The 67,298-nt window shown below is 45.3% G+C and overlaps 12 protein-coding genes and 1 pseudogene across 19 annotated transcripts in view; 9 read left to right on the forward strand and 4 right to left on the reverse strand.

Annotated features, from left to right (window-relative positions):
• Window positions 5,262-10,179, forward strand: LOC110429761 (TSL-kinase interacting protein 1-like). Of its 4 annotated transcripts, none has more exons than XM_021446247.1 (14): window positions 5,262-5,458; window positions 5,525-5,636; window positions 5,737-5,819; window positions 5,920-5,967; window positions 6,210-6,319; window positions 6,960-7,044; window positions 7,141-7,414; window positions 7,593-7,769; window positions 7,848-7,960; window positions 8,248-8,486; window positions 8,582-8,894; window positions 8,993-9,391; window positions 9,484-9,621; window positions 9,701-10,179. In XM_021446247.1, the coding sequence occupies exons 2-14, from the start codon at window positions 5,573-5,575 to the stop codon at window positions 9,875-9,877; spliced, it is 2,220 nt and encodes a 739-aa protein (XP_021301922.1). In that variant the 5' UTR covers window positions 5,262-5,458; window positions 5,525-5,572; the 3' UTR covers window positions 9,878-10,179. The 4 variants fall into 4 exon arrangements, with proteins under 4 accessions (XP_021301922.1, XP_021301929.1, XP_021301935.1 ...); XM_021446254.1 differs by having other exon boundaries at window positions 7,851-7,960; XM_021446260.1 differs by having other exon boundaries at window positions 7,857-7,960.
• Window positions 15,230-23,025, forward strand: LOC8057404 (putative aconitate hydratase, cytoplasmic). Its single transcript, XM_002465856.2, has 20 exons — window positions 15,230-15,673; window positions 15,786-15,893; window positions 16,274-16,434; window positions 16,880-16,972; window positions 18,060-18,245; window positions 18,341-18,502; window positions 18,726-18,870; window positions 18,977-19,119; window positions 19,201-19,257; window positions 19,337-19,416; window positions 19,504-19,579; window positions 20,007-20,192; window positions 20,420-20,487; window positions 20,573-20,691; window positions 20,775-20,896; window positions 21,222-21,320; window positions 21,443-21,922; window positions 22,031-22,129; window positions 22,223-22,465; window positions 22,550-23,025. Exons 1-20 carry the CDS (start codon window positions 15,394-15,396, stop codon window positions 22,616-22,618), a joined length of 2,976 nt encoding a protein of 991 aa, XP_002465901.1. The 5' UTR covers window positions 15,230-15,393; the 3' UTR covers window positions 22,619-23,025.
• On the forward strand, window positions 26,280-29,300 carry LOC8085527 (dnaJ homolog subfamily C member 17). The gene is made up of 4 exons (XM_002465857.2): window positions 26,280-27,031; window positions 27,632-27,853; window positions 28,474-28,644; window positions 28,804-29,300. Exons 1-4 carry the CDS (start codon window positions 26,558-26,560, stop codon window positions 28,828-28,830), a joined length of 894 nt encoding a protein of 297 aa, XP_002465902.1. The 5' UTR covers window positions 26,280-26,557; the 3' UTR covers window positions 28,831-29,300.
• LOC8085604 (pentatricopeptide repeat-containing protein At4g35130, chloroplastic) lies at window positions 29,300-32,303 on the forward strand. Its single transcript, XM_021451326.1, has one exon. The coding sequence runs from the start codon at window positions 29,330-29,332 to the stop codon at window positions 31,862-31,864; it is 2,535 nt and encodes an 844-aa protein (XP_021307001.1). The 5' UTR covers window positions 29,300-29,329; the 3' UTR covers window positions 31,865-32,303.
• LOC8085662 lies at window positions 32,208-32,985 on the reverse strand. The gene has a single exon (XM_002468508.2). It carries the CDS (start codon window positions 32,953-32,955, stop codon window positions 32,473-32,475), a length of 483 nt encoding a protein of 160 aa, XP_002468553.1. The 5' UTR covers window positions 32,956-32,985; the 3' UTR covers window positions 32,208-32,472.
• On the forward strand, window positions 33,208-34,180 carry LOC8057405 (cleavage stimulating factor 64). Its single transcript, XM_002465859.2, has one exon. The coding sequence runs from the start codon at window positions 33,226-33,228 to the stop codon at window positions 34,000-34,002; it is 777 nt and encodes a 258-aa protein (XP_002465904.2). The 5' UTR covers window positions 33,208-33,225; the 3' UTR covers window positions 34,003-34,180.
• On the reverse strand, window positions 35,469-36,247 carry LOC8085663. Its single transcript, XM_002468509.2, has one exon. It carries the CDS (start codon window positions 36,088-36,090, stop codon window positions 35,659-35,661), a length of 432 nt encoding a protein of 143 aa, XP_002468554.1. The 5' UTR covers window positions 36,091-36,247; the 3' UTR covers window positions 35,469-35,658.
• On the forward strand, window positions 36,419-38,316 carry LOC8057406 (annotated as a pseudogene).
• LOC8085664 (NHP2-like protein 1) lies at window positions 38,719-40,727 on the reverse strand. Its single transcript, XM_002468510.2, has 5 exons — window positions 40,569-40,727; window positions 40,286-40,423; window positions 40,087-40,190; window positions 39,238-39,369; window positions 38,719-39,076 (listed from the first exon to the last, which is right to left on the reverse strand). The coding sequence occupies exons 2-5, from the start codon at window positions 40,404-40,406 to the stop codon at window positions 39,050-39,052; spliced, it is 384 nt and encodes a 127-aa protein (XP_002468555.1). The 5' UTR covers window positions 40,407-40,423; window positions 40,569-40,727; the 3' UTR covers window positions 38,719-39,049.
• On the reverse strand, window positions 47,291-49,104 carry LOC8057407 (24-methylenesterol C-methyltransferase 2). Its single transcript, XM_002468511.2, has one exon. It carries the CDS (start codon window positions 48,847-48,849, stop codon window positions 47,746-47,748), a length of 1,104 nt encoding a protein of 367 aa, XP_002468556.1. The 5' UTR covers window positions 48,850-49,104; the 3' UTR covers window positions 47,291-47,745.
• On the forward strand, window positions 52,818-57,302 carry LOC110434679. Of its 5 annotated transcripts, XR_002452317.1 has the most exons (4): window positions 52,835-53,193; window positions 53,300-53,478; window positions 56,662-56,752; window positions 56,847-57,302. XR_002452317.1 is itself a non-coding variant. In XM_021459275.1 (3 exons), the coding sequence occupies exons 1-3, from the start codon at window positions 53,010-53,012 to the stop codon at window positions 56,681-56,683; spliced, it is 333 nt and encodes a 110-aa protein (XP_021314950.1). In that variant the 5' UTR covers window positions 52,819-53,009; the 3' UTR covers window positions 56,684-57,302. The 5 variants fall into 5 exon arrangements, 1 of the variants encoding a protein (XP_021314950.1); XR_002452314.1 differs by having other exon boundaries at window positions 52,818-53,193; window positions 53,300-56,752; XM_021459275.1 differs by having other exon boundaries at window positions 52,819-53,141; window positions 56,662-57,302.
• Window positions 61,648-64,154, forward strand: LOC8057408 (transcription factor bHLH61). The gene is made up of 4 exons (XM_002465861.2): window positions 61,648-62,823; window positions 62,926-63,099; window positions 63,256-63,426; window positions 63,744-64,154. The coding sequence occupies exons 1-4, from the start codon at window positions 62,134-62,136 to the stop codon at window positions 63,828-63,830; spliced, it is 1,122 nt and encodes a 373-aa protein (XP_002465906.1). The 5' UTR covers window positions 61,648-62,133; the 3' UTR covers window positions 63,831-64,154.
• The window catches only part of LOC8085665 (ankyrin repeat domain-containing protein, chloroplastic), a 4,155-nt gene continuing 3,223 nt past the window's right edge, over window positions 66,367-67,298 (forward strand). The window contains exon 1 of the mRNA XM_002465862.2: window positions 66,367-67,209. Within this exon, the coding sequence (XP_002465907.1) occupies window positions 66,399-67,209 (811 nt within the window). The 5' untranslated portion in view covers window positions 66,367-66,398. The remainder of the gene's footprint in view (window positions 67,210-67,298) is intronic.

Here is a 67,298-nt window from a genome sequence, read left to right on the forward strand (position 1 = left end):
AGAACCTCTTACAGGAGATCTATTTACTGCCCGGTTCGCTGATATTATTTTTAATGAGGATCATTTCCCGGCATTAGGGGGATAATTGTACATAAGGAATGCCAGGAAATTAATTGGAATGCTGAGGGCATTTCATCTTCTGATCCACGTACTACAGAAACTGAACTACAAGTTCAAAGGATAATTGATTTGCAAAATATTGCAAACAATTTGCCAGGTGCTTTCTCTAATTATAGAGGTGTCACGAAGTCTCTTCATCTTGCTAGGAATGTGCCTGAACGAGTGGAGGTACCTAATAAAACCACTCACCCCCAATTTAGTAGAAAGAGGGGGAGAAGCACTTCCAATAGGCAAGATGTGATTGCTGGCCAGCAAAAGAAGACTGAAAATGCAACTCAACCTTCGGTTGAAAAACACCTAGAGGACATGCAATGTCCTATGGATATATGTGATCCACAATCCAGCTCAGTCATGCGCATAAACACTGAGGCTGGAATATCGGAAGACCCTAGATCCATCGTTTCGGGAGATCATGATGAATCTTTAAGGGTACACGAAATTACGATAAATTTCGTAGAGACTGTAGAGTCTTATAATCATAAGTCCACAATAGTCGACATTTACTTCTCTGAACAAATTGCAAACATTCTTCTCACTAATGAAGATCCCAAGTCTATGACTGAGTGCAAGAAGCGCTTGGACTGGGATAAGTGGAAGATAACAATTGAAACAGAGATTACCTCGCTTTATAAAAGGAAGGTATTTTCAGCTGTAATGCCAACACCTCCTGGTATCTTCCCTGTAGGATATATATGGGTTTTCGTCCGTAAAAGGAATGAAAACAACAAAGTGGTGAGATATAAAGCAAGGCTGGTGGCACACGGTTTTACGCAAAGACCTGGCGTTGATTTTAACGAAACTTACTCTCCATTAATGAGCATTCCGATACTTAATAGCATTGGCAGTTCAAAATCGTCTATCTATGCAGTTGATAGACGTAGTGACCGTATATTTATATGGGTCATTGGATTCTGAGGTATACATGAAAGTTCCTAATGGAATCAGTATACCAGATCCTAAGGCAAATCGCAACATGTATTGCGTCAAGTTGCAGAAGTCATTATATGGCTTAAAACAATCAAGCCGAATGTGGTACAATCGGTTAAGTCAATTCCTTACTCAGAAGGGATATAAATAATGATGACTGTCCTTGTGCTTTCATTAAGAAATCGTCAACATGATTTTCTATCATATCGGTATATGTCGATGATCTCAACATCATTGGCAACAAAACCGATATTAATGAAGCACGTCATCATTTGACGACGGAGTTTGAAATGAAAGATTTGGGTCAAACCAAATTCTGCTTAGGTTTACAACTTGAGCACTTTCATTCAGGTATATTTATATACCAGGCTGCCTATGTCCAAAAGATATTGGAGAAATTCAATATGGACAAGTCATATCCAACAAAACCCCTATGGTAGTGAGGTCCTTAGACATTGAGAAGGACCCTTTTAGACCAAAGGGAGAAGATAAAAGGATATTGGGACCGCAGGTCCCATATCTGAGTACCATTGGAGCACTTATGTATCTTGCTAACAACATCCGGCCGGATATTGCATCTGCAATAAATTTGCTGGCAAGACATAATGCTAGACCTACCAAACATCATTAGGTAGGAATCAAAACGGTTTTGAGATATCTGAACGGCACTAGAGATCTTGGATTATTCTATAACAGAAATCAAGATCCAGTTTTGTTAGGATATACAGATGCTGGTTATTTATCAGATCCCCACAACGGCAGATAACAAACAAGCTTTGTTTTCTTGCAAGATGGAACAACAACATCTTGGGAGTTTTTTCAAAGCAGACTCTAATATCTACTTCCACCAATCATTCTGAGATAATAGCTTCGCAGAATGATAAACCACATAATTCAATCTTGTGGTATTGGTGCAGTTGATACACTGATAATTATCTTTGAAGATAATTCGGTATGTGTTACCCAAATGGAGTCAGGTTATATTAAGAGTAATATGACTAAGCATATTATACCTAAGTTATTCTACCCCCATGAACTCCAAAAGAATGGAGAAATATAAATCTTGCAAACCAAGTCTTGTGATAATCTCGCGGATTTATTCACAAAGTCTCTACCATACTCTGCATTTTGCAAATGCGTTGAGGGCATAGGTATGAGAAGCTTTAAAGGATTTGCAAGCACTAGGGGGAGAATCTCTCTAGGATACATAACCTACTCCATCACTATATTATACTCTTTTTCCTTTATATGAGTTTTGCTCTATTAGAGTTTTCTCACATAAAGTTTTTAATGAGGTAATAGTAACACATGGTGGTTGTCATATTATCCATTTTTCCTTACTAAGGTTTTTTCAAGGATAATATATGACATATTGATCTCTGATCAAATTGTTTTAGACTAAGTCTTTAGGGTCACCTAAAGGGTCTATTAACATTGGATTCATATATATCATGGTGTTTTCTCCTTATTTCTCCCACTGGGTTTTTAAGGAGTTTTGCCTGGTATATCGATATACTTTGGTTTTTCCCACAGAGTTTTCCAAAGATTCTAGATAGTGACTGATGAACAAACAAAGACGTCTACAAGGACCAATTGATCAAGGGGGAGTGTTGAGATTAATTAGAATTAATTAATAAGTGATCAATCTGTAGTTAATCCCGTCATTAGCAACTGCTAATGACGGTTGTACTGTAGACTTAGGAAGACACCTTTTGGGGTTCACGAGACACCCCTTGGCCAAAGGGCATCTGTCCCTTCGGTTTGTATATATTCAGAACATAGTTCATCAGGCAATACACAACAGTCATTCTGCACTGTTCTCGTTTCTCTAAACAAACAGTACTCAAGTGATTTAACCAGCTCACTAGTGTGTTGACGAGTACGGAGTACTTAATCCATCTTAAATTATAGGACGTTTGATTTTTTTAACATCAAATTTAACCACTTATATCTTATTCAAAATTTTTCGTACTATATAGAGTCGGAGTACAACGCACGCACGCACGATGTGCACTTCAGCTTGTGATGAGACCGAGGGGCAAGCAAGCTATATAGGGTAGTTCGATCGTTCCTATTCGTTGCCATTTTTGCCAAGCGCCATCCCTTTGCGTTTACGGGGTAGGGACTCGGGGGTGGAGAGGCACGGAACGCATTTCTGCCAACTCGCCGCCGCGCCGATCGATCGACAATTGCTGAGTTTATCAGTCGAATGTAGTTATTCAATAATGTTTTTTATCTCACAACAAATCACTCAAAAGTACTTTCTGTTATGTTTTATCAGCCAAACTAACAAGACAAGGTGATGTGCCAGACTGCCAGCAGCTGATTCACTGGCTTTTTGCCTCGCTAATCGCTGTCGTGATCAGCTGCTGGCAACAGACAATGTGTGCTATGGATCCGGCAAGCATGTGTGTTGCAATGTAGTTCAACTCAACCTTTACGACTTTCTGTTCGACGTTTCGCTGGTATCACTACCAAAATGTTAGAATTCTCCTAGTATTTTTGAATAGTAATAAAACACTATCATTAATTATGTATATAGGAATCACACTAGACGACATTTACTAAGAAAAGTTTAAAATGAATACCAAAATACTAGAAAAAATCCACTTTGCTAGTAGAAGTCCAAAATTCTGGTTGGGTATAGTTTGTGGACGTGAACATATTCCCATGGCTGAATCCGCCTGGGTCGTGGGCAAAAATTTTCGTATGCAGATCGCCTTCTGTTCGTCGGCATCATCTTCCGCTGCTGCTATACATAAGAGCAAGAGCGATCTGTTCAACAGATCGAAAGGCAACATGGATCAAAATTTTAGGTTTGTGGAATCCGAATGTACTAAGGCCTTGTTTAGTTCACCTCAAAAACCAAAAAGTTTTCAAGATTCACTGTCACATCGAATCTTTCGGCACATACATGAAGTATTAAATATAGACGAAAATAAAAACTAATTGCACAGTTTAACTGTAAATCGTGAGACGAATCTTTTGATCCTAGTTAGTCCATGATTGGACAATATTTGGCACAAACAAACGAAAGTACTACAGTAGCGAAATCCAAAATCTTTTCGCATCTAAACAAGACCTGTTGCAACTTATCGTGGCCACACTAACAAGTAACGTGGCTGTACCAACAAAGAACATGAGAAAGAAGCTACACTAGCTCGATTGCAGCAAGTACGAGTGGGTTTCTAAAGATAGTAAAAAAAGCATATGATACTATAATATTTTCGTTTTATTTGGTAATTAGTGTCCAGTTATAAACTAATTAGATTCAAAAGATTTGTCTTACAAAATATTCTTTAGCTATGTTTTTATTTTTGTAAATAGTTTATGTTTACTACTTCGTATATGTATCCAAATATTCGATATGCTGAGAGTTAAAAAAACAGGAGCAACCGAACAAGACCTTAGAAAGTAGTATGCCACAAAGTATCTCCTACTTCTTGTTATGTTGTGGCACAGCCAAACGACATACAGTAACAAGACCAGCTTTTGACAAGATGACATCCTCTCTCATGGGATCATGCATTTGTCATCTCCCACAAATCAGAATAATTCGACTTTAGAAATTTTGTTTTAGAGAAACGTCAAAATGTAGAATCGTGTGAAGAGAAATCCTATGCATAGGGATCTGTTGACACTCAAAAATGTCTCGATGTGGTTCGTGGGCATCTCTAGCAAATTATGATTATCTTGGATGTGTTGGAGATCAAATAGGGTAACAAAATAGCAAAGAAAACACGTAGAGAATGAGAGGAGCCAGAGCTAGTCGGCTTAGCCAACTTGGGCAGTCTGGTTGGCTTTTCCCATAGTCCGCTCGTCTTGTTCATTTGAGCTTATTAGTTAAATCTATCAGTCATTCAGTAGTGTTTTTCTTTTATAATAAATCAACCAACAGTATTTTCTGTCATGACTTATCAGCCAAACGAACAAGGCGCAGTCGACTGGTAAATTTCATTGAAAACAAATGTTGTACTAGCCATTGATAGTGTCCCATTTACTTATTTACAATTTACTACATACTCATAAATATCAGTATTATTTTTGTTATTATTTAACAAATGTTGTTTTAGCCATTGATAGTGTTCCATGACGAGAAGACATACGAACCCAACAAAAGTAAAAAAATTTAAAAGGAAGAGAAACAAAAATAAAGAAACAGACATTTCTAAAGAAATTGTGAAAAAGAAAACGTCCCAGAGGAAGGCCCATTTTTTTTCACGCCATCGCTGCCTAACGTGCATTCCCCTTCCATCCGCTGCATCCTGCATCCTCTGCGTTCTGTCTGCCTCTCTCGCCCCCTCTCGATCTCCGACGACTGGTGGCCCGCCGGCCGCCGGCCGCCGCCGCCGCCATAAGCCAGGTCCTGAGGCTTTACTCGGTCTCTTCGCCGGCGACTAGCACCCACCAGGTACTTCCACCCCTTCCCTAGTTCCCTTCAAGCTGAGCACCGAAACCCTAACCTAAAGCTATTTAGCAATTTGACAAGCCTGATCCGCCCCTGATTACAAGTTATTGGGTGTACATGTGTACACCCATGTCCTTCACTGTGTCCGCCCCTGAGCCTTCCGATCCCAACACGAAACCTGGTTCGTTTTTGTGAACTATTTTTGTATTTTTTCCAGACTCCCTGTTTATGACAGTACTGGTTTTGCCTGATAGTTTTTGCTCTGTGTCTGATTTTCATAGCGAAAAAGCAGACTCGACAATGGGCTGCGTGGACACACCAAGAGGAGGAGAATTTCTTCAATGCACTGCGGCAAGTAGGAAAAGTAAGAGGCATAAATTCTGGATGCAATGCTCTTCTGCTATTTGCAATCTAAGTAGCATATAATAATTGATTGATGGATAATCCCGTATTGTTTTCGCCAGAACTTTGACAAGATTACACACCGTGTTCAGAGTAAAAACAAGGACCAGGTATTTATTTTTCAACCAAGATGTTTTAGGTGAAACGGATACACATTAGGCCATGAATTTTAGTTATGTATGAGTTGTCCTAAGGAGTTCTTGTTTCTATGATGATTAGAGTTTATATTTTATTACTATAAAGATGTTTTTATCTTTTCTTGCAACATTAGCCTATCTTATTATATTAAAAGTTTAATTCTGTTGTATATGAATCTAATGTAAAAAGATTCAATGCTTTATGTGCTGTACAGGTCAGGCATTACTATTACCGTCTTGTTCGACGCATGAAGAAGCTACTGGGTCCTAGGTTCTCGCTTGATGCAAAAAACTCCAAGGATACCATTGCTGCTATGCTTCGCTGGTAATTGAGTATATCTTATCATCTGTAAATTGCCTGAGAAAATATAGTTCATTGTTGATTTTATTTATACATCATAGGAGCAAAAACTAGTGGCTACTTTGTAATGTTTCCTGAGTTATCTCTTTGGCATATGATATTTATAGGAATTTGGACATCTTGTCTTTCTATTACAGATCATGAGTAGCTTGTATCTAGCCATCTATGATATCTGAAGGCTGTGACTACCACTCGTTATAGTTCCATTATGTAGTGGGTATCTTGTCATATTTATTGATCTGTTGTGGACATTTCTACTGATTTTGATGTGATTGACTTACTCTTGTGTTACATAAACGATCTAAATTCAATTTCTTGTCGTTTAGCTTCATAATAATTTGCAATGCTTCTGCATCATTTCCTTTAGATTAAGCCAACATCCATTATGGCCATGCATTCATTTTTTTTAAAAAAAAATCCATTCCAAACTGTACATGAAGTTTCATCTCATACGGTTCCTCCCTTCTTTAGAGAACTCTTTTCTTAATAATTTGTGAAAACAGGTAACTTAGCTTTTGTAGAAAGGGAATAAATAATGAAAATTTTGTTTAAGGATGTGCTTGCTCGACTGCTGGCAGTTCAATTTTAGCTTGTTTTGATGCAGGTGGTCTCTGCTTGAGAAATTTAGCTGCAGTGCATCAAAGCTGCATCTGAAGCCTCGGAGGTTCAAAACATTTATAGAAGCATTGGTGAGCTGCATTGTCCCCATGTTTTTTTCTCATTATAAAATGTCGTCAGTTTGTTTCTTCTTTCTCATGCTCTGTGTCTCTCCTTTTGTTTGCTAGGGAAAACAACTGCTAAAGGACAGAAATAAGTCCAGGAGAAAGCGTTCACGAGTGGATATGTGCCTACCTTCTCCATCTCCAATTATCAGCAAGGCTCCTGGGAATGAGACTCCTCCTGTAAAGTTCCTGCCAGTAGATGCTCAAAATGGTAGCAGAGTAGCATCTTCTAAAGGGACAATTTTCAAGCGGGTTGCTGAACCAATTTCTAACAAGTCAGGAACAACTAAAGGGGACCTCTCTGCCACAAGAACCGTGAAACAAAAAAGGAAGGCAGGTGGGCACATCTTCTCTTTTTCTTTGTTATGACCTAGCGTCACTTATCTTTTGTCACACAATCTGTGTGATTTGACTTTTGGTGAAGTTGTTGATGATTAAAACTAGCATGTAGAGGATCTCTCTAGTGGTGAACCTTTTGTTGCATTAATGTGGATAGCTGGTAACCTGTGTTTTAGGTGGCGCTGTTGCTTCTGCTGCATATAAAAAATGGGAGAGAGCAGCCATGGCTGGTGTTTCTTTAGTTGCTGATGCAGCTGAGGAGCTCGAGCGCAACACAATTAACCCAGGCATTTTATGTAATGTTGATGCAAGAACACTGACTTCATCATCAGACAGACTTCCTACTGCTGATGGTATAGCTTCTAGCAACTGGATTTTAGTTCTTGTATTTGCTGAACTTTGTTCAACACACTCGTTGAAGTTAACAGTAGCAGATACAGGTATCAGCACAAATCATATGAAGGAAGCAGATTCACAAACACCTGTGAAGCTGAAGCTACAGTTATTTCCAATAAATGAAGCTACTCGGAAGGCATTGGAGAAGGTAAAGCATGGTTTGTTGCTACTAGCAAGCTGCATCTGAATCACAATTTCTGTATTTTTAACATGTAGTTGTTACTGGTGAATTATTGACCAAGCACTCAGGTTCTGGTTGTCGAATTCATACATGTTATGGATGGAAGATGGTGAATAGATAACTTGATTAGTGTCCCTTTGCATTTTGCTCAAACTTTTTTTCTCTGTATTTGGCTTGGGTCTGAGTTGTTCTGTTTAGTTCTCCAATCTTTGAGCCATTTGAACATTACACGGTGCTTTTTCTCCTCTTATCAGGATGACCATAATCCTCATCTAGAGCTCACATTAAGCTCTAGGAAGAAAATATCATCTGTGCTAGAACATCTAAACCGAAAATGGGGTAACTCAAACATCGCATCTGGAGAGCTTATTCTTTTTCCATATTGTGCTAATCAAGAGGATTTGGCTACATATCAGAGGTGGACAACAAGAGATGCTGTTGCAGTAGCTGATGTGTTTCTTTCTGTGAATAGCCCTTCTGTTTTCCGTTTAAGGTATATAATTTCTCTAATTGCTAGAAAGTCAACCTAATGGGTCACGTGTAGCGCATAATGATTGCTAATTGTTCTGTCAACATTTTGTTGTTAAGGTATGGTTGGTTTTCCCTTGTTGAGCTTGGAGCAGGAGTAAGTGAAATATCTTTAACCCATTTTGAGGATTGCATGATACCAGAAGTCATCCAAGTCAAATCGCCATCAGGAGATAAGGCTTGTGTGCAAAAGGATGGTACTTTGCTCAGTAATTGCACTCATGAGCAATATCCTTGTAGTTCAGTGTTATTGCATATGACACCATCTAGTACAGGCAAGAACTCTGAGCTTCCAGATCAGCCAACTAATGTGCCCCGCTCTCAGTTTGGCAGCCAAAAGCAAGTGCAGGTTCCTGTAACCCAAGCTTTTGAGGTTATATTTTTTGTCTCTCGCATCCTTGTGACAACTAAATGTTTCTCTGGGCGATTTTCCTTTCTCTTATTATAACTTAGTATGCATTTATTCTTCAGGATGATCAGGGAACGAATTGTGTGGCAATATCTGAAGTAGAGTGGGCAGATACCCTGACAGATATCAGTGTTGGGCACTTACTGACAGAAGCATCCAAAGGCGCTCATTTGGATTGCATAGGGACTAGTGTAAAAAATCCTTTGTTTCTTGAGAATACATGCAGTTATGACTCGTTTGATGCTGCTGTTGCCCTTCATGCTTCTCGTTATCAAGCATCTGAGCAGCCAGCCCATGCTCCCCATTCAACCATATGGGGAGCAGAAGAAACATGTGATGAGTTCAGCTTTAATTTGTCAGCCTCCAGGAAGCAAGAAGGCTCAAACACTCCTAGCAGCTCTCCTGATACGGACAATGAAGTCCATCCCTCAAGTTCAGAAGGATTTCAAGGTTTTTTTCAGGTCTGCTGACATCTTTTGGGTTCTCCTAGAAGCAAAATAAGTTTATATGTTAGTTTTTGACCTTGTATATTTATGTGTTATCTCATTATTAGGACTTGACTGGAGAGGATGATGCTGATAATCCTTATAATGATGATGCCAAAGACGAAGAGGAGTTGTGTGCTAAATCACCACCTCAAAATGATGAAACTAATGAGTTGAAGGATCAATCTTTAGCTGACATATATTGGGTACTTCAAGAAATCATAATGTTCTTTTGTACTGGCATTATCTTAGCTGAGCTTACCCCCCCTTTTTTTTTCTTGGCAGCCTGATTCACTCGGACCACTGGACTTGGACATACCGTCTGTGAGATATCAAGCTGATGACATACTGATAGGGGACAGTCAAAATAGTTGGAACCGCCTGATGGCAAATAGCCTCGATGCATTTCGAAACCTTTCATTCTTCTCAGATAAGAATGACTCGATTCCATCGATCATGTAGAACTGGGGATGTTAGGGCTTCCACGATTTGCTGTGTTGGCTAGGAAGGAACCTCCAATGCTGCATACGTGAGCTGTTTGTTGCTAATACGAGTATCCAAGAGATGCGGATTTGATGCATACGTGAGGGGCTCGTGCTGTTGTAAGATAGCATAACGGATGTGCTAACCTGTACTCCATGTAATTATGGTGTCCTTGTACATAAAGCACATACAAGCACTTGGTTACAAGTAAAGCTTCTGGGGTCGTGTATAAGATCAGTTTGCCTAATGGCCATCAAATATTGTGCACTTTTTACATCTAATATGTCCACATGGGTTATCTCAAGGCAATCAGATTGGAGAATTGTGACAATGGAGGATTTCTGTGGAGTAGTTTTATATTACTTTGACACGAAGGATTTCTGTAAGGGCTTAGCTCCGCCTTCGTCCTTGCCCCTGTCGCTGCCTGCGTCCCAACTGTGGTGTGGTAGGGTTTTGTGAGAGCTCCACGGCTGGTGAGATCCTATTATGCATGCGGCCCTCCTTCCCCCTCTTTCCTTGCCATGACGCCCCCGCCCAACCGCCGCGCCGTCCCGTTGCCATGTTGTGGCTGTCTCCTCCAAAACTTACTTCTAAGCCCTCGCCCAAGTGCCACACCACCCTGCCGCCGTGTTGTGGCCCTCTCCTCCAAAACTTTCTTCTAAGCCCGATGGAGATGGAGAAGAAGAGAGGGAAAGTGTGGGAGCGAGCTTCTAAGCCCTCGCCCAACCACCGCACCGTCCTGCCGCCGTGTCGTGGCCTTCTCCTCCAAAACTTTCTTCTAAGCCTGATGGAGATGGAGAAGAGAGATAGAGTGTGGGAGCGAGAGATACTAGAACTCTAACACCGGCGAGGTCCCCGTCTCTAACACCGGCTGCGAGGCTAGGGTGGAGGAGAACCAGTGGGCTGGCCGGGTGAGGTGGGGGAGGATCGGTGGGCCAGCCCTGTCATGCGGTCATGCTCCGGCACGACCGGTCACGTATTAGATTTTACGATAAAAATAGAGAAAAATAACAGGGGTAAGAACTTTTTCTTAGGTGGAAGGAAAAAAATATATGTATGTCGTCTCATGTATCTGGGATGAGGCCTGCAATACATGGACCGAGAGTTCTTTTTTCTTTGCAGCAGAACGGTCAATGGAGGCGGCTGAATCATAGCCCGTGAAGTTCCAAGTCCATGGACAGTTCTGTGGAACTAAGGCTAGTAGAGCAATGCAACTGGAAGAAAATTATACTTGGGACGTGAGCCTTCTAGCTTTATTCTTGATCTTATAGCAAATGATGTGACCATCTTAAATAAATAAAGTCTGCCCAACTGTTTTTTTAAAAAAAAGATGTGCCTGTGCTGCACGCACGGGACGGCCCAGTACTAAGCATGCCACAACATGCTGCCGCCGTTGTCTACGTGGATATGGTCGTCTTTGCAGGTGGAAACAGCTGCTAGAGGCTTGAGTCGCCGAGATGACAACGGGGCATTTATACCTCCGAGGAGTACAGTTGACTTAGCTATGGGTTGACCAAAAGGACGAGCAGGACACCTATAAGGCTATAAAGAAAGATGATCATGCACATTGACAGGATTCAAATAATTCAATTGATTTCAACCATTAAATCTACGGTCTGATTCTTTCCACAAGAAAAAAAATCTAAGGTATGCAGTTATAACCAGCTGCGACTACTGTGTCCCAGTCACGTCATCTAGTAGACGTAACAAAAAATAAAAGATCTTCCCTAGCAATAAGTTCAGCAAGTTATCCAGTGATGCTATGGTTCAACAAGTTGTCAATTTTTTTTGTTGCTATTTTCCTGTCGACAAAACGACAAAAAATTAAAATTTTACTATCTATGTCGGTATTTTACACTTCCTTTCACACCGACAGGAAAAGTCTCATGAGCATCTCCAATTTCACTATAGGTTCTCTACCCCCCCCCCCCACCACCCACCACCACCACCACCACCCCACACACACACAAACATGCAATTTTATTGAAGCTGCCTTAATGGGCACCTAAGTGACATGTTATCTGCTCCAAAATACAAGTAATTTAAATATTGCTTTGTTGAACATCTTCAATTCTGAATAAAGTTAGCTGGCATTTAAAAGAAAATCGACTTATATAACAAACTAAAACGAACTTAGAAGAGAATTAAGCGGATAATCAAGTATGTGGTTCTGAGTGTCCCACACGTCTTCCCCTCGAAACCGGACGTTCACTCTGAGTTTGTTCCCTACAGTACAGGTACAGCTCGTGAATTACGCGGTGCTGCAGCGACTAGCGAGAGCTGCACTACCCACTGCAGCACACAAACCCTTTCGTGAGACAAGAGTTCATGTTACGGCATAAAGGGGGAAATTAGTTGCTGCGCCATCACTCCATGCCAATTCAATCGCCATTCCATGTTTGGCAGGGCAGGCTCATGCTCATGTATCTCCTTTTGTCTACGATGTCTCCGTAGGTTTAAGGATAGAGCCACGAGCATTACCGCTTTTAAGGACACATCAGTGCCATCCATGAATCCATCCCAGTGCGTGTGACAGCTACGGGCTAACGAGCCCCAATAATGGTCGCATGTGCTACGCAAGTAAAAGACCGTGCAGCATCTCCTGACTGAAGATCGAAAGGGAGAGACGTGGGAAACTCTAATTGCCGCAACAACACTACTCTGAAAAGTATTCTAGGTCTTGTTTAGTTCGCAAAAATTTTTGTTTTTAGGTCCTGTAGCATTTCGTTTTTATTTGACAAACATTGTCCAATCGCGGAGTAACTAGGCTCAAAAGATTCATCTCACAAATTACAGGTAAACTGTGTAGTTAGTTTTTATTTTTGTCTATATTTAATGTTCCATACATGCGACCAAAGATTCGATGTGACGGGGAATCTTGAAAATTTTTGCGAACTAAACAAGGCCCTAATTGCCGCAACAACAGTATATAACATTCATTCAGGTGATTTCGCAGCTCCAGTAAAAAAAAAGGAGCAAATACGATGCAGCACACGTCTTTTGTTAGAGTTCGCAACTCACCGATTTGACAATTCGGAGCCAAAAATTCAGCGGAACGAACGCAAGCAGCTGCAAGCAGAAGATATAGATAGAGTCCACTGCTACATGTCTACATCCCCTTTTGGACTGGAATTGGATCCAGAAATTCAGTGGAACGAACGGAAGCTGAAGATAGAGAGTCCACTGCATCCTCTCTAGAATTGGAATTGGGACATCGAGTAAGCGAAACAGAGTTTGTTCTCATCTGCTCTTTGGTTTTCTTATGCAACCGAAACTTCTCTAGCGAGAGGGAATCGCAGTTTGGCTTCCACCTGCACTGCACCGACAAAAATAATAATGCAAATGCAGGCAGGCATCTATTGGCAACCGTACAATATGTTGATTTTAAAAGCAGGAACGGAAAAAGGCGTATCGTGAAGCACATACGTACTTGTGTTCGTTCAAAATCATTCGATCAAATGGCCTTGATTTTTTTTCTATTCTCGCAACTTGCAAAAAAGATAACGGATTGACCTGGCCTGCTTTCCTCAACATGCATCGTCAGCAGAACATATTCTCTATTGGCCCTACCGATTATAACTGACCACTATAGCGTTGGATCTGCTAGCAATCCCAGCATCATCAGCTAAGCTGCCATTCAGCAGAAACCAGTGGCAATTTTAGATGCGTGCTCCAGGATATTTTATTTCCAGCTGTAACATTTAAAACAAAATGGTCGGAGTGCAAAAGGAGAATTCTTTTTGTGACGTTCTTTTTCCTATATGACACGGCTATATTGTGAACTCCAAAAGTCAATTAAATTGCGCCTCAGGAGGCGGGGGCAAGACGCATGCACCACGATTCCCATAAAATGGGTATAGAAAAAGAGCATCGGAACAAACTCAAACGAGATAACATGGAGCACGCATTTGCGAATTCACATGGCAGTGGTAACAACACCACCGCTGCACACGTTTATGTCCTACGTGCACCATTTTTATTGCACCAGAGAATTTGTGATTTATGTTTGCTTTTGCATTCATATTTTTCACATGTTGGGCAAATCCATCAAAGATCATTTCGGATGTAGCCATCTTACATGGGAAAATGAGAGTGCACCTAAAGCCCTACAATTGAATGGTAGAATCACCCATTCGTAAAAATACTACCAGGGCGTTGGGCAAGTCCATCAAAGATTATCTTAGACATAGCCATCCTACCTGGAAGATGAGTCCATCCAAATACCTAGACTCGGTGGCAAAGCGTGACCCAACATCGGGGTGTGGGGGGGGGGATTCAATGCTAAACATTATTGTCTCAATTTCTATTGTAAGCACTTCGACATGTGATTTTTCTAGCATCAGTATAGTCTTAGCCTAAGTATTGTGGCTCTATGGCAACATTAAGATGACATAACCGTCGCACTTTAGAATTGAGTACAAAATCTAGTCATGATTACAAAAGCATAGTAGTATATGTCTAATAGCTCTCTGTTTCCCTTCTCCTAGCGGCAGACTTTTATCATCGACATGCATGCTAGCGCTACTAGACTACCGGAGCTAACGTAGCCTTTGTAAGTTTGGTACTATTGTCCCAAGACTCCCAACTAGCCTCATACATATTCCACGACCGCCCATCATTGTTGTCTCGCCGCTTTGTCGTGTACCCACCCTACGGTGATGAACTACCTTTTAAATCAAACATCTCATTTTTTAAAAAAATCTTAATTCCAATACTTTAATACCCTAATTTTGAACTTCAACCTTGGCGGAGTTGTGGAAGACATGAAAGAAAGGAATACATGGAACAAAATGAAAAATGAGTTCAAGGGGAGGAAATTTTCAGTGTGACATAGGCCATGTGTAGATCGATTAAAATACGTTGCTAGAAGCTAAAAATACTCTAGCTGACTCAAGCAACCCAGCGTGACATAGGCCACTCTGTTATAATAATGTATGACTATATTCAGCCCTTGCAGCTTTGAAAAGTTTATCTGATCCTAGTATAGCATTTCTCAAAATTTGAGTTTCAAACAGATTTATCTTTGGATCAACTGAGATATATCGTTCACATATCCTGGTAACTTCCGCGGTGGCCATGGCAGTTCCATGCACCAGCCGGCCCGCCCTAGCGTCTATAGCCTCTGCCATGCGGGCCTACGGGATTCGCTCACTTTGGAGCCAAAGATATTCCCACCGTCACATTCGGCGATTGGCCCCGTCTCCAAGAAAACATCGCAGCGAAGCTTCAGCTCGGCTGTCCACCGCGGCGGCGGCGGGGCCTTGAAGACCCGCACTACCCGCGCGAGCCCAGGACGAAACGAAACCCATCTCCGCAAGGGCAGCAACAGCAACCCTACCGGGACCGGGAGCTCTCGCTCGCTCGCTCGCCTTGCGCCGCGCCGCGCATTCCCACCACGCGTCTCCCAAAATTCGCGGCCGTCTATATATAAGGACAGACCCGCCCCCACCACTTTTGCCATCCCACCCTCCTCCTCCCTTTTTGGCTCAGCGGCCATGCCTCCCCTCACGAGCTCCCTCCTCTCCCGCTCCACCACCGGCGGCTCCTCCGCCCGCGGCGTGGCGGCGGCCGCTGCGATCTCCAGGCCCGCCGCGGACGCCGCCCCTTCCTCCTCGTCCCCGCCTGCCCGCTCGACCCCGACCCCGAGGCCGCGCCCCAGCACGGCGTCGCCCTTCGCGTCCGGCCTCGCGGGCCGCCTCTTCGGCGGCCACCGCGCCGCCGCCCGCTCCGCGTCGTCTGCGACTGCCGTCTTCGAGCGCCGGTTCGCCTCAGCCGGTATGGTTTGTGACGACCTGGGCGGGATTGCTGGTCAAATCATCACATCGGGTCTCGGTCGCGCCATCTGATGACGTCTCTGTCTGAGTTTGTTTTTTTTCTCACTCTGCAGCGACCAGGAACACGTACGATGAAATCCTGACGGGGCTCAAGAGACCAGGAGCCGGAGATGAGTTCGGCAAGTACTACAGCCTGCCTGCGCTCTCCGATCCGCGGATTGGTGAGTTAGTTTGGATGTTTGTTTTTACATACGCTCCCGTCCTCAATTTTGGTGTGACTTAGTTGATTGGTAGCATTGAGTGGTTTCATCATGATTTTTTGTTGCTGAATTGAAATTTTGTGAGGTTTGTCTCCTCCGATCTGTTTTCCTGCCTCAGTTGCGTGTAATGTGGATGAATTGGTGGGTTCGTGTCACAGGCCCACAGTCTCTGATCTCTCTTAATGTTGGGAATTGGGATGCGCGAATTGTCTGAGATGACGATGTTGATGTATCCGTTGAGTGCATTATTTTTTTCCCATATAGCTCTGTAGGTTTGTATGTTTGACTTAGCTGAAAATGCTGATGGTTTGACCTGTGTATTTGGCCATTCTTTTTGTCAGATCGGCTCCCATATTCTATAAGAATTCTTCTCGAGTCGGCAATCAGGAACTGCGATGACTTCCAGGTCACCGGGAACGATGTTGAGAAGATCTTGGATTGGGAGAAAAGTGCACCGAAGCTAGTTGAAATCCCATTCAAGCCTGCCCGCGTCCTCCTCCAGGTGCTGATCCTGCAACATCTCTTCAATTTTTCTTATTCCATTCTGTCAAAAAGTTTCTGTGGATAGAATAATCGTGAGCTGGCAATATTCCTGTCAATGGCTTTTGATGGCGGGAATCTTTCAATTGGAGTTCCACTTTCCTATCCTATCAAGAAAGTTGGAGTTCCCCATGATATATCTTTTGTCCATGCACCAATTTTAGGGTGCCTGAATGGTACTATTTGTTGACTTGTTTAATGACATATATAGTGGCCAACAACAGAAGATGGAGGTGGCATTATTGCATTCCCATATATATATTTCTTAATGTTAATTATATGTCTGATGTTACTTCTTGTCGAGTTGTAATTGATGGGAATAAAGTTCTACTTCCTGGAATATTATCATATTGTCGTTGAGGCTAGTTAACTGATGACTCAGTCTTCTCACTTTTCTTAAATGGTAGGATTTTACTGGTGTCCCAGCTGTTGTTGATCTTGCCTGCATGAGGGATGCCATGAGCAAACTTGGCAGTGATCCGAACAAAATTAATCCTCTGGTGAGTTAAGCGCAATTTGTGTCATTAGTGTTGTTTTCCTTATTGCCGTTCATGTCATTTTCCTTATTGCTGTGTATGTCAGTTTCCTTATGTTCTGTGTTGATTGTTGTTGCTCTTCGCATTTTCTCCTCAATATGCCATAAATTACTATGCTATGAATGTTTGTTTTGCAACATAACTGACATTTGAGAGTGGACACTACCTGTTATGTAGACTGCTAAAGCTTACCTTTTCATGAACTGTTAAGAATCTTGCTTGTTTATGAGACTTTTGTATTATTTAATAATTGTTGTCATTATTATTGTAGTTACCAACAATAGGTGTCACCTTTTTAATATAAGACAAGATTTGAGAAATTTCTAATGCATTTATGTTTTTTTCTGAATGGAAATAATGCATTTACGTTATTGGCCAGCCTTTTTTGATATCCTTTTAGGTTGGTGCCAAGTATATTACTCCTACATCTTTATTATAGTGGGCCCAGGGTCTGGTATAGCTAACAAATTATGTTAGTTAGGGCCTATCCACAGCCATATCTCTCGCTGGAGAGGAATCACAGCTCTGGAATATGGCAGGCGGGGCTCTTTCATTACAGCCCCTAGCTTCAGTAGATAAATTCTAGGTCGGGTTATTCTTTATTTATGTTGCTCAGACACAAATGTGATTCCTCTCCGGAGACTGTGTGTGTGTGTGTGTGAACTCCTATTGATGCAATGGTACACAACTCTCCTGAATGCCAAGAAAAATGTTTCTTGCTTTCAGTAGGGGTTGACCATGCACCCACATTGTTTGTGTTCGCCATGTGCGTCCTGTCGTGGGCCTCCCCCCATGATGAAGGCAGGCTCTGGATGTTGAGTTGATTCACTTGATTGAGATAATTCTTGATTGTGAAGCTTTTTAACCCTCCTGTAAATTATTACTGTTTTTTGAAAGTAATTCTGTGAAGCCATTTACCAACCTGTTAACTTAGCCTCTAATGCTGCCTTTTCCGTTCATTCCCTTAACATAGCTTTCATGAATATAGGTATTGTTAGTGTGCACCTGCTTGTTTTTGTTGATATGGATACTATATGACATCTGGTTGCAGGTACCTGTCGACCTTGTTATTGATCATTCAGTACAAGTCGATGTGGCAAGATCAGCAAATGCTGCTCAGGCAAATATGGAGCTTGAGTTCCATCGTAACAAGGAACGGTTTGGGTTCTTGAAATGGGGGTCGTCTGCATTCCGCAACATGCTTGTTGTTCCACCTGGATCTGGCATTGTCCACCAGGTATTTTGATTATATGATTGTTTTTTAAATAACTTAATCCAGCTAAGGTTATTTTATCTATCAAAAACTTACAATCCTCCATTTCACTTTGTTAGGTGAATCTTGAATATCTGGCCAGGGTTGTGTTTAACAATGGTGGGATCCTTTACCCTGACAGCGTCGTAGGCACTGACTCTCACACAACTATGATAGATGGTCTTGGAGTTGCTGGGTGGGGAGTTGGTGGCATAGAGGCGGAAGCTGCAATGCTTGGCCAGGTGAAGTACATTTTGATATCTAAAGAGTCTGGTTCTGATACTGTGGAGTATTTGTTTTCTATATCTTTGTTTATGTTTAATGAAAAGAACAAATGTACGCAAACTTGAGCTTCAGATATATTATGCACAAGTACTTTTCCCTATAGTATGTCCTATTTTTTGGTTGATCTGCTTCAGTAACCTACATATGTACATATTGATTGTTGTTTGTTTCTTTGTGCAGCCAATGAGCATGGTCTTGCCAGGTGTTGTTGGCTTTAAGTTATCAGGCAAGCTGAAGAATGGAGTTACAGCCACAGACTTGGTTCTAACAGTAACTCAAATGCTTCGGAAACATGGTGTTGTTGGGAAATTTGTTGAGTTTTATGGTAACCATATTTACCTTCTGCAATTAACACCTTTTATTAAGAGTTTCTAGATTTCATTATATTAAGAGCTTTTCTAATGCTATATATCTGAACTTCTATATTCTAGGGCAAGGCATGAGTGAATTGTCACTTGCTGATCGGGCGACCATTGCAAATATGTCTCCAGAATATGGTGCAACTATGGGTTTCTTCCCAGTTGATGCAAAGACACTGGACTATTTGAAGCTTACTGGCCGAAGTGATGATACAGTAAGCTAATTTGTTGAGTGTATGTGTTCAATTTGATTCTTAAGCACTTGATTCTAATTTTTTTGCTGTTTCAATTTTTAGGTGGCCATGGTTGAGTCCTACCTGCGCGCAAATAAGATGTTTGTTGATCACAGCCAGGTGCTTGTCTTTCATATGTTGAGCAGAAGCAGATTCAGTATATGCATATTGTTTTACCTAAAGTTTGTCTTTGATGCAGGTTGAAGCTGAAAGAGTATATTCTTCCTATCTAGAACTTAACCTGGAAGAGGTAGAACCATGTCTATCGGGACCAAAACGGTAATGTTCTTGATTAAATCATGTTATTAAGCTATCAGCATATTTTTATCCTCATCTATTATTAATTTTGATGAACTTGATTGACAGGCCTCATGATCGAGTGACATTGAAGAATATGAAGTCTGATTGGCTTTCTTGCTTGGACAGCGATGTGGGATTCAAGGTAATGTTTTCCATTATGGATTGCAACTTATTGTGTATGTACTGAAATACTGAATCATGGCCTTGCTCTTGTAAGTTAATGAATCGCACTGAATAGCACTCCCTCCTTTCCAAATTATAGTTTACTTTAGCTTTGTTCTGAGTCAAACTTCTCTAACTTTGACCAAGTTTGAGAAAAATATATTGGCATCTACAAGTTAAAATAAATGCACCATCAAGACATTTTTTATGGAGAATTTTGTGAAATTAATTTGATATTGCAGATTTTGATGTTTTTTTTTCTAAACACTTGATCAAAGTTAGATATGCTTGTCTTAGGACAGCCAAAGTGAACTATAATTTGTAGATCCAATTGGTTTATACTCGATATTGTTCTGTAATTTGTTTCCCAGTTTCCTTTTGCTATGCTCACTGCAACAATATTGCAGGGTTTTGCTGTCCCCAAAGAATCACAGGGCAAAGTTGCAGAATTTTCGTTCCATGGAACTCCTGCAAAGATAAAACATGGTGATGTTGTAATTGCAGCAATAACCAGTTGCACAAACACATCAAATCCTAATGTAATGCTGGGAGCTGCTTTGGTTGCCAAGAAGGCTTGTGAGTTAGGCCTGGAGGTTTGTTTCTCGACTACATCTTCCAACTTGTTTCCTATATATTTATTGTCTTGACCAACATGACTAAAATATTGATACACTGGTTCACAACTAAATTACTTTGTTGGTTTGGTATATTCCTTTTTGGTGGTCTGTGGCTAAAATACTCTGGCAAGACAATTTAAAAACCGTTGCTGCTTTTGCTCTATGAAAACCATCATTTAGTAACTCTGGTTTGTGTCAATCAGGTAAAGCCATGGATTAAGACGAGTCTTGCACCTGGTTCCGGTGTTGTGAAGAAGTACTTGGATAAGAGGTAAATCTTGGTTCCATGAATTGAGTTCATTTCTTGTGCTACCAGGCTAGGCTTCGTGACTGTTTCTTTGTTTTGTTTATGGCAGTGGTTTGCAGAAATATCTCGACCAGCTTGGCTTCCATATTGTTGGCTATGGTTGCACAACCTGCATTGGAAATTCTGGAGAGCTTGATGAATCCGTGTCTGCTGCAATTACTGAGAATGGTAATTTCTAACGTCATTGGATGGTTCAAGTTTAAAGTTATGAAATAGAGTACATTTGCTTACCGTTCCTCTTCTTTGTTTAGATGTTGTTGCTGCTGCTGTATTGTCCGGAAACAGGAATTTTGAAGGACGTGTGCATCCTTTAACCAGAGCAAATTACCTTGCTTCCCCTCCTCTAGTTGTGGCTTATGCCTTGGCTGGCACGGTATGTTGTCCTCGTTCTCGTGTTCAGTAGAATAAGAATGTTAATTTACTGAATATTGCTCACTGTTGTTTTGACTATCCTACACATTTTTAAATGAAATGCTGTTATAATACAATTAACAAACGCAATTTCTGTAGTTGAAACAGATTAATCAATGGAACTTTATAGCTGTATATGCACCTACTATTTTATGCATCAATAATTCACCATCATGTATTTAGTTTCTCTTTTTTTCATAAAAAAAAATTTACTTTCCATTTCAATGTTTGAACTTCCTTGTTTCCTTACTTTTTTCATTTGCTTGTAATTTGTAACGTCTGCTTAGGTTAATATTGATTTTGAGAAAGAACCTATTGGCATCTCAAAAGATGGGAAAGAGGTTTACTTCCGGGATGTTTGGCCATCCACAGAAGAAATAGCCGAGGTCAGCACCCGACACTACTTTGACTATATTTCCTTTCACTTGTGCTGTAAAACCTTTTATAATCAGAACAGCTTTTTATATAGTCAGAATAGGTTTTATGATTGTGCTTTTAATTCTGCCAGGTTGTCAAGTCAAGTGTGCTCCCAGACATGTTCAAGAGCACATATGAGTCCATCACCAAAGGAAATCCTATGTGGAATGAGCTCTCAGTCTCAACAAGCACTCTCTACCCCTGGGATCCAACATCTACATACATCCATGAGCCTCCTTACTTCAAGGATATGACAATGACTCCTCCTGGCCCGCGGCCAGTGAAGGATGCATATTGCCTTCTGAACTTTGGAGACAGTATCACAACTGATCACATCTCACCTGCCGGAAACATTCACCCAGACAGCCCAGCTGCAAAATATCTGAAGGAGCGTGGTGTTGAAAGGAAGGACTTCAACTCATATGGTAGCCGAAGAGGAAATGATGAGATCATGGCTAGGGGAACCTTTGCCAACATTCGTCTTGTGAATAAGTTCTTGAAGGGTGAGGTTGGACCCAAGACAATCCATGTTCCATCTGGGGAGAAGCTTGCAGTTTTTGATGCTGCTATGGTATTTAGTTCCAGCTCATATTTTTTACTCTAGTGATACAAGCTACATCTATGCAGTAGTAACATCTAATTTTCCATTCCCTCCAATTTCGTTTGGTGCTTGCCACAGAAATACAAGAATGAAGGGCATGACACTATTATCCTGGCTGGTGCCGAGTACGGGAGTGGAAGCTCTCGGGATTGGGCTGCAAAGGGCCCAATGCTGCAGGTAACATTGCTTCCACAATAGTAGTTTCTTCAGCCTAAACTAACCTTCTGAGTCTCACTAATGGGTAACGGGATTACTTTCACTTGACTGCAGGGAGTGAAGGCTGTGATAGCGAAGAGCTTTGAGAGGATTCACCGCAGCAATCTTGCTGGCATGGGAATCATCCCTCTATGCTTCAAAGCAGGGGAGGATGCAGACACCCTGGGCCTAACCGGCCATGAGCGCTACACAGTCCACCTTCCAACCAACGTGAGTGAGATAAAGCCTGGCCAAGATGTTACTGTGACAACTGATAATGGGAAGTCATTCACTTGCACACTCAGATTCGACACTGAGGTATGATTGTTCTTTTCCATGCATTATTTGCTGATGCTGCCTATGTATCTAGTTATCGATGTTTCTGATACTAATCACCTCTAGGTGGAGCTTGCTTACTACGACCATGGTGGTATTCTACCATATGTCACCAGAAAGATTGCGGAACAATAGATTGTACCATTGGGAGGATTGCGATGTGGTGAATCGTAATTGGTGTAAACGGTTTGTTTAGCACAACCCATTTTTGAGGAGTACTTATAATAACCTCTGAGTATCTCAGAGTGAGCTGTCTGAAGTTTTAATGAAATGGAGCGCCATGAGGATGGGATAGTAACCTTTTGCCTTCTTTAAGATGATATGTTAATAATACGTCAACTTCTGCAATATCTGAATATACATTTGGCAGATGATATCCCATGCTGTAAATGACACTAGTTCTTAACATTGCAGTTCAAAGCTGTTCTTGTTATCTGGTGGTACTCAAATTAGTACTGCGAACAATCGATGAGCTGATTTTGTTTGAGATTTGTATTACGAACCTTTTTTGGCAGGTGAAGCCATTATTCCATTTGCTTCAAGCAATTTTGAAATGATTGTTACGGGAAAGGCTCTGTTCGTTTAGCTTCGGATGAGAGGGATCGAAGGGTGGTAGAGGGGGATTTTGATTTGTAGGGATTGAATCCCTCTCATTCCTCTCCAACCCACTGGTTTTGGGGTCAAACGAACATGCCCTAAAAGAAAAATACTGGGCAATAAAGCTCGTGGTGAAGCTAGAGCAACTTGAAAGAAATGCATAGTGTATCTGTCTTATGATTATGCCTTTGATCTAGGAGTACTTATTTATATGATAAAATATGATAAAATTATAATCATATTCCACGTTTTCATACTTTTTTAGCTTTGCCCTAGGGGCCAGTTTTAGCTTTGCCCTAGGGGCCAGGGCTCAGTTACATAACAATGTTGACCATATCGATACACCATCACACCCCCACATAAATACACCATATATTATTTAAATTTATTACAAAATCACTTGAATTGGAAGGATGTTGGAATATACTCCCTCTATCCAAATTGTAAGTCATTCCAAGAATCTTAGAGAGTTAAAGCATTTTCACGTTTGACCAAATTTATAGAGAGAAATACTAAAATTTGTAACGTAAAGTGAATATACTATGAAAATATAATTAAGGAATAATCTAATGATATTTAGTTGGTATCATAATAATAATTATTTTATTATAAAAGTTTGGTTAAACTTAAAAAAGTTTGACTCTCCAAGATTCTTGGAATGACTTATAATTTGGGATGGAGTACTTAGTATTAGAAAAAAAAAATATGCAAAGTCAAATGTATCTTTTTTTTACTAGATGGTGTAGTTGAACAATCTACATAAAAGCTTACCGATTATGTACTCAAGTGCCTAATTTTTTTTACTCCTTCACAACTGATCAAAGCTTACGAATTGGAAGGAGTACACCATAAAGGAAAATTTAGTGTGAAGGAGTACATTTTTTATGTTCCCAAGTTAAATATAAAAAAGCTAACAAGATATTGCTCTAGGGAAAACATAAAAAAGAGACCGATAAAATTTTAAGCTGAGAAAACTTGAAAAGGGACTGATACAAATTTAGATTAAGTTAATTGGTTGTCATTCAGCCAGAGGTGTCTGAGTGCCTAAAATTTTTGGGAGGGCTTCAACCAAACAATCCCTTAATTAGTCAAATTCCTATCTGTTTGTGTTTTCAGCATAACGTGAGTCTAAACAAAAAGGCTGCTGCAAAAGAAAAATCCAGTACATTTGGCAAAAAAAAAATCAGTAAATTTTGCAAAGATAATTATAGGAAACGACGTAAGACGCACGAGAACAGTCAAACTAGGATTTTCTGTATAGTTACTCTAAACGAATTTTTTAAGTCTAATTAGCCCATGATATGCTACAGTAAAGTTATAGTAAACATATGCTAATGATAGATTAATTAGACTTAATAAATTTATCTCGTGGAATATCGAAGACTTCTGTAATTTATTTTATTATTATTATTAAAACACTTGATGTGATATGATATCCAAAATTTTACACCTTGGACTTAAACAAGGTCTAAAGCAGGAGGCAGCCAGAACGCTGAGTACTACTACTCCTACAAGGCTACAAGACAAGTTGTAGACAGACTTATTTAAATCTAGGATATAAAGTTTTGAGGTGTTACATCGATATCACATAAGGTATATCGTATTAAGTGTTTGGATAGTAATCATAAAAATAAATTATTAAAATTTCAGTACTGTGCAAAAAAAAGTATGGAACATTATATTATCAAATCATAGACTAACTAGACTTAAAAGATTCGTCTCACAAAATAGCTGTAATTTATATAAATAATTATTTTTTAATCTATATTCAATACTTTATGCATGTGTTCAAACATGTATAAGGCCTTGTTTAATTGGATTTTTTTGGGCTTTGGCTACTATAGCACTTTCGTTTGTATTTGATATTATCGTCTAATCATAGACTAATTAGGCTCAAAAGATTCATCACGCAAATTATGGATAAAATATGCAATTAATTATTTTTCGTCTATATTTAATGCTTCATGTATGCATCCACAGATTCAATATGAGGAAATCTTGAAAAAATTTGTTAAACCAAGCCGACAAAAATACCCAAGTGGGGAGCAGCAATCCTAGACGAGCTTGGTTTGGTTAGAGTATCTCCAAGAGTCTTTGCAAATCTTAGATCCCGTTTGGTACGGCTTCAGTGAAGCTGTTTTTTGGGGTTCAACTCCATAAACAGCTCTATCGGTGGAGTTGGAGCCATTTTAGTAAATTGTTTGGCAAAATAGGTACTTTCTTGAAATGTGTTCTCACAGACCCCCACGTAGGATAAGGTGAAGCCGAGAGAAGCCACTATTCTCAGCTCCTTTGCACCCTAAAGCTTTGTGAGAGCACGTTTTTTTAGGGGGCTTCATTGGTGGAGCCATTTTATTTTACCCTATTTGACAGAAAACGGCTCCAAACGACTCGTGAAGCCGCTGGAGAAGCCCTGCCAAACAGGGATTTACTCTCTAAATCATCATTTAGAGAACCATTTCCATAAAAATCGCTTTCTATATTTCTTCACTCTGCAATAACTTTTCTATCTATCGTGCGTACTCTAGAGAGTCATTTTATTTTTTTTGGCTAGCGAAAAATCTAGAGTAAGAAAATAACTATATTTACATAACTATTTAGACAAGCTATTAGAGGATAACTTTCACCAAAATCTCTATTCCTATTATTTAGGAAGGATTTATGAGGTGGTTGGTTGGGGTTGTTTTTATTTTAATAGGTACTATAGTATTTTCGTTTTATTTGACAATTAATGTCTAATTATAGACTAATTAGGCTTAAAAAATTTGTATCGCAAATTATTTTTTAATAATATTTTTAGTTTCATAAATAATCTATATTTAATATTTCATACATATATTTAAATATTTGATGTGATGGATAGTAAACGTTCGGTAACCAGACACATGCCTTGTTTAGATGTGAAAACTTTTTAAATTGTGTTACTGTAGCACTTTCGTTTGTTTGTGGTAAATATTGTCTAATTATAGATTAACTATAGTCAAAAGATTTATCTCGCGATTTAGAGGCAAAATTGTGTAATTAGTTTTTGTTTTCGTTTATATTTAATGCTTCATACATGTGTCGTAAAATTTGATGTGACGGAGAATTTTAAAATTTTTTGAATTTTGGTGGGACTAAACAAGGCCCCAGTCTCATTTGCTTTTATCTCCCCAGCGACCGCATCCGCTTTCACGGCTTTACCTCGGCAGCAGCTTCTTTTCCTTGACGGCTTTCAACCCCATCGCCCATCTCGGCCCGCCACCCGAGCAGCAACCGATTCCAAATCCGTCGTCCTCTTTGTGTTTCCATCGCCAGTCAGCCCGACGCGCGCCGGGCTCGGGGTTCCCAGCCGCCTCTAGTCGTGCCCCCAGCTCGGCAACCCCCCACTCGATCTAGGGTTTGGGCACCCTCCGTTTGCTCAAAGCGCCGACCCCTCGCCCTGCGTCTCCATCCCACCAAGCGGAGTCGAGGGCCCGCGGCATCTCTTCGGGCGCCATGGCGGCGTTGGTGCAGGAGGCGGATGACGTCGACCACTACGAGGTGCTCTGCCTCCCGTCGGGGGAGGAAGGCGCGGCGCTGACCGTCGAGCAGATCGAGAAGGCGTACCGGACTCAGTCGCGGCTGCGCCACCCCGACAAGCGCCCCGACGATCCCAACGCCACCGCCGACTTCCAGCGCCTCTCCAGCTCCTACAAGCTCCTCCGCGACGAATCCCTCCGCCGCCAGTTCGACGCGCGCCTCCGCGGCCGCCGCGAGGCAGCCGCCCGCGCCGCTGCCGCGGGCGTCAAGCGCCGGAAGGCCGTCTCCGACCTCGAGGAGCGTGAGCGCGCAGCCGCCGCGGGCATTCCCGCTGACCCCGAGGAGCTCGCCAAGCGCGAGGCCAAGCGGATGGCCGCCGACATTGAGCGCGAGCTCGCAGCGTTCCGCGCCGCCAAGCAGGCTTCTGCATCAGGTGCCGCATCGACTTCGGTAAGTGTCTCGAACAATTTCTCCGTCGTATTTTCCGTGCTCTGGAAAACTGTTCAGTTAGTTTGTTGAATGAATTGGTCAGGATACCTAACGCCTTGCCATGCTATTATTTTTGCATTTAGTTAGATTAGATTAGAAATTACTAGTTCGGATCCTGGGTATCAGGGAATTTCGTTAATTGTGTTTCATACATACATATTGCTTCACCTGAAGCACCACATTTCTTCAAGAATGTTAGTGAGTAGTGTGATTAGATTAGAGGGGAAATTGGTTGTAGTTGTACTTGTACCTATCTGGTCCATGCTAAAATGTGCAAGAGGTTGGGAATTGGATAGAATACATAGTCTTGCCATGCTATTGTTTTCCAATTTCACTGGATTAGAGATTACTATGTTCTGGATCCTGGGTGATTGTGACTCATTTACATTATGGTTGACCTGAAGCATCGCATTTCTTCAGGGCTATTGGTGAGTAGTTTGAAATTGCTTGTAGCTGTACCTATCTAGTCCGTGCTAAGGCTAAGCAACATGTTGTTCAACAGAGTCATTGATATTTATTGGTTAGCTTTTGACAATTTCCACAATTTGGTTATGTGTTCAGGCGCATGGAGATAGGAAGGGTGGAACCCCACAGGACGCGGTGAAAACGGACAAGGCCAAGATCTTGAAGGTTTCATGGGATGGGAGTGCTGATTCCTATAATGCGGCAAAGTTGGAGGAGCTCTTCCAGAAATTTGGCAAAGTTGAAGACGTTGTTATCAAGACAAGGAAATCAAGGAGTAAGGGCTCAGCAATTGTAGTCATGGGTTCAAAAGAAGCTGCAGTAAGTCCTGTTTCTCTACCCTTTATCATTTGAGAGCATTCCACGTTGACTATGCTTTTTGTGTTTGTGTTACTAATGTCAATTACCAGAGCTATGTTTTTTGTGTTAGTGTTAGGAGTATTTCAGTTACCCGAGCTATGATTTTTGTGTTTTTGTTAATTTGATCCGAATCTTACATCGTTGGTAGGGGCAAATATGCATATCCCAGGAAAGTGACACAATGTTTAATTCAAACTCATATAAGATAAGATTGTAGGAACAGTTTGATGCACAAGACTACTTAACTATGTGTGATTTGTAATCTTGCATACATTAATAATTATACATGTTTGTCCTGATGGCATGGATAGTTCAGTGACAAGTTTGGAGTGGTAATCTAGAGAGGAAATCAAATTGCAACTAGGTTCTTGTTGACTTGTTGCTGTACATTATTTCTTTCCCTGGTTGTGCATAAGCTGTTGTTTTTATTTATATGACCAAAGTAGGGTCATCCCCTCTGTTTTGGTTTCAGAAAATCTAAATACGTGGGATCATTACTGAATGACTCGTCCTGTCTTTGAGTTTTATATTTCTTGCATTGTGGAATGATTTTAACCATTACTTCTTGGTCTTTTTTACAGTTATTGGCAATACAGAACCATTTCTCTCTGTTTCCATTAAATGTTGCTCCTGTTCAAGAATCGGGTGGATTACCAGCAAGGTCAGCACAAACATATGAATCTACTGCAAGCAACATTGATGGAACTGGATTTAGCGATTTGGAAGCATCGGTGTTCCGAAAACTTCAAGAGGTAATTAGTTAAGTTGTGGCTGGCAGTGTGCCTCTGTTGGTGGACAATAAAGTATCCATTTCAGAATCCGGTAGCTTTGTTTTGCTTTATATGATTGTCAATAATGTAAAATGTTTCAAATACCTGGAACTAATTGATGTTCTTTTTTTCATTTTGCAGGCCCAGAAAAGGAAACAGTGTGGTTAATTGCTTTGTTCTGATCTGATGCATAGTGCTATATATATGACATCTCACACAACAGACAATACCTGAGGATCGCCTGGGTAGCGAGTTACAGAAATCTGAACCACACATTTCTTGAGTTCGAGTCTTGTCGCAGATAAAGTTCTCTCTGAGTCATAGCAACGGCAGATCAATTTTTCTGTCACTGTACAAACCAATGTATGTATGAATAGTTTGTATTATCAAATTCAGGCTTGTCCTGCGAAGACATGGTGCAACACTTTTTCGCTGGAAATTGGGAAGATATCACCCTTACGATGCTCCTAGGATATTTTGTGATGCTTCAGCTGAATCTCGTAGAGTCATGGTTGTCAGTTGTGAATTTTTTTCTTTTTTTGAAAAGGTCAGTTGTAATTTTGATGTGCTCGACAGTCGACATGAATACTGCACGGCAGCAGCTGCTACTGTGGACGCGTAATAAATCGTTCGCCATTGCCGGCCCATTTGAAATGCAACAAGTGCAATGCAGAAGCATGCGGCCAGTCTGCAAGTGCGAATTCCTCCCTGCGACACGTTCCTTCCCTCCTCTCCGTTCCCTGATTGGATAAACCGCGAAAGCAAAAACGCGGCACAGAAAATATCCCCATCTCGCTTCCCTCCGCCCCCACCCATGGCCACGCCTCTCCTCCTCCCCTCCCGCGCAGCCCATGCCGCCTCCGCAACCACCTGCGCCTCCCAGCACCTCACCGCTGCCACCTCCAAGGAGCCGCCGCCCCGCACTCGCCCAAAGCACGGCGAGGGAGGGGCTTCCCGCCCCATTTCCAGCTCCGGCTCCCGTCCCAAGTCCCTCATCCTCTCCCACGTCGCGGCGGGCCGCATGGACGAGGCCGCGGACGCCTTCGCGGGCGTCACTCGCCCCGGCGCGTTCCTCCACAACGTCATGATCCGCGGCTTCGCCGACGCGGACCTCCCGCTCGACGCGCTCGCGGCGTACCGCGCCATGCTCGACGCCGGCGCGCGCCCGGACCGCTTCACCTTCCCCGTCGTCCTCAAGTGCTGCGCGCGCGCCGGCGCGCTGGGCGAGGGCCGCGCCGCGCACGCGGCCGTGATCAAGCTCGGCCTCGGCGCCGACGTGTACACCGCCAACTCGCTCGTCGCGCTCTACGCCAAGCTCGGCCTCGTCGGCGACGCCGAGCGGGTGTTCGACGGAATGCCGGCGCGGGACATCGTCTCGTGGAACACGATGGTGGACGGATACGTGTCCAATGGGATGGGGGCCCTGGCGCTGGCGTGCTTCCGGGAGATGAACGATGCGCTGCAGGTGGGGCATGACAGCGTCGGGGTAATCGCCGCCCTCGCGGCGTGCTGCTTGGAGTCAGCACTGGCACTGGGGCGGGAGATACACGGCTATGCCATCAGACACGGGCTCGAGCAGGATGTCAAGGTGGGAACTTCTCTTGTTGACATGTACTGCAAATGTGGCAATGTTTTCTTTGCGGAGAATGTCTTTGCAAAGATGCCGCTGAGGACCGTGGTGACATGGAATTGTATGATAGGTGGTTATGCGCTGAATGAGCGGCCTGTGGATGCGTTTGATTGTTTCATGCAAATGAGAGTGGACGGGTTCCAGGTGGAAGTGGTCACTGCTATCAACTTGCTTACTGCCTGTGCTCAAACTGAAAGCTCACTATTTGGAAGGAGTGTTCATGCTTATGTGGTTCGGAGACATTTTCTTCCTCACGTAGTGCTTGAGACTGCTCTTCTGGAGATGTATGGCAAGGTTGGCAAAGTGGAATCATCTGAAAAGATATTTGGTCAGATAACAGACAAAACTTTGGTATCATGGAATAATATGATTGCTGCCTACATGTACATGGAAATGTACCAGGAAGCCATCGCATTGTTCCTGGAGCTACTGAATCAACCTCTTTATCCTGATTATTTCACAATGACAACAGTAGTACCAGCATTCGTCTTGCTAGGTTCAATAAGACAATGCAAGCAAATGCACAGCTACATTGTCAAGTTAGGCTATGGAGACAGCACTCTCATTATGAATGCAGTTATGCATATGTATGCAAGGTGTGGCAATATTGTGGCCTCAAGGGAAATCTTTGACAAAATGCCAGGCAAGGATGTGATCTCCTGGAATACAATCATTATAGGATATGCAATTCATGGACAGGGAAAGATTGCATTGGAAATGTTCGATGAGATGAAGTGTAGTGGTATGGAACCAAATGAGAGTACCTTTGTCTCTGTGTTGACTGCTTGCAGTGTTTCAGGCCTGGAGGCTGAGGGCTGGAAGGAGTTCAATTCAATGCAACAGGAGTATGGTATGATTCCACAGATTGAGCACTATGGATGCATGACTGACCTTCTGGGCCGGGCAGGTGAACTCAGAGAGGTGTTGCGGTTTATCGAAAACATGCCAATAGCCCCAACATCCAGGATTTGGGGTTCCTTGCTGACAGCGAGCAGAAATAAGAATGATATTGATATAGCAGAATATGCAGCAGAGAGGATATTCCAACTGGAACACAACAACACAGGTTGTTATGTTGTTCTGTCTTCCATGTATGCTGATGCCGGGAGATGGGAGGATGTGGAGAGGATAAGATCTCTGATGAAGGAGAAGGGGCTCCGAAGGACAGAGGCAAGAAGCCTTGTCGAGCTTAATAATAAAGAGTGCAGTTTTGTCAATGGGGACATGTCTCACCCTCAGAGTGAGAAAATTCATGAATTCTCTGATATCCTATCAAGAAATATCGGAGAAGATTTAGATAGCTCAAGTAATCTCCGCGATTCAGATCCTTTTGCATCAAGCACAACAGTACTTCCAAATAAGCATAGTGTAAGGCTGGCTGTTGCCTTTGGTCTGATATCATCTGAGGCTGGGTCCCCTGTTCTTGTCAAGAAGAATGTGCGTGTATGCAACCACTGCCATCATGCACTGAAGTTGATATCAAAATATTCGGGACGGAAGATTGTAGTTGGTGACACAAAGATATACCACATATTTTCAGATGGCTCTTGTTGCTGTGGTGACTACTGGTGAACAAGCTAAGATTTATGATGGAATCCCTGAATCAATCAGATTCTGCTAGACACGACACCTGGATGCAGAATGTTCTGATAGCGCCTGGGATTTCACAAAACTGACACAAGGCACGATTGCAGGCTACTACAGCATGTATTCAGTTGAGGACAAATACTGGAGAGACCCATTCCCAGGTACTCTAGCAGATGCTCCAGGAAGCAACTTCTGTTTGTTGTTTTCAGACAATTTGGGGGGAAATCTAACCCATTACTGATTACACGCATTGGACAAGAACCAAGCACCACTTTTTTGTAGCAATTGAAATTAGGATGATGTACAGAGTTGTTTTTAACCCTTTATATACAAAGTAAAAATGCAGAGCTGATTGTATTCATTGTACGGCACTCGACACATCATTCACGGATCAAATGCTAGAAATCGAAGTGTTCCTCTCTCAGATTCTTGTAAAGTGAAAATCAAACATGCTGCATAGTAGTATTGCTTGAGATAGCCTGATCCTCTGAACTATTTCATAACAAACATTGAGAATCAGGGATCGTGGCTTACAACAAGATTAGACAAATGCTACCACAGGACGCGTAAGTTTGGAGTATCCAGCCCCAAATCTACGCCCCGCCTCGGCGCTTGGCCTCCTCGGCCTCGATCGCGCGGCGTGAGGCGTCAGCGAGGCGGTCGAGCGCCTGCTGCACGGCGTCGCGGCCACCGATGAGGAGGCGCGCCACCACCTCCGGGTCCCGCTCCCCGCGGGCCTCCTCGAACTCGCGCCTGGCGTTGGCGCGCAGCACCTCCCGCCACGGCACCCCGCGGTCGTCAGGCCACGCGAAGAGCCGCGCCGCCCGGAGGATGTCCCGGTACAGCGCCAGCGCTTCCCGCCGGGAGCTCGTCAGCCGCCGCCGCGCCTCCGCCGACTCCTCGTCCGGGACCGCCGCGGGCTTCTTCACGAGGTGCCGGTCCAGCAGCTCCTCGATGGTGTCTGGCCCCTCGTGGATGCACCGCGCGCCCGCCCCCGCGAGCTGCCAAGGCCTCGGCGCCGCGAGGGCCCGCAGGAGGAGCGCGGTGCCGCGCCCGCCGCGACCGGCTACGGCCATAGTCCTCCGCTCCCCGGCCTTTCCTCTGTTTGGGTCGAGCCCGAATCCGATCTGGGCGGGCTAGGGCGGTTGCGCGGGTTGGTGTGGGTCGGGAAGGCGGCGGAAGGGTATGTGGGCTTGGCTGTCCCTGACGTCATCTTCCGTAAGTAGGAAAATAAGAAAGTTTTTTTTTAAAAAAAAAAAGAGAGTAGTAAATAGGAAATCGACCGCGAAACGAATACGGAATACCGACTCCGAGTCCACGTCGAATTGCGGGCTATATAACCGCGGATGGCCGCCGCGGCAGCTACTCATCTGCAGCCTCCTCTTCCATCCGAGGGAGCAATGGACGGCTGCGCCATGTCCCTTGCTGCGGCGGCCGCGAACTGCAGGTGCAGCCGCGTGGTGTACGTGGGCAACATCCCGTTCCACGCGTCCGAGAAGGAGGTCCGCGACGCGTGCGAGCTGATCGGCCCCGTCCGCTCCCTGCGCCTCGCCGCCGACCCGGGCACGGGGAAGCGCAGGGGCTACGCCTTCGTGGAGTACCCCGACGACGAGACGGCGCGCAGCGCGTGCCGCAACCTGCATGGCCACGCGCTGCGCGGCCGCGAGCTCCGCGTCGGCCTCGCGGGCCGGGCAGGCCGCCGCGGCGTCGGCGCCCGGGGCGAGCACGAGCCCGTCGGCCTGGAGGACGCCGTCCACGCCGCGTCGCTCGTCGCCGGGACGCCCCCTCCCGACTCCGTCACGCGGTTCCTGGCGGCGCGGTCGGCGCGGGAGCTGCGGGAGATTGTGGGCCAGCTGGAGGGACACGGCCCCGACGCCCTGAGGCTGCTTCAGGAGCAGGTCCCGGGGCTGGCCGCCGCCGTGGACCTTGCGCGTCACCTGATCGACATGGTGGCCGCGGACGCCGCCACGGAGGAGGCCAGGAACAAGAAGCGGACCGGCGTGGAGGGGTCCGGCTCCGACGACGGCGATCACCGCGCCAAGCTCAGGAAGGTGGATCTGGAAGAAGGCGGCGGCTTCAAGGACCACGGCGCGGTTTCTGCAGCTAGGGTCATGTGCTTCTGATGATCTGCTCCTGTCTGGAGCTGGAATTGTTTCCTGGTTTTTCGTCCTGTAGATCAGTCGATTAGGAGAAAACAGATGTAATTCCACGTTTTTGCTGCTCCAGCAGAGTTTATCAAGGATATTGTATATGTATGATTATGCCTTTACTGAATAACGAAGAAATTTTACTTGTTTAACACTTGCTTCGTTTTGATCGTCCAACAGAACATGCTGCATGCAGCAGCAGGTTTGTGCAAAACTCCCAATGCGTGTAATTATAACCGTGCTTACAAAAAAGCGAATAATGAGTTTTACAGCATCCAACACAAGCAGCAAAACGAAGGATCTAGCACTAGAAGTAACAGCAGTAACAGGGCCAAGGTCTAACCATCAGCAGCCGAAGGAGAACTGCATGAAGTCTTGAGAGTTTGCAAATCGTCCATCGGGTGCGCCACTGTTCTTGAGAGGTTGTCCAATTTGGCTTCATCAGAAGCTATAAGACAACTCGCCACATCCAAACAAATATTGTACTCCAAAAAGAGGCACACCTGTAACCTGTTTATAGCCTGTATTTCCAGAGTTGTTCTTTCCTTTTACTACCCATTCCTCTAAAACATTCCAGCCTATACATTGATCTCACATCTTTATTTGGCGCTTTTGCGTGGCTTCAGCCTTCAGGTTCTCTACGTACAGTTTCTAATTGGACTCTTCCAACCTGCATAACTAATTGAGTTTTCCTTTTCTCCCGTGAATATCTCTATTTTGTTCATTCATTCGTTGCGTGTCAGCTTCTTATCTCTCTTTTCTTGTATGAATGTCCATAAATATCTCAGATTAGTAGTTCATCCTCTGCTAGCCTTAGCAACGGGTGAACGCGCAACAAGAGTTGATCTCTAGTGTGTTTTGTCATTGTTCATCTGAACCTGATTGAGCATACGGAGTATTCCCATTCATTACTTCTTTCTTTCGAAAAAATTCCTTCTGAATTCAACACTCCACTCCACAGCGCAATGCATTGATTCCTCTAGTTTGCTCATGTGATGATCATACGCGCATGGTTATGCGTGAGTTGTCTTTTGATTGGGTGTTTTTTTTTTTCCTTTTCCAACTGCGATGGGGTGAGAGGTGTTGCTACCTGACAACCTATGACAAGCCACACAGCTTGATCGCAACAGAGGAAAAGTGGAGACATTTCCGAGGCCACTTTGCAACAGAGGGAAAGTGGAGGAATTTCAGAGGATTGAATCTTACAAATTTCTTTTTTAAAAAATTACGAATTTCTTTGAAATTACGATACAACCTATATTTCCTTTTCATTTGTGTACCATTCAAATGCTTCGTTTAGTTAATTAAACACATTCTAGATACCCAGAAGATTTCAATTGCATGTCATTCCAATCATGTGTTTTTTTTTATTTCTGTGTTTTCAAGAGTTCTTAGAAGTTGTATATGTATCCATTCTCCAAAATTCAAATTCACCGCAAACCGATAAAAAAAAAGATTATTGACACCAAGGAACAAGTTGAAAAACACCGCATGACACGAATTACAGGAAGAAAAGTTAATATACACAGGTAAGAATTACGTTAAAAAAAATTACAGGAAAAGGAACCATAGCAGGACAGCCGACATGACACGCAACCAGACTCGAAACGAGACGCAGAAATCTACGGAGGATCACTTTCCATACGCGGCGGCGGCGGCAGGCGGCGAGGAGGTGGCGGCGACGGCCTTGATCTTGAATCGGTACCTGGGGCGGCGCGGGATGACCTGGCTGGGCCCCATCCCGAACTGGCCGGTGCCCTGCATGACCGGCGGCCCGTCGTCGTAGACGTAGCCGAGAAGGCAGCCGCAGGCGTCGCAGCTGATGCGCGTGCGCTTCCGCTGGATGCCCCAGTAGTCGAGGGTCTCGAAGAAGGGGCGGATGCGGTCCTCGGGCGCGAACCGCAGGCGCGACTCGTCCACCCACGAGAAGGACAGCGTGCCCTTGTTCCCTGCCTCGAAGTAGAAGTCCGCCGGGTACAGGTGCGCCGCCGACAGGTTCAGGTCCGCGCCGCACGCCGCGCACCCGTAGGACGAGGGCGCGGCCGGCACCGACGCCATCGCCATCGCCGTCGCTCGAGAAGGTGGGATCTGGGTGGCCTCCTCGCTTCTTCCTGTGGTTTGGCGAGGGGAAGGGGATGATTTCTTTGCGAGTAAGAGGAGAAGGAGGAGGAGGACCGGGGACGGCAGCCGCGTTTGGACCGCACCGGCCGGCGCCAGCTTTGGCCTCTGGAGAAGTTTCTGATCGTGGTGCTCGGTCAGAGGTCAAAGGTCAAAGTTTCTGTTGGGCCATCTGGCCGGCCTTTCCTGGAAATACGGCGGCCTATTGGGCCTCTATTTGCTCCCCACCGAGCTCGGAGTTCCCCGTGCCCGCATGGAATGGAATGGAACGGAACTAGGACGGAAGAGCCCGTCAAAGCTTTTGCATGGAACACGGAAGAAGCCGTTGAGCAGGGAGAGTTTGTGGCCGAAGAAGTTGGCATCCATGGAATGGAGGACTCGGCGCCGAGAATATTCTCACTTCCTCCTCACTATACATTGGCTGCATACTCCACTCTCCACTATTTTTGGTTTTAGAAAGAGAAGACAACGATACCATAGACGTTGGGCGGCCGGATTGGAGGAGCAGCGATCGATCGCCCCGGCGCGGCGGCGGCAATATAATCAATGGCGGGCGGGCAGGGGCAGAACATGGAGGTGCTCTCGGCGCTAGACGGCGCCAGGACGCAGTGGTACCACTTCACGGCGATCATCGTGGCGGGGATGGGCTTCTTCACCGACGCGTACGACCTCTTCTGCATCTCCCTCGTCACCAAGCTCATCGGCCGAATCTACTACACCGTCGACGGCTCGCCCAAGCCGGGCAGCCTGCCGCCGCACGTGTCCTCGCCCGTCAACGGCGTGGCGTTCGTGGGCACGCTGTCGGGGCAGCTCTTCTTCGGCTGGCTCGGCGACCGGGTGGGCCGGAAGAGCGTCTACGGGATGACGCTCGTGACGATGATCGTCTGCTCCGTCGCGTCGGGCCTCTCGTTCGGCTACTCGCCGGCCTGCGTCATGGCCACGCTCTGCTTCTTCCGCTTCTGGCTTGGCTTCGGGATCGGCGGCGACTACCCGCTGTCGGCGACCATCATGTCGGAGTACGCCAACAAGAAGACGCGCGGCGCGTTCGTCGCTGCCGTCTTCGCCATGCAGGGGTTCGGCATCCTGGCCGCCGGCGCCGTCGCCATCGGCGTCAGCGCGCTGTTCCGGAGCCCGTTCCCCGCGCCGCCCTACGACGTCGACCCCGCGGCGTCCACGCCGGCGGAGGCGGACCTGGTGTGGCGCATCATCCTCATGTTCGGCGCCGTGCCCGCGGCGCTCACATTCTACTCGCGTATGAACATGCCCGAGACGGCGCGGTACACGGCGTTGGTGGCCCGGAACGCGGAGCGCGCCGCGGCGGACATGTCCAGGGTGCTCCAGGTCGACATCGGCAATAAGGAGGAAGGGCCGGAGACACAGCCCCGGTGCCGCGGCGAGCCGCAAGAAGAAGCGACAACGGTGCCGCCGCCGCCGCCGCCGTTCGGGCTCTTCTCCCGCGAGTTCTTTCACCGGCACGGGCTCCACCTGCTGGGCACGACGTCGACGTGGCTCCTCCTGGACATCGCCTACTACTCGCAGAACCTGTTCCAGAAGGACCTGTTCAGCGCGGTGGGGTGGATCCCGGCGGCGGAGACGATGAGCGCGCTGGACGAGCTGTTCCACATCGCGCGCGCGCAGACGCTGATCGCGCTGTGCGGCACGGTGCCCGGGTACTGGTTCACGGTGGCGTTCATCGACGTGGTGGGGCGGTTCGCGATCCAGGCGGTGGGATTCCTCATGATGGCGGCCTTCATGCTGGGGCTGGCCGTCCCGTACGACCGGTGGACGCGCCCCGGCAACCAGACGGGGTTCGTGGTGATGTACGCGCTCACCTTCTTCTTCGCCAACTTCGGGCCCAACGCCACCACCTTCATCGTGCCCGCGGAGATCTACCCGGCGCGGTTCCGCGCGACGTGCCACGGCATCTCGGCAGCGTCGGGCAAGGTGGGCGCCATCATCGGCTCCTTCGGGTTCCTGTACCTGGCGCAGAGCCAGGACCCGGCCAAGACGGCGCACGGGTACCCGCCGGGCATCGGCGTGCGCAACTCGCTGCTGCTGCTCGCCGGGTGCAGCTTCCTGGGGTTCCTGCTCACGTTCCTGGTGCCGGAGCCCAAGGGCAAGTCGCTCGAGGAGTTGTCGCGCGAGACCGAGCCGGGGGCCGCCGAGCCGTAAGACGAGGGCCGCCCATTCGCCCTCTCGGCTGGATGCATTCGCGCGCAGGGGTAGGATTTAGGACTAGTCTTCTAGCTAGATCGGATCGGGTTTTTTTTTTTTTTGTTGGTTGGCGCGGGCTTGGTGCCTTGGTGGCATCCCAGTTGGTTAGGATGAGTCATAGAGCCAGTAGTTCAGTAGCAGTAACCTATGTTTGGAATAAACTGTGTGAGTTGAATGCTTCACTAGCAGATCACCAGCGTAGAGTCTTTTATCATAATCCATTGTGTCATGTCGTTTTTATGTAGGGCTGCTAGTGGCAACCATACATACTGTTTTTTCAAAAAAAACAAGTAACAGAAGGCTACCATTTTAACCACAAAAATTCAAGTATTAGAACAAGGAAAAACAATTAATACACCATTGGCAGAAACTACGATTTTATTTGTGCTGCAAGTGGACACAGGGAAGATGCAACCATCCAATCGATCCAATTCTCAAACCCATCGTAATCAACCGTTACAATGATGGTCAGAATCTCAACAGAAACCAAACCACCATGATGCAGAGGCATCTTGAGAATACATGACAGTCACAAATATAAAAGACACAGCACAATTCAAGTAGGGTTGACCTAACAGTGTTCAAACATAGTTTGGAAAGCGTAAAATCTAGTAAACAAGACACCATCACCAGTCCAAGCCTCTGAAAATTGTGTCCCTGAGGCCCATCACACTGAAAGGTCTTCGGTAAATCAGATGAGAAGCTTCTCAATAGAGTCCTGCAATTCATTAAATTTGATTAATCTACAGAGGCATACCAGAACATGATAAAAGAAAGACTATTACACGGCATATAAGTGTTACAGAATCATAATATGCATATATATATAAATAGTAAAATATCAAGAATTAACAGCTACTACAAGACAATATTAAGTACCTTGAGACCCTGTATCTGTTGTTTCAGCTGGCTACCCTCATTGCTGGTCACTGAGCAAGCAATGACCGGCCTTGTCACCCCACAAGCTCGGCCAAGAGCTTGTTTTGATGGAACAAATACATATGGCACGTTCTGCAAATAGGATAGAGCAAATTAATTAGCCAACGGTGAATGTTGTCAAATTCATTAAGAAGTCTGCTAACAGAAGTGATGTATACAGGTAGTTCATGTCATCAACCAAGCAGGATAAAGGGAGCACAAAGAAGCATGTATAACTAACTAAACGCAAGGTAAATCAGCTAACAGGACTGCACTGACAGAGGAGGGAAGGGACTCAGAATTGGGAAAGCACAAAATTACAGTGAGCTATTCCTCTCAGCCAATTTTTGTATCATTGATTTTAGGGTTATATTGTGACACCTTGTGTTTCTGAAGACATTCAAATAGCTTCTCTGATTATTTGGGTTCATATTGTTATTTACCTCAACTAAGTAACTCAAGATCCTATGGTGTTCCAGTTGGCTATGCTTTCAATAATATAAATCTCAACGCCGAGGAAGAAAAGGACAATTGATTTGAAGCCCAACTTAAGATCAAAAAACAGGTCCATTATCAGTTCGACTTAGATGCAAGCTTTACATTGGATGCTATTGCTATGTGCCCATATTTAGGTGAACCAGACCCTTTTCTATATGTTATATTAACCTCTGTGGCATGGATATCAATTTTCCTTGAAACGTCCATTTGTGTGTTTTGCCTGCTGTATGTTCAGCTTATAATTAATTTACATGTAACAAACAGTCACGGACATGAAACAAAACAAAAGGGGAAAGGGCAAATAATCAGTACCTTATCCTCAGCTAGCAATGGGAGGTGGAGCAGGATCTCGAGCGGCTCCGTGTCCGCCGCCATCACTACGAACTCCGATATCCCCCTGTTGAGGGTCTTGGTCGCTGCACGCAAACACAAAAGAAACAAACTGAATAACAAAGCCCCAGAATTAACAGAGCACAGACCAGGAGACGTGCAGAAGGAATTAGTCCGGTACCTTCATTAGCTCCCTTCTTGAGCTGCTTGTAGTTGGCCGCCTGCTGGATGATGTCGAGGATACCCATCGTCAGCTGCGCATCAGCCAGCGGGTACGCCTTCGGGTTCACCACGGACTCCATAGTACGGGAGGGCGGATCTAGTAACGGGACCGATGATTTTTGCAAAAAGTTAGAAGCTAGTATGCATCAACCAAATTACCAAATTACTCCATATCAAAGAGTTTGAAAAATCGGTTTTGCACAGCGGACGGACAGGAAAGAGAAGGGTGGTGGTCCGAATACCTGGGGCGCTCTTCGCCGGCGATGATATCAGCTAAGGACGGCGGCGGCGGCGGCGGTAGCCCCGCAGGTTATTCCCGTGTGCGTAGGAGGCGGGGGCTTGGGTTAGGGTTACTACTTCACAGCATATATATGCGCTCAGTGTTTGCTGGGCCTCCAGTTGCAGAAAGAACTACTACCGCCCCACCGCGCGTTAAGAGACACCAGGCCGGCCCATTGGGTGGTAGCCCATTCTGTGACTCGCTGCTCACTTCGTTTGTACTAGGAAGTGGCTTTGGATTGTTGAAGCCCACCTCAAGTGTCAATAGGTCTATATAGACTTTGCAAAAGTGGCTTTGGATTAGGCCAAAACTTCCATTTGTTGTAACGAAGGAGCTGTGAATCTTACAGTGATAATCATAATGTCGGATTGGTGACTTCGTGAACTTCAAGATTTGCCGGCTCAGTCCTTCGAAGGTGCTCATAGGGGTAGGGTTTGCGTACGTGTGTTCATAGGGGTGAGTGTGCGTGCGTGTTGAGTGTCTGCGTTGTACTGTGTAATCTAAAAAAAAATGTCGGACCGGGCCTTTCGGACCGGGCCTTGCGATCTAGCAAGTATATGTTTGCCGCTTATAGAAGGATAGCCAAATAGATCAGCCAGAGAAAAAGCTATGGCAGCCATTTTACAGTATAACTCCATGTCAACCAATGCAATTGAACAGCGCCGGCCCTAGGATTTCGAGGATCATCTGGCGAGCTCGTCGCGACGGCCTTTCTAGTCTATAATATATAGGCTAATTTTATTTGTAAAGGGAAACCAAATATAAAAATATAATTAAAATTAAATATATCTGATAATTATCAATAGCGAGAAACAATATAGATTAAAAAGCAATATATTTGTACTTCTAGAACTAATATGATTACCTTGAAAAAGAACAGGACTCCATCATATTCATTGCTTCTTATACAAATATACTTCTTCGGGCATTTCTTGATGCAAAATCATCAAGAACGATATTAAAATCAATAGTGTCCAAGATATCCCTCCTGATGGTGCACATAGTCAAGACATTTAACCTTTATTGTGATATAGTTGATCTTGTGAGGCTGTTTGCTTGAGCTTATTACAAGATTACAAAAACCACTGTATTTTCTTGTGAGTCTGTTCGCTTCAGTTTATTAGTCGAATCTGTTAGTCAGTAGTGTTTTTTTTCTCATAATAAATCAAAGAACAATACTTTCTACCATGTCTTATACCATGTCTTATGGTCAAATGAACACGGAGAATTAGAGCTTGTATTGTGACCGTCGTAGCCAAATGGGAGGTTGTGGCTGCCCTTTTTTCATCGTATTGCTTAGTTAGAAGTACTATGTACTTAAAAGTATTCGTTTGAACCATAGCATTCTGAAAAACTGCATGGCGTGCGTTTGAACCTACAAACAGGAAGCAGATAAGTAATTAAAATTATGGACTTCAAATCTGAAATTGGTTTGGAGGATGCGGGAAAATAACTGCTCTAGGTTATAATTGACGGAAATTAGTTTGGAGGATGCAGGAAATTAGCATGAGCTGAGCATGGGATCCGATCACGACTAGCTTATTTGGCTGTCCTCGTATCCTTGGCTTCACGCTTTGACAATTTTACTTAGCTTATATGAGTATTTTATTTAGCATGCTAATTACCTTTAATAATAACTTAATAACATATAATGACATAAAAACATTATTAAGTGGACAGAGAAAAATAAAATTAGGAATAGTGGCACCGAAAATGATGGTTATAAGTTTCGATGCCATTCAATCAATTCTCTTTCGATGTCGACTTGCATCCAAAATTCCAATCACTAGACGATTACTGGGACGGAAGGACGGGGCAAAACTGTATACCCAACACACTTGAGCTTTATTTATATCAACGACGAACATAGATGGTCGGTCGAGCGTCGGCCATGACGATTACAGCGACGCGACAGGTTATGGACCACCACCACGACAGACGAAGGCTTGTCATTGTTCAGGTCACCGTGAGCCTCTATCATTGTTCCTCTTAGAAAAATGCTTCGAGCCGATCGAAACATCTTTGTCATCGTTTACGTCAGCTCACAATGGATGGCATGAAACATCTTTTTTTTTTCTCAAATACGCATACACATCTTTGTATTAAAACAAGAAATAGTGAAGGTTGTGACGACACACCGTGAACGTGGCATACTAAGATGAGGGTGATAGTGCTATACAAATGGATGGCATGAAACATCTTAAACATTGTGAAAGCCTTGCAAATTGTGGCGTCTCAGAACCTCTTGTAAATATTTATCTTATTAATGAAAGCCAATAATTGGAAGGAACATCTTAAACATGCTCGAGAGTGCGGCTTAATAAACATGGCATTGGTGTTAATTTGGGTATTTTATATAAGTCCTAACGGTTTGGTATGGGGAAAAAATTATGGTGTTTTTGCCAAGCACGCACTTTCCACAGCACATGCTCGAGTTGAGAGTGCGGCTTGGTGTATGGACTTGTTTCGATGGGCTCGGACGGATTAGGTAAGGGATCAGATTCAGATCCCTCAGCCCACACGGACAGGGTGGTGTGGAGTGGAGTGGAGACCGCTGGAGACGAACGAGCGTAAGCGATGCATGCATGCCATTGCCAAATGCCAATGTCTCGAGCCGAGACAGTGACCCGGAAGGCCGGAACATGCATAACTCCAGTTGTAAGCATCTGATCAGGAAAAATGGCATCTGATCAGTTGTAAACTAGCGCAATGCATGCATACATACTACTTTACATAGCATATCATATCAAACGAAAGCTGGCACGAAGATGATTGGGTGCCAGCTTGTTGAAGTCACTAATTGCCAGTACTTAATTAATTGGAAGCGCGCAGTAATAAACAAAGGGCAAGGGCAAGAGCCAAGAGGGGAGGACGAGGTACCGGAAGACAAAGGGCAAGGGCAAGGGCAAGGGCAAGACAGTGGCAGCCAGGCAGGCAGGCAGGCGAGAATAGATCCAGGGCTTTGAGTGGACCATCTGAGGGTTCCGTTTGTGGGAGAGGGACTGCAACTGCAACTGCATCCGATGCGAGGTCCAAATCCAAATCAGGGAGATCATTAATACCGCGATATTCCGTCGCCAAGGCAGGCACCGCCGCACCAGCACCGCACCACGGCGACGGCGAGCGCCAGCAGCCAGCCACACAGGCGATCCTGCCCTGCCTGGGCAGGCTCTCGACAGGCACGGCCCGGCTGCAGGCTGCAGGCTGATACACACCGCCGGCCGCCGGGCAGATCAGGAATAGCCAGACCTTGGCACGAAAATGCCTCCCTCGGCCGTTTTGATGGACAGCAGCACTCCATTCGCAGGAACCGTGGTTTGGACCCCTGCCACGCCATGCCAGCCCGCTAACTTGCTCTGCGCTGCGCAGCAGGATGTTTATTTATGTAGTATGTAAAAATTACTCCTACTTCTTTCCGCTGCATTTTTTCCCTCTTCCTTTAGGGCCTTGTTTACTTTCCAAAAAATTTTGCAAAATTTTTCAGATTCCCCGTCACATCGAATCTTTAGACGTGTGCATGGAGTATTAAATATAGACGAAAATAAAAACTAATTGTATAGTTTGGTCGAAATTGACGAGACGAATATTTTGAGCCTAGTTAGTGCATGATTGGACAATATTTATCAAATACAAACGAAAGTGCTACAGTACCTATTTTGCAAAATTTTTTGGAACTAAACAAGGCCTAGAGAGGAGAATCATTCCGAAATACAGAAGACCAGTAGTAGGATACTAGGATGTGCCCAAAACGAAAACCAGTCCCTACTTGTCATTTGCATGTGTCTCCAGGTTAAGCTTAGTCAGCAGGGCTCACGTACAACCCAGTACTCCGAGCTGGTACGGACGCATATGCATGCCTGGACTGAGATCCAGATCGACTAGTACCATTACCTGCTCCTAATAATACTACTAATATACTACGTAGAAACCAAGGTTTTGTTTAGTAGAGCAATAATATAATATTACTAAAATTCTAGTAGCCAAGATCCTGTTTGGTTTGGTAGAGCTCGTGGTCTTCGACTCCTCCGTAGCAGTGAGCGGCAAAAGCTACACCAAACAGTGTATAAAAACGCTTTGAGTAGCTAAACTATCCAGAACTCGACCGGAGCTTTTTATATTGCCTGTTCGCTCAAGCTTATTTTTTATCATAGCTTATCAGCTAAATGAACAAGATCAGACAGAGATAGGATTTGTGATTTTTTTTTTGTGAAAATGACCTGTGATTTCTTTGAAAGAGTTAAAGACGGTATGTTTTCATAGAAAGACCGGGAGTCCGGGACCTATACCCGGCAGATCCATTATCTTTGTTCTTAAAAATAAGAGTCCTTTAAACTATATTGATAATTGGACTCATAGACTTACAACGGACTAAGGCCGCGTTTCCGTACTTCATTTCGGGGGAATTATAATCTACTTTATCACTAGACTATTTAGGCTTGTAATTTGATGTTTTAGAACTTTTCAGAGTTTAGATATAAACCTATCTTAAATTTATGGGTTGATGGATTAAATAGATTCCAACAATTCCTATGGTCTATTTCTACACTGCAACTTATAGCATACTCTTCAGCTTGCTCGCCTGCAGCACATAAATATCTCCTCGATGAGATCAACGGAAACATACAAGTACGTTCGGTATACGATCATGTTAACTTAATTGATTTGTGTCTAAATTATGATGATTATTAGAGTAAGATTCAATTTTTAGATACAAACAAAGGCCTAAAAGGAAAAGGCTTTCCCATACAAAGTCTCATGTACACCTTTTAACCCATATTAACTCACATTTGCCAAGTAATAAAACAATGGTTGGTCGAGTTGGGGACTACAAATTAATTATTTCTAGTTCACCTATTTGGATACCCTACGCCTAAACTAATTCTAGGTAACCAAAGTTAGTCCATGATATCCAAGCAGGTCCTAAAAGTGAACTAAAAGCATGTAGCTCTCTTAGACAAAAAGACTCTCACAATGTACCTTGCTGGCTAATGAACTACTATTATCTCCATTCTAAATTATAAGTTATTTTATTTTTTTAATATATTGTTTTTATGTATTCACACTAGGTGTATACATAAGTATATGACAAAAGCAATGTATGTAAAAAACTAAACTGTCTTATCATTTGGAACGCAATAGTAGTTTGGTTGGGAACTAAAAATTAGATCATTTTTATCTCATCTGTTTTGGATATCTAGCTCTAGGTCTAAAATTTAGGTACATAAAATTTAGGTCTAAAAGTTAGGCCTTGTTTACTTTCCAAAATTTTATAAAATTTTTCAAGATTTTCTGTTAAATTAAATCTTTCGACACATGCATGCAACATTAATATAGATAAAAAAACAACTAATTACATAGTTTGTCTATAATTTGCTTGACGAATCTTTTGAGCATAATTAATCCATGATTAGGTAATATTTATTAAATAAAAACAAAAAATGATACTATGCCCATATTATAAAATATTTTGTAACTAAACAAAACCTTTGTTTAGTTGGGAAAATTTTTGGTTTTGGCTACTATAGCACTTTCGTTTATATTCGTTAATTATTGTCTAATCATCAACTAGCTAGGTTTAAAAAATTCGTCTTATAAATTATGTGTAATTAGTTAATACTTTATGTTTAAAAATTTGATGCGATGTAAATCTTAAAAAATTCTTTTTGGAACTGGTAAGGAAATGACTAGCAGCAGCAGCAGCATCGAATTAAAAATTCAAATAGTATCTGAACTCGTGAAGCATAGCGTAGCGCCGGTGGTGCGACACAAACCTGCAAACGCCATTCTTTTTGCTCTCCTGCGGAACAGCACATGCCACCGCCAAAGGCAAAACAAAGGGCTGTCCCCCTTCTGACAGCGACCGATCCTGCACGCCGCTGACACGATACAGGCCCCGCCGTCCCCATCCACTGGCACGCGCACGCCCCCCAGCCTCCAACGGATATTTTTCTCGGCTCCGCCCGTCCAGCCGTCCTCCGGCTTCATGGGCCTCCACCGGACTAGTGGCGCGCGCGCGAGGGGCCACGACGACTCAACCCACCACGACCGCGCGGAGAAAGCAAGGCCCCCCCGGGCGGGAGGGCGATGCAGCAGGTGCCAGCTTTTTTCGGCCCTGCGCCAGGCGCAGCGGTGCCGGAAAAGAAACGGTGGCGCGCATCGCATCGGCCTCCGTGACGCGCTCACGTGCCCGGCTTGTCCCCATCCCCCGCCCGCTCCCCAATCCTTTTTTTTTTTCTGTTCGCCTACTCATCACTCCCCTCCAGCTGACTGATTAGAGTAATCGCGCCTACTACTCCTACGGTAAACAACATTTCAGATCCGATCTCGGGTCCCACTTGCCATAGAGGACGAGATCGACATTGCAGGCCCCCCAGCTCGTGACACCCACACACGCAGCTACTGTACCTTCTCACGCAGCTCGCAAGCTGGACCACCACTTTCCGGGCTCTCGTGGTCGTGACAGGGTAAAACAAGGGGAGCGAGAATGTTTGTCGTTTCTAACCTTTTTCACCCCTTTTTCACCGCGGCCAGCCTGCCGCCCGACGATTACTGGGAACAACGGGCCGTGGGAAACGGAGGGAGTAAACAAACCATCGCCGCCCGAGTGATAAGGATGCGGTGACGAAGGACGAAATGAGGAAAGGGACGCGCGGTCGAAATCGAATCAGAAAACAGATCTCACCAAAGCCATAAGCGAGCAGGGCCGCAGCAGCACTACTGACAATTAGGGAATTCAATTCCAATGTATTGTTGCAGACAAAACATGGTTGATGAAGATGATGATAGATGATAGATGGATCTCCACCGATCTAAGCAAGCGAAAACAAATTTAAATTTAAACCCCAACCTCGCCCCCCTGAATAATCCTTCCACCAAAAAACTAAAATTAAAATTGAAAGCTACTAGTAATAACAAGAAAAAAGAGTAAACCAGAGAAGCATGGTTCCTAGTAGTATCTTCTTCTCTAACAGATCAAATTTTACTTCTTCAAGTCGCCGAGTAGCCTGCTCTTCTTCTTCTTCTTACCTCTGCTGCTTCTGCCAGATAAATTATTTCTCCTGCATCTTCTTCCTTCCTCCCTCTCCCTCTTGCGGTGGGTGAGTAGTAGTAATTGATGGGTGGTGATGTGTAATCTTACACTATTTCGCCTCCTCGGTGGAGACAGGCTTGCGGAGGAGCACCATGTGCATGGGCGTGAAGATGCCGGTCTCGCCGCCGCGGGTGAGGTGCTGCGCGGTCTCGTACAGCATCTCGTGCACCTCGGAGACACCCTTGGGCGCGATCCGGAGCATGGTGAGCACGCGGACGACGAGGGAGTTGCGCCAGTAGGCGACGCGGCCCATCTTGAGGCGCGTCCACCAGGGCAGCGCGGGGGGAAGCGCCAGGTCCTGCTCCTTGACCACCTCGAAGCCGACCTCCTTGGCGATGGACGAGATCTCGTCCTGGCGGCGGAGCCCCGGGAGCGCGTCGCCGCGCTCGATGCCGTGGATGCACTCGACGTGTTCGGGGTCCTCGGCGCGGTACAGCGGGGTGGTGACCCACTCGTAGGAGACGTAGAACCCGCCCGGCTTGAGCACGCGGAAGACCTCGCCGTAGACGTCCTGCAGCCTGGGCGCGTGGCAGGTGGCCTCGATGGAGTAGGCGCCGTCGAAGGAGCCGTCGGGGAAGGGCATGGAGAGGAAGTTGCCGCAGACGACCTCGCAGCGCGGGGAGTCGAGGCCGGCCTTGCGGTTGTGCGCGCGGGCGCGGTTCACCTGGTACTCGTTGATGGTGATGCCGACGACGTTGGATCCCGAGTGCGCGGCGATGGCGCGCATGGGCCCGCCGACGCCGCAGCCGACGTCGAGGAGGCGGTGGCCTGGCCTGGCGCCGAGGAGGTCGGCGACGCGCTCCTCGTGGACGCGCGTGGCGTCGCGGTGGGAGCGGCCTGGGAGCGACGGGGAGAAGTGGAAGGACTGGCCCCAGCCCCACTCGTAGATGTCGGTGACGAGGTTGTAGAAGGTGTCGACGAAGGCCGGCACCTTCTCCGCCGACGCCGCGGTGGTGGCCGTCTCCTTGGGGCGGCGGAAGAAGGACCAGTACTGCGTGTACTTGTCCTGCACCTTGTCCCGCGTGATGGATCCCATCTTGAGATCCACCGCCCGCTTGCCCTTCACCTCCGCCGCGCCCATGACCCAGACGAACCAGTACACCAGCCCCACCCCGACCACCGCCGCCGTCCACGCCATCGTCGCCGCCTCCATTCCCGCCGGCCCGAGGGCCTCCCTCTTCAACGGCGAGCGGCGAGGAAGGAGGAGGAGGGAGGAGGTGGGGGGAGAGAGGAGAGGAAATGAAATGAACAGGAGGACGAGGGGATTTGGGTGGGCTCAGGATATAATAGCAAGCGGGGGCTCAGAGCAAGGCGATTTTTTTGTGTAGCAAGCAGTACAGCGCTGAGCGCGGCGCGTGTGGGGGGCGGCTGGCTGCGATCTGATCGGACGGCTGCGCCGGGACCGATGCCGATGCGTCCGGGTTCGGTTGCCGAGTTTTTTATGGGAGGGAGGGCCGTGATTTTTTGGGCCGTGCCAGCGCCAACTGGTTTGCCCCGTGCGTCGGCGAGAGAGATCGGGGGCGGTGGGCTCCAGCCGGCCAGCCAGATTGTTTTCGGCTCGGGGCGGGGGGCACGAGGCGGGGCGCTCCGCTTCGCGCTGGCATGGCAGTCTCTGGGATGCATAGGCCCGGTTGGCATGGACAGCCTGCCGTGCCGCCATGTGTGTGGTGATGTGCCTAGGCCTTGGGCCTTTCAGCAACCCCACGTCCCCACCGGGTGGACACGCGCAAACAGTTGCCTTTGCCTATTTCAAATCTCCCTCGTCGCTTCGGAGTTCAGATAATGTTTCCTTGCGACAAAAAAGACGGGTGACAAACCGAATGCCGCCTGTTGCGTGGTCGTCTCGTCGGCATCTGGACTCGACCATGGAAGTAGAGCATTGTTCGTTGCAGGCGGGAGGCGGCAATTGGATAGGATAGGATCGAGAGGAACGCAACAAGGGTAGCTGGCTGGTTGCGTAATCTCATACACACCAAAGTTTGTTTGGGTGCATTTGAACTTACCTCGCTCCATCCATATAAGCTATGAGGGGGAGAAGTCAAATCAATTCGAGCGCAACTAAACAAACACTAAATTGGTACACTACTGGTGATGCTAACACACGGTGCAACTATGTGTATTCATTCATCCCCGAGGTTCAAGAGGACAAACATCATTTGGCCATTTCATTTCACGCACCCCTCGTCCAAAAATCAATGAGGCACGAGAATTCTACTACTCCCTCTATTCCAAATTACAAGTTGTTTTAATTTTTTTATTTCTATTTTATTATGTGTCTAGATATATTATATTGAGTTTGTGAGTCCCAATAATCTTTATAAGGTGAGTACCCTCGATGAGCATCCTCAATATAAGCGCATCATCATTTTTTTGAGGAAAATTGTATTATGTATTGGTTCCTCTTGAAGGTTTATAATAAAATATTTACAAGACATAAGCATAATCTCTCTACAAAATAGTCATATATACAAATAAGGATAGTTGACCGTTTGCGTGAGCTGATGCGCACCAAAAGTCCAGACTAGAGTGATGCAAATATATATTGCATTAGGGATGTGTTTACTTGCTAGCACGTTATATCTTGATATGTCTGAGTTTGAAGATGTGTTAGGTTTAAAACCTCCTAGACAAGTTCTAGTCCATGCAGCAATACACATGAGTGCACTGCTGCCACCAGGCAACCTTACCTAGAGGCCAACCAAACACGCTTTGACGCGTATGAGTTAGGCGAGCCACCATGAGCCATATACATATAAGCATTTTGTTTCTATCAAGTTAGAGCATCTCCAAGGGTTTTGCATTTGAGGTTTGCATTTGAGTAATTTGCCAAAAAGCTCCAAAAGAGGTATCCAGCGGTTTTGCATTTGGAGTTTGCAATTTGGGTAACTTGGCAAATGAGGGAGCAAACTTGGCAAAAATGCCAAGTTGTGGATGGCTTTGCAAACCCAATCGCGCGAGGAAAGTGCGCGCGCCTGGAGCCTTCTATTTTTATCATTTGCCAAGTCCAAATGCCAATTTCCTTGGAGATGACCTATTTTTATCCTTTGCATTTTGTTATGGGAGTTTGCAAATAACAACAAATGCCAAGTCAATTTGCCAAAGCCTTTGGAGATGCTCTTAGACTGGATCCATTTGTCATATGGTTGCCTGGTTCTAGCCAAAATCTAGCTGTCAATTGGCATTATATGAGTTAAAACTACATGAAACTGATTTTATTCTCGTTTTCCACGGAGCCAAACCAATAATTCACATTAGCAGCTTCTTGGCCATGCCTTGTTTATCTCCTAGACAACCAAACATTTAAATGATGCATTTTCTGAGCCTAATTACACTGTGTATGTTGGATGTCTTTGCAAGATATAATGGATAAGAGTTTTATATTACTTATTTTATCATATGAAGCCATGATATTTTTGATCAGCATGTTAATACCAATTTTGACTACCTATGTCCAACCCTAGCATGTTGAAGTCATAATAAGGTTAGATTGTGCTTAAGTCTATGTGCGAGAACCAAGCACATCCTGGTCTTTTATGTGATTACTGCCAACATTTTATAACTTACACTAGAATAAGAACAACAATTTCATGTGATGTTGTTTACTTAACTCCCACGTACCCCAACATGTTAACCTCACCACCCATCTAAAAACAGGTGGTGTGCACCTTAAACTACCAAAACTCATGTATCTATTCAACTATGGTGTTTATGCAACCTGGTTTGCTTAGTTGAATAACCACTAGTGGACAGAATGTGTTATAGTCGCCTCCTTCCCTTCCCTTTCCTCTCTCTCTCTACCATCCCTTTCAACTATCTAGTGCTACAAAAGGGATTTTTAATGGCACATATTTTTCTCTAGAGATAGATTTTTAGAGGTGGTTAATATTTCTAGCCAACCCAAAAAAATCTTCTATTTCGCTGACATCTAGAAATGTGGCCTGCATTTAAAAATAGGAGTAGCACAAATATAATTTTTTCTAAATTGTGTGAGATGAAGTCAAAATTTATATCAAAGTTGTAAATCTCTTCAGGTTTCAGGGCTCAAAGAAATCTAAAACTTTGTAATTTTTAACCTTTTCATTTAAAATTATTTATGATCCAAATTTTCTTGGGGGAGTCTGAACTCAAAAGAGCGTTCAATCATTGCAGCCCTGATCGCTTGATCTTGTCTGCCAAATTTGCCAGTCATTCAACGGTGTTTTTCTTTCATAATAAACAATGAACATTACTTTCATCCATGACTTTTCAGCCAAACGAACAATCCCGTAACGTGAAAAAATAAAATGGGAAGATGCCAGTGCATGGGGATCCCATACGACAAGACATTCAACCTTATTCCACAAGCCATACAAATCATCTTTGAAGAGCTAAAGATATAATCTTAAGGGGTGTTTAGTTCCCCTTTTATCCCAAAAATTATGGGTTTTGGTCTATCATTTTGCATAATGGAACTAAATACAATGTAAATTTTTTGGTAAAAAGGTGGCTATTTTCCATTTTGGATTTTGACCTCAATAGGCCCAAAAAGTCCAAAAGAGTCTCAAGAGGCCATAGTGAGGACAATAAATTCTGCATTTTGGATGACAACTAAACGTAACCTTAAAATTTTAGCATTTAACATTTTATTATTTCAAAGTAGTTAGTATTTTGTATTTGATGGAAAACTAAACAGACCCTAAATCCTAATATATGTCTATTTGTGAACACCCTCCATATTACCAGAAATCTTTTTTTCTTCATTTTTGAGAGCTTAGTATGTGACACTACCAGTACACCTTTCCAAGTGAGATGAGTGGAGGACTTTGACTTTATTATTACTAGACAATCGCAGGCCCACGGGCTTCTTTCGGCTTAGTATCGAGACCCACTTCCCTTTCTCCCATTTTCTTTATTTTGTCCTTCCTGAAAGTTACTTTTGTGCCTCGATAACTGCCTGATTTATTAAAGCGTCGCTTAACCTTTGTTGAAACTGGCAAAGGTAAGAGAAAGTGCACTGAGGTAGCAATAGCTCAGCTGCAACGATTGGGATCGTGCTTGCCAAAAAAAAAAAAAACCCGCCCTGTTGCAGCACTGTCCTATAGTACTGAGGTTGATCGATGCAGCCCAAAACCGTAGCCGAGACCCGATAGTAGCTGATCGAAGCCGCAAAACCATCGCCGCCTGCCTCCTTTCCCGCCTCCGCTCTCGTGACCGTGATGTCGCGCGCGTGATCCCAGAAAGGCAGCAGCGGTCGGACCCTTGCTGAACACTCGCGCTATCGCTTGCGAAGTTGCCGACGACGGGGTCGCGTGCGAGACCCAGATCCGGCCCAGAATGAGGCCCATCTCTGTAGGCACGCAAACGCAACGCAACCTACCGCCGCGCCGCCGCCGCCCGGCGCCTCTTCCTTCCCCTTCAGCAGTCGTCTCCCCTGGCTCGCGGTCTCCGCTCTTCTCCAGTATGCGGGTATTTCTGATTTCTGTGCCCACGCACAGGCGTCAGGCGGACCCGGCTCTTTGTAGGTTTTTCCTAGTTCCTCCTTTCCTGCAAGGACCATTGCAATTAACAGGTGCTTCTTCGAATCTTATTATCTGCTGTATACTTTTTTTTTTGTTTGGTTATAGTTACAGGGACGATACCCTAGGCCATCACAGTCACAGTCACATCATTCAGGAAGGTATCTAGACGTTTATGTTAACAGCATTTCAGACCAATCCCAGAGAAAGGCTACACCAGACAGCCACCATGTTACAAAGGAACGAAATGCAGTGCTGTTAGAGAATGAAGTGACACGGCGGACCAGGTTACTCACTATACTTGTATCTCTTCTGTTCAGCTAACGTTAGTGCAATGTGCAATGGCCGCGTTGTAGCGCAGAAAGCAATAGAATTCCTAGTGCATTTCTGAGGATGCCATTTGTGTGTCTTTCTACGAGTAGAGCCTGATTTATGTTGTTATGGCAGTAAATACCCAGGCTCAGGACGCTTTGCTTTATGGTAATGTTGCAGATAAATTGGTGTCTTTTTTTAATGTTTTTTTTTTTGCTTGCATGTCATCATTAGTTGTGATGCATTCTTGTAGCAGAGATCTGTGGACAGTTTAGCTTTGATGTGTTTTATGCATGAAATTGAGAATTAAGTAGTTTATCTGACTAGTTAAAGAAACTAAAAGAATGTGCATGGCTTACTGAGATATTCTTTTTATTTGAGAGATTACAAGTTTAGTTCATCTTCTTTGGCGTGCAAAGATGTACAACACCTTCTCAATAATTAGGCGACTCATCCAATTCTTCTGATATTCTTGGGTCAAATCATTACATAGTGTGCAAAGGTGTAGGAATTTTCTTGAGTGTGAACCACAAGTTGTTTGAATAATGATCACTACTGACTTTAGTTATGTGCCCACTAGCTTGCTTAATTGACTTCTTTCATCTGGAAAATAATGATTCCTAGTGACCTTGAGAGTTTAAATCGCTTAGTTGCATCACACGTTCACACTACTACTTACAGGTTCAAAGAAAATGTCTAATTCTCAGTAATTTGCAAATGCATTAGTTGCATCACACTAGTTGTAGGATAGAGTTTATAACGATATAAAGTTTGTTAGTATGAGGTTTTCACTATTCAAGTTTTGTATCCATGAATTAGCAAACACGTTGGTCTAACATATAAGAAGGTTCATGTACAACACTTGGTCAAGTATTTTTATGATCAGTTCACAAGGAATAACATTCATGTGATTTGCCGGGGTTATATGTCTAGCTTTAACCGTATGAGTTTCTTTCCTGTTTATAGGTTCTATATTTTCTTTTAAGGTAAGGTTTTGTATGGCTGTATGGAGTAGGTGTGTAGGACCACAAGTCCCTTCCTTGCTCCTTCCACCTCTTCTTTGTTCTTCCTTCCATCATGACTTGCAGTCTGTCATATCAGATGGCATTGTGCTCCTCTGAAGCATCTATCATTTTTCAGTTGAAATCTTACAGACTCTGCCTCTTCATTTCACAAACTTCCTACTGTTTCAATGTTATGTTCTTTTCCTGGATGTTCTGTTTAATGATTTTCAATTCACAACATGAATCTTAGACAGTGCATATAGACTGGATAACTCTTGAAGTTTGATCGTACGGATTTTCCCTAATTGTGAATGTGTTCTTGAATATAGGATAAGGACAACATCTTGTTAGTACTGTACCATAATATGTTGAAAAGTGATGAGCTTAAAGCCATCTAGTTGCTGTGGGTGTCTGTAGCTCAGTGTTGTCGTTGATACCTATGACACATATTTCTGGTCTAGTTTCCTGTGAGGTTGTTCACTTGGATGTGTAACTTTTGATCCAAAACTTGCGTATTCATTCCTGGTTTCCTTCGCTACAACTAGATCTAGATTTATGGCTTTTGGTTCCAGGTTTCCTTCACTATAACTAGCTTTTCAGTGTTAACCAATAGTTACAACTTACAACTAATTAATCACGTCATAGGAGAAATAGATCTGGTAGTCGATGTATTAGGTGATGTGAGTTGATCTCGACGTCCCCTGAGAGGTTATCTGGCTCTAGTTTCTTTGCAAGAACTTTTACTTGTTAGATTTCTCTGGCCTTGTACATGTCACATGTATGTTTGGTTTATGCCCAAGTTAACCTTTGCCAAAAATTTATCTGTCCCCAAAAGTTTTGAAAACCATACCAAACACCTATCGTCCTCGGAAGTTTAGAGAACCCCTTTGGCCAAGCTTTAGGCATTGAGTATTGAAGTTGAAGCATGGGGTTTGGATTTGCTGTAAATTGGTCGATTGTATCTCTTTCTATTAATATGGATGCTTAATGGCCAACTCCTAGATCTGGTTCAGCCCTCTTACAGAATTAGATGTGGTGGTGTTGGATCACAATTAGTCTTGGAATCTATGGATGGTTAATGGCCTCCACTTTCTTTTGTGGCTGACACTCCTAGCCTGTAGTTTCTGCAGGATTTATTTTTCAAGTAGAGTTACATAAAGGGAGCTGAAGGCCAGTTTCTTAAAGAAGGCCTGTTATGATTATTGTTCAATGCTGTCTGTCTAAATCACCAGTTTCTAGGCTTCCTAAACCTATATTGCATTACAACGTAATCAGCTTGACATGAGATTCACAGTGACAAATTGTGATATCAGTTACCTATGTTCTTTCAGTACAGACTTCCATGATTATTGTTTTTATTTGCAAAGAACAAGGTAGTGTTGATATTCTGAATTGAGCTAGGCTCAGTTGGTGGGACCACGGGAGGCGTTGGTGTACACCCACACGCAGGTCTTTGTCCTTGTCGACTTCAATTTGGATGACTATTTCTTCTTATTTACATGCCATCTAGTTAGGTTGTTTAAAATTTTTTTAATATGTTGATTACTTGATATTGTGGCACTTCATTGTAAGTTGAAACCGTGTAGTCTATTCTCTAAGATTGGAATATATGTTGTGCATTCATTTATGTGGCGGTAATTTCTGGACTCTACTACATGCTGCTTCTTTTTAGTAGACTATGTATTGAGGAGAGGTGTCTAGTGTATCCTCTCAATATATGTCCCATACTAGTGCACTTGCTTCCATTTGTTTGACAGTGATTTTTGTGGTGCAATGACAATTGTTTGTTTGAGAATGCGCAAGAGAATTGTGTGATTAAGGGGGGAACTAGTGCTTGATGATACTTGGACTGTTAGCGATGTCGTGTAGCGTATTTGGCGTGTTTGCCTAATGACAGGGTTCTGAACCGAGCTACATTTTATGACTGTTACATGGCAACGACACAAGTGCAGTTGCTAAACTCTGCTTGTCTCCTATTAATTCATATGAAGCCCCAGATGACTTTAGCATGTTAGCAATTTAGCATACCAGGTCTAGCGACTGTAGCTGCCACTGCCATGTTGCTCAGATGGTTTGTCCCATTCCTTGGTTCGGCCTGCTGTATTTGGTGTTGCTAAGTCCATTAGATTACTGAGAAGGTGTATTCTTTTGCAGCATCAAAGTCTCTCCAATATAAAATTGAAAGGAATATGTGGCTGGCCAAGATTCTATTACTAGGTCACTTCGAGGTTGAATTCTTCCGTAGGTAATGAGTTGGCTGCAGAAGGGCTCGCAGAATCTACGTCTGTTTCTGAAAGTAGTAGCGCTTTTGAGTTGTTCTGATGTCGGTATCCTGGTAGGATTCCTAGCTACCTCGGGGGCATAGCGAGCAGCCGAGAGAGAGGGCCTTTGCATGAGCCTTGAGACAGTGTCTTGGAATCCATCCAATGCGTTGAAGGGAGAATACAGAAAAGTGGTGTGGCCCAGAAGCAACAGCGAAGTTAGACGCTGATGGATGGCAACATCGCCTACAAAGACCGATACCTGATTGCCGAAACCAAGCTATCCGGATCCAGACCCGAACTGTAAGATACCTGAAATACCCGACTATAATTTCAGATAATAACTTTAGATACTTTTTGATTAGTTTGGGTATTAATACCGGTACCCGAAGTACTCGTAGCATACAAAATTCATGTTTGTGGGATCCATGCGTGTGAGTGTTTATGTTTATTTGTTTGAATAACGTTTGTGTAGATGCTAAAGACATGTTATTTGGTACTTTGGTATTTTATATAGCTCTTTGATTGATTGTACATTTTTCTCTGCTAAATGTTTGAAGAAATTGTTGTTTATACTGCTTTAAAACGCCATTGAATTTTTGCCTATTTTATTAGTGTCAAGTTTGGATACATAGGGTATATCTGAACTCTTGTATGCGCGTTCACTGTAGTGTCCATCCAAATCTATCAGTGCACTATTACAACATGTCTGAGGGCCTGTTTGAGAGGACCCCTCTCCGGCTCCGGCTCCGGCCGGGGCTTCTCCAGAGGAGCTCTGCCAAATGTTTTTCTATATAAGCCGTTTTCAAGTAAAAAGCAGAGGAGCCGGAGCCGTTTTGACGAAGCCATAAATTGTAACTTCAACAAAACGACTCTGGCTGCTCTAGAGGAGCTCCTTGTGAGAAGTCGTGCCAAACACCCCCTAATAGTGTACCTAATGAAACTAATTTGATCCTCAAATTCTGACATATATACATTTTTTCTTTGTCTAAACTCGAGCAAAACTAGATATAGAAGCTTAAATAAATTAGAAGAAATCTTAAACGATCTGAACTTTGGAACAGGGAGTGTGACTTGCTAGCCTCGGCCAAGTACACGCGCTAGAATGATTATTAGGCTTTGCAGCATAAGTGAGTGTACTTGATGGACCGGTTGGTTACTTGTCGTGTGCAATTGGCGTTGCGCAACCGCGCACGGCTCGACGTCCCAATTGGTGTGCATGATTGGTAGAGTGGCTCTGCGCGTGGCGGTCAATTGTAGGAACAGAAGCAGGGCAGACAGCAGACATGTGTTCTCTATCTCAGCCTGGGCCGTTAACCGAAACCGTTTGGTTCCTCAGTTCTTTATAAAATTTGGTTCGCACAAAATTGGAAACTGATCGGTTAGTTAGCAAACTAGGAACCGAGGAATTTTAGTGTCGGTTAGTTCAGTTCGGTTTCGATTAGAACCGAGCTATCCATTACACAGCAGCGAAATAGAAGAAAAAAATGGGGGAAGAACATGGCATCAGTTGCCCCTTCTTTAGATCCAACACTCCTCATCCCTTGCCGGTAGCAGAGGTGGCGGTTGCGGACTCCGAGCAGTTCTATGATCGCTCTCCAGGCTTCGGTCCAGGCAGCGGGCAAGCACGCGGCTCTTGCGAATGCCCCTTGGGTCTAGGCGGTGGCTCGCGGTGGCTCCTCTCTAGGCGAGCGCGGCTGATGCGAAGCAAAGAAGCAGATGCGGCGTGGTAGTGGGGAGTGGGGACGAGGATTGGTGGGCGTCTGGTGGTGGGGAAAGGAGCTGAGGAGGCTGTCGGTGGAAGAGAAAGGGGAGCAGATGCTCATGTGCCACGCACATAGGGGAGAGGAAAAGAACGAGGACGGTTGTCTTAGGTTTTATGCAGTGAGGAGGAATAATACATACCTATGTGAACAACTAGTAGGCTGGGCTACAAGGACCTTTATAAACTTTGGTTATTTTGGTTAACTGAGCCTAGGATCCAAATTAACCTAGCAAATTTCGGTTCCGGAGAAGTGGGAATCAAATTAGGATCGAAGTTCTCGGTTTCGATTCTTTCGGGTTTGGTTTCGGTTATTTTTAGTTCTCGGTTATTTTGTCCAGAGTGATCTCTATCTAACGGCTCAGCTGCTTCCCGTTGGCTAGGCATGCATATGGCGTTCAGAGGTAAAATGGACCCAGGCGGCTAGCAATGCATGGTTTATCCACCAGTGATCCATCCATATGCCAAGATGGCTGAGCACGGTACATACGCCGGACTGAGCGATGGTGGTGAGATGACGCGCGCAGAGGCGGAGACTCCGCCTAGCTAGGTGCTGTACCCAACAGGCACACCAGGCACCCATGGCGCTCACGTGAAACGGGTGGTCGATCGTCGATCAGTCAACAGGCGCCCATGCCCACAGGCCACAGTGAAATGAAAGAGAAGAAACCAGCCGCGCATAGTGATCCATCCACATGCCAATAGCCTAGCTCCGGCGTGTTCGTGGCCGTAGCGCGCGGGTGCAGGCTGCAGTCAGGTGGGAGTGGGATGCGCGCGTGATTCCACCCGCGGACACCGCCGCTGTTTGCGGGGCGGCACCGTGCGCTCGCGCGCGTACGTGCCGACTGCCGAACGAGCGAGAGGGAGCCGTCGATCCATCCCGCACGACGCCCAGGCGCCCAGGGCGGAATCGACGTGGGTCTTGGACCGCTAGGGATTCGCGCGCTAGCTAGCTGCCTGCGTGCGGAGGCGGACGAGGGACGGACGCGCCTGCCGGCTGCCGGGGCTCCGCCCGTGCCTCCCTCCGCTCGATCCGCATCGGTACCAAGAAGAGCGCTGGCGCGGGCGCGGCGGCCCAGCCCCTGTCACCTCAAGACTGTCGCGCGCGGATGCCGGCCGCGCTCCCGTGAACGAACCCCCGCTTGCGCTTGCTGTGCTGTGCCTGCCCGTGTGTGCGATGCCAACTCCCTTTAGGCCGCCACGCGCGCCGGGCGACCTGGTACCCTCGCACGCTGGCCGCTGTGCGCGTGGCACGGGGCGCTGGTGGGATGGCTGGCTGGCTGGCAGGCGGGCAGGCATGGCATGGCATGGCCAATTCGCCATCGCACGGTCCCGCGCGCTCAGGTAAGCGGCCTTGGTCGGACGCTGCAGATGCAGAGACGTACGCACGGTGCCAGGACAAAAGGCATAGGCATACGTCGCGTTCGGACTGGATTGGGCGACGGTGAGCTGTGCCCCTGCGCTCTACTACTCCTACTCGGGGACGACAGCGCCGATCGGTCTACAGAGCTATCATCAGCTAACGCTCGAGTAGAGATGCACATTGTGACGAATCGATCAGTACGCGCGACGCGATCGAACACACATTGTGACGCCGACGTGCATACATATGCATTCTCTCCTAGCCCTACATATTGTTGCGTGTGGTGTATGACAAGGGGACGAAGGGGGTAGAAATTCCCCGCGCGCGTACGTCTCCATCGGTTGGTCTATTGGCGCCGCTTAACGATGCTACCAGGAGTAGTAGTCTACTGCAACTGGGTACCACTACCACGTACGCCATGTTCGTACTGGTAGTCTGGTACGAACTTCCAGCCAAGACAAGCTACTGCTACTAGCGTAGACGTATTTATTAAGTGGCGCCACCACCACCCCCTGATGGCCTGATTGCTTTTTATTGATGCTGTTCTTATCGTCCAATATAATGAGGCGACGATAAACAATTCCCCCGCGCTTTTGTTCCATGCGGGCGTATTATATTGTTATATACTTCCTCCATTCCAAGCGTTTGACTTTTTTATCCCAAATTTGACCACTCGTCTTATTCAAAAAATTTGCCTCCGATTTTTTTAAGTCATTTTTGAAGAACTTTTATTAATAAACCAATACACAACAAAAAAAAATAGTGATATTTTATACAAAACTTTAAATAAGATAAGTAGTCAAACTTGATATTAAAAAAGTCAAACGACTTACAATTTGGGATGGATTGAGTATAAGTCTTCTCCACGCATCCGTCTGATCTGATACCTCATCCCGAATCAAGATTAGCCACCCCTCAAATCTCCCAGATAACGAGGCGAGGCCCGGCCCGGCAACACAAATTAAACACAATCATCCATCGGGCACCGCCAGCATATTCTTCGTTTTCCCTTCCCGGCCGGCCAGAACGCTGCACGCGCAAAGGCATCGCATCCATCCCGTCGATCCTAGTACACGTACGCAACCGATGCGATGGTGTATATCGTCGTCGTCACTACAATAATCTCAGGCAGCTAGCAGGCCCGGGGTATCGATCGGGTATATGCATGATTAATCGTATTCGTGTACGTCGTACCAATCGCTGGCCGCGTCGCCAGCACACCCCGCGTCCGTCTACGTCGTCGTCGACAGCCGATCAGATCGGCGGCATCGACAGCGACGCTCGCGCGCGGCCGGGCGGGGGACATGCCGCCCGCGCACGCCACGTCGATGATCCATCACCCCCCCAGCGACAGGCGCATTCGTACGCCGCCGGCACCGGCAGCCAGCCCCCAAGGCCCCAAGGCATCTGATCTGGAGGGAGCTCGATCGATCGCCGTGTACGCCGGCCGACGCGGCGCCGACGACCGAGCAGTGCGCGGCATCGACCGCCCGGCGCCCGTGCTCCGTCCACGGTCCACGCGACCACGTACGCGTGCGCGCGTCAAGACGGCCAGGGGGGATCAATCCGGCATTAAACAACGGCCGGCGGCCGTAGTGTAGTGTAGTGTAGTGTAGCCAGTAGCCTGTGCTGCCTCTGCTCTGCCTGTAGGCGGCCGTGACAAGCCCCTATAAATTCCGTTGGCGAGACCTGGGTCGAACGCTGCCAGCGACGGGAGGTGTTTTAAAAGGGGGTCGCGAGATTGCAGATTTCAGGCGAAAACGACACCGGTCTGTAATTGAAAACTGGCAGAGGGATTAAACAAATGCGGAGATTCCATTCCATTCGTAGGCCGCCGTGCTTAGCTACTTCCAGGTAGCCTCGACCTCGATCGATCGCAGCAAGTGTGCCCTTCCCTGCCGCTGCCCATGCCCAAGAGAAGAGCAGACCGACGACCCATATCGTCGAGTACCCTAAACGAACGGCAGTGATTGCCAAGGAATAATTGTCGCTCGATCAGGTTGCGCAGGACACGGTCGCCCCGGCCCACACCGCGGCAGGATAATTCACTCTCATCAGGTTGCTTCTCCCTGTTGGTCATGTGGTGGTCCGTGCTGCTGCTGTGAGCTACCAGCCGACGACGACGACGCCCGCGTTCGCTTTGTTATAAGCGCGAGGGTTTGTGGCGAGGTTGCTGGGCATTAGAGCTCGGCTAACGGCATTTGGGACATAAGAGAGAGGGAGACGGGGGCCGGGGCGGTATGGAGCTTGACGAGGAGGCGTTCTTGGACGAGCTCATGTCGCTGCGGCGGGAGGCGGCGGCGTCGTCCGCGCCGTGGCAGCAAGCTGATCCCTGTAGTGCCTACCCGGGCGCAGGCGGAGGCGGCGGCGGCATGATGATGAGCGACCTCCTCTTCTACGGCGGGACGACGGAGGGCGCCGCCGCCGACGCCACCAGCATGGACCTCTCGCCGTTCCACCAGGAGCCGCTGCAGGCGCCCATGCCGCCCGCGGCGGCCCGGACCCCGCTCCCGCCCCCGCACCCGCACGAGGAGTTCAACTTTGACTGCCTGAGCGAGGTCTGCAACCCGTACAGGAGCGGCGGCGGCGGCGTCGCCGTCCCGGGGGCCGAGGCCGTAGCGGTGCCCGGACACAAACAGGCGCTTGCTGCACTCCACGACGCCATGGTGGAGGAGGAGACGAGCGGTGACCTTGACCTGCAGGGACAGCAGCACTATGGAGGTGGCGGGTCCCCAACGTTCGTTTTCGGCGGAGGCGCCCGCGGCGAGAGCTCCGAGATGCCCATCGTCAGGGGTGTCGGCGGCCCTCATCACCACAGGAGCAAGCTCCACGGCGCGCCGTCCAAGAATCTCATGGCCGAGAGGCGGCGGAGGAAGCGCCTCAACGACCGCCTCTCCATGCTCCGCTCCATTGTTCCCAAGATCAGCAAGGTATGTATCGTCTGCGCCTTTAATTTGTGTAGTACTCCCAATAAGGTATGTGATCGACTGAGCTTGCTAAAACTGATCGCTCATGCATGGCTCGATCGACAGATGGACAGGACATCCATTCTTGGGGACACCATTGACTATGTGAAGGAGCTGACGGAGCGGATCAAAGTCCTCGAAGAGGAGATCGGCGCCTCGCCGGAGGACCTGGACCTCCTCAATACCTTGAAAGATTCGTCCAGTTGCAGCAACGAGATGATGGTGAGGAACTCCACCAAGGTACGCATCTCCACATTCACTTTCACATGCACACACACACTACTCTCTAGCTAGCTGCTAGCTTAACACTGTAGGGCACAGCACGCAGTACCTGATCGATGAACTAGCAGCTAGAGTGATTTGTTGATCCATGTGCGTGTGGGTGGGCACATGCAGTTCGACGTCGAGAAGCGGGGCAACGGGAGCACGAGGATCGAGATCTGCTGCCCGACAAACCCCGGGGTGCTGCTGTCCACAGTAAGCGCGCTGGAGGTGCTCGGCCTGGAGATCGAGCAGTGCGTCGTGAGCTGCTTCAGCGACTTTGCCATGCAGGCCTCTTGCTCACAAGTGAGTATACGTGATTAAATGAATCGATTCTTTGACTCTAAAAATTGTTCAATCCGTCTTAAATTTTCCGGGAAACGGTGAAATACGGACTAATGTAATGGGGAATACATACACCCATCATTCCAATTTCTTAAGTATATATAGATTGTTAGTAGAATCCATGATGTTCAGCTAGAACATGAAGAACATTAAATAAAACAGATAAGTAGTAATTAAAGATCCACAACTTGTTTGGAAAGAGGCAGTTGTTCCATTAATGCTCTTATAGTAATATCTGACTTTATGCATTACAAGGATTTGTTACTAATTTGTGGTAGGAGGACGGGAAGAGGCAAGTTCTGAGCACCGACGAGATAAAGCAGGCATTGTTTAGGAGTGCTGGCTACGGAGGGAGGTGCCTCTAGCTAGCAAACAGCTCCAAAAACCAACCCAGCAAATATAAGCTAGTAAGTTGCATGATTGTTATTGTTGTTGATGCTTTGCTTCATTGATATATTATTCCATGGCTTTGCTCCATGAATTAGTGTAGAGCTAGTGTGTAGTAGTATGAGGTACGTATCTGAAGAATCCCAGCAGCAAATTAACAATTTGTTGCTCAGGTATTGTAAGGTGATCATTTCTTGCGGTTTGTATAATTGGATCATGTGGTGTGTATGCGGGTTGATATATATTGTGGTGTACCACGCGGCATGGGTTAAATTCCAAGAAGCAGATTGTTTCTTCTGTGAGTTTAGCTGTGTTTTTGTTCTCTTCCTGCCAGGAAACGGTTCATACAGTTCTTACGTCCTTGAGCTACCATATGCTCTCATATGAGGGAACAGTAGTGTATGATTGTTTTATTCCCTTTGTTGCTTGTGGGTTTTGATCGTGGCCTAACAATTGTATATGCGGGAGATGCAAGCCCGGCAAAGTACGTACCATAATAGTGGGTAAAGAACAAGGAGAATTGAAAGGCGATCTTGCTGCTAGCGCGCTGATCAGTGACATGCATGCAACGCCTCTGAACAGGAGCAGGCCGGAACCAGTAAATATATATGTAATTGTAATGCATTTTAGTACGCTCACTGCTGCTATAGAATGGTTCGTTATTTTATGGTCTATCTAAACGTTAAAAGCCATGAAAAGTACATTTATGCATGTGAATGTGTACGGTTGATCAGAGCCAAGTATAAGTCTGTACGACGAGAATTATTCCTTTCAAACTCTGAACACACATATGTTAGTTCCTTTTGCCTTTCAGCAGTTTCAATTGGCTCAAATTACCATAAGTTTTCTCCTAATAACTACTATTCCCTCTTATCTATATATGAGTATACCTGATCGTTTTAGTGCCCAATTTAGAAACTAGTATATGGAAGTTTGTAATGCGCCACAAGGCACAGTAAAATAATTGATCCAAAGTAACAACAGAAGTATCAGAATCCGATATATATCTTCTTATACGTACTGGTCTCTCCATTCCGATGCAAAATGCAAGTTCTTTTAGTTCTGTGTCCTATTCGACTTTCTAAGTTAATTATAGACAAATGTATTAACATCTATATACGATCAAGGCATATTTTGAAGCATATAAGGCCCTGTTTGGTTTGCATTGGTAAAATTTAACTCTCATCATATTAAATGTTTGGACATATACATGGAGTACTAAATATAGATTATTTACAAAACTAAAAACACAGTTAGAGAGTAATTTACAAGACAAATCTTTTTAGTCTAATTAGTCTATGATTGGACACTAATTACCAAATTAAACAAAAGAGCTATAATACCGGTTAAACTTTAACGCCTCCAAGCAAACACCCCCTAATAAGATATTGGTGCAATATTTTATAAACTTGGTTAAAATTAGAAATGTTAAACTTTGGTAAAATTATAATGACTTACATTTTGGGGTTGAGGGGGTGTTGTAGTGATGTGATTTGATTTTGATAATACCTCATGATGTCTCCGAATTATGTCCATGTTAAACTTTAATTCTGGCCTGGTGAAACTCTGCTTGAAGCCATGTGTGTCATGCTCTCATGCAACCCAAAAAGATGCAAGATAGATAAAATCTCAAAGGTTGTCCAGGGACCTGTGCGGACTATAAACATATCTAAAAGGGCACAGAAAATGAAAGAGACATCTGAATATGTATAAGCTAGGATACTGACAAAAGATGCAAACAGTTCAAATATGGACAGATATCGTTGATATATTATACAAACTTTCACATTTCTTTCAGATTTCGTCTTGTTCGTTTGGCTGGCTGATTTGTTGTGAGAGAAAAATACTGCTGAATGACTGGTAGATTCGGCTGATAACTCACGAGACGATAAAAATATGAAAACGAATGGTCGTTGTTAGAGATACGAGTAACATGCGTTGAATATGGGACGAATCACGTGCAGATAAAATTGTTCGCGATTTTTTCAGTTTTGTGTAAAATTAATATTCTTATACATGTTAGGAGTCTTACATGTACAATAATTTAAACACTCCATTGGTCCAAATATAAAACAGACTATCTTCAAAAAATGGAAATTAACAATATAAGATATACTCCGTCCATTCTAAAATGTCAATTCAACTTTCTTAGAGAGTCAACATCTCAAGTTTGATCAAAATTATAAAGATTTGTAACAAATAGATATACTATGAATCTGCAATTAATAAAAAATTTGATGATATTTATTTGATATTATAATAATCTTACTATATAAATTTGGTCAAATTTGAGATGCTTTATCTAAAAAAATTAAAATGACTTATAAATTGTGATGGAGGGAGTACTGATTAGACTCACAATTGCTATAGCATACTCCCTCCTTCTGTATGTTGTTTCTGGGTTTTTTTTTTGGTAAAAAAAAATGAAAGACGCCTCGAACTGCGCTCTTAGCCCAGTCCTCCTTTTCGGGCCCCAACCTGCTAAATCTTGGCCCATGTAGAAAGACACGCGTGCGTACTGCGTGTTCCGAATATCCGGCCCAGGCATGAACTATCGGCTACACCGGCCAATCCTCCTCTCGAAGTCTCGACGCGGCACGGCCTCAGAGCACGGCGCGCCGGCGCGGGACGACGCCATGACGCCGCCCTCCATCTTCCACCACCACCACCGCCTCCTCCCCCTCCCCTCCGCTTCCCCGACTCAAATTCTAAACCCATTCGCCGCCTCGTCCCGTCGCCTCAACCATCATCTCCCGAAACCCAAAGTCCTATCCTTACCCCCGCGTCCAGTCTTCTCCTCCGCCTTCGCGGTCGCCGCCGTTGGCGATGACGAGGATGTTGTCGTCGGGGATTGCCTCGTGTTCGATGACGACGCTTTCGAGGAACAAGACCTGGACATCCTCTCGTCCCCGCCGCCGCCGACTAGCGCCTCCCGCCAGGACTGGAGGGCGGAGGCCGGCGAGGGAGAGAGCCTGGTGCCGGAGAGATGGAGGGATGCCGAGGAGGAGATCAACCTGACGAAGAAGGAGAAGCGCCGCATCGCGCACGGGCTGCGATTCGGGAGCCGCCTCGAGCGGCGGGCGCCCCCGGCCGTTGCCGCCCCTGATGAATTCCGCGCGTACCGCAAGGGGATGCTGAGCGCGGAGCGTGAACATGTTGCTCATGTATACCGGGGGCCGCTGGAGAGGGCTCTTCCGTCGGAGGTGGAGGAACCTCCACCCCCGGAGCCTGGGACGCGTGTGACTCCGAGGAATCCGAGGATGGGGATGGATGTTGGCAGCCTTGAGGACATTGATGAGTTTTTTAGAAGTCGGGAGTATGTTCAGGATGAGATGGAGGACAGCAAGAGCCCCAAGGGTGAGTTCTGACTTCTGGACTTTTTTTTTTCCTTACAGAAGAATTGCTTCATTGACTACATTTTTGTTAGAATGGTGACTGTAGTTGAT

Source organism: Sorghum bicolor, chromosome 1, assembly GCF_000003195.3.
Source record: "Sorghum bicolor cultivar BTx623 chromosome 1, Sorghum_bicolor_NCBIv3, whole genome shotgun sequence".
Lineage (NCBI taxonomy): Eukaryota > Viridiplantae > Streptophyta > Magnoliopsida > Poales > Poaceae > Sorghum > Sorghum bicolor.

What these genes read in the sequence shown, in the direction of transcription:
- LOC110429761 (XM_021446247.1), top strand. Translation starts at nt 5,573, where the DNA reads ATGTGTACACCCATGTCCTTCACTGTGTCCGCCCCTGAGCCTTCCGAT. An exon ending in CAGACTTCCTACTGCTGATG is followed by an intron (nt 7,770 to 7,847) that starts GTATAGCTTCTA and finishes AGTTAACAGTAG; the next exon opens with CAGATACAGGTATCAGCACA. An exon ending in CCTTCTGTTTTCCGTTTAAG is followed by an intron (nt 8,487 to 8,581) that starts GTATATAATTTC and finishes TTTGTTGTTAAG; the next exon opens with GTATGGTTGGTTTTCCCTTG.
- LOC8057404 (XM_002465856.2), top strand. Translation starts at nt 15,394, where the DNA reads ATGCCTCCCCTCACGAGCTCCCTCCTCTCCCGCTCCACCACCGGCGGC. An exon ending in ACAGCGATGTGGGATTCAAG is followed by an intron (nt 19,580 to 20,006) that starts GTAATGTTTTCC and finishes ACAATATTGCAG; the next exon opens with GGTTTTGCTGTCCCCAAAGA. An exon ending in TGCTGCAATTACTGAGAATG is followed by an intron (nt 20,692 to 20,774) that starts GTAATTTCTAAC and finishes TTCTTTGTTTAG; the next exon opens with ATGTTGTTGCTGCTGCTGTA.
- LOC8085527 (XM_002465857.2), top strand. Translation starts at nt 26,558, where the DNA reads ATGGCGGCGTTGGTGCAGGAGGCGGATGACGTCGACCACTACGAGGTG. An exon ending in TGGGTTCAAAAGAAGCTGCA is followed by an intron (nt 27,854 to 28,473) that starts GTAAGTCCTGTT and finishes TCTTTTTTACAG; the next exon opens with TTATTGGCAATACAGAACCA. An exon ending in TGTTCCGAAAACTTCAAGAG is followed by an intron (nt 28,645 to 28,803) that starts GTAATTAGTTAA and finishes TTCATTTTGCAG; the next exon opens with GCCCAGAAAAGGAAACAGTG.
- LOC8085604 (XM_021451326.1), top strand. Translation starts at nt 29,330, where the DNA reads ATGCAGAAGCATGCGGCCAGTCTGCAAGTGCGAATTCCTCCCTGCGAC.
- LOC8085662 (XM_002468508.2), bottom strand. Translation starts at nt 32,955, where the DNA reads ATGGCCGTAGCCGGTCGCGGCGGGCGCGGCACCGCGCTCCTCCTGCGG.
- LOC8057405 (XM_002465859.2), top strand. Translation starts at nt 33,226, where the DNA reads ATGGCCGCCGCGGCAGCTACTCATCTGCAGCCTCCTCTTCCATCCGAG.
- LOC8085663 (XM_002468509.2), bottom strand. Translation starts at nt 36,090, where the DNA reads ATGGCGATGGCGTCGGTGCCGGCCGCGCCCTCGTCCTACGGGTGCGCG.
- LOC8085664 (XM_002468510.2), bottom strand. Translation starts at nt 40,406, where the DNA reads ATGGAGTCCGTGGTGAACCCGAAGGCGTACCCGCTGGCTGATGCGCAG. An exon ending in CAAGAAGGGAGCTAATGAAG is followed by an intron (nt 40,191 to 40,285) that starts GTACCGGACTAA and finishes GTTTGCGTGCAG; the next exon opens with CGACCAAGACCCTCAACAGG. An exon ending in AACAGATACAGGGTCTCAAG is followed by an intron (nt 39,077 to 39,237) that starts GTACTTAATATT and finishes AATGAATTGCAG; the next exon opens with GACTCTATTGAGAAGCTTCT.
- LOC8057407 (XM_002468511.2), bottom strand. Translation starts at nt 48,849, where the DNA reads ATGGAGGCGGCGACGATGGCGTGGACGGCGGCGGTGGTCGGGGTGGGG.
- LOC110434679 (XM_021459275.1), top strand. Translation starts at nt 53,010, where the DNA reads ATGAGGCCCATCTCTGTAGGCACGCAAACGCAACGCAACCTACCGCCG. An exon ending in CGCTCTTCTCCAGTATGCGG is followed by an intron (nt 53,142 to 53,299) that starts GTATTTCTGATT and finishes GTTTGGTTATAG; the next exon opens with TTACAGGGACGATACCCTAG. An exon ending in GAAGTGACACGGCGGACCAG is followed by an intron (nt 53,479 to 56,661) that starts GTTACTCACTAT and finishes ATTCTTTTGCAG; the next exon opens with CATCAAAGTCTCTCCAATAT.
- LOC8057408 (XM_002465861.2), top strand. Translation starts at nt 62,134, where the DNA reads ATGGAGCTTGACGAGGAGGCGTTCTTGGACGAGCTCATGTCGCTGCGG. An exon ending in TTGTTCCCAAGATCAGCAAG is followed by an intron (nt 62,824 to 62,925) that starts GTATGTATCGTC and finishes CTCGATCGACAG; the next exon opens with ATGGACAGGACATCCATTCT. An exon ending in TGGTGAGGAACTCCACCAAG is followed by an intron (nt 63,100 to 63,255) that starts GTACGCATCTCC and finishes GGGCACATGCAG; the next exon opens with TTCGACGTCGAGAAGCGGGG.